A 67182-nucleotide genomic window follows, 5' to 3' on the forward strand; every position below is an offset into this window, starting at 1 on the left:
GGGGCTGGACCCGCATTTGACAAGCGAGCATTTCACGAGGGCTCCCTGGGGCCCCGCCAGTCGCTGGAGAGGACACGGCCTGGGGCAGGCCTGGTTGTGATGGTGGCTCAGAGTGCTGGGCCCTGGGCAGCGCTGTCCCGGGGCCAGTCACAGGCTGCTGTGTGGACACACCTTGGTCCCCCTCTTTGGGAGCCTGCTGGCACGGGGCCCTGGGCTGGGAGATTAGGCTTTGCCCCAGCTGACACGTTGCAGTCCCATCCTCGTGTTAGCAGGCCTGGCTGCAGGCCTGTTGCTGCTACGACCCAGGGCTGCTGCCCCACGGATCCACCCATCTTGGTACCCTGGGAGTGCCCGACGTGGGCTGAGCAAAAGAGCCAGGGTTCACCTGCAGGAGACAGAGCAGAAATTTGCCTCTGTGGAGCCAGCAGCTCCAAACTCCTTCACCACAGGGCTGGGGCTCGGGGTCGTAGCAAGGTGGGAGTAGGGGGACTGGCTCCCTGCTCCCCACATCCTGGGGGAGGACCCAGAGGCTCATGCTCCACAGTGCACACCACGGCCTGCACTCTGCTCCGGGTGCAATGAGCCCCAGTCGCCTGGCTGCTGGGGCTTGTCTGAAGAGCTGGCAGGGAACAGCCTGGGGGCAAGCCCTGCTAATGGTCCAGCCCCAGGATGCCAGGGCACTATAGAGCCCCACTGACGGGCTGGCTTGGCCCCTGGTGCGAGGCCCACAGCAGGAGCAACAGCTGAGCCCCCAAAACACCCTATTCCCTCCGCCCAAAGTGGGCGGTGAGGCCTCGTCAGGGCAGGATGAGGGGAAGGGGCGGCAAGTGCCAACCTGCAGCCGCAGCGGGGCAGGGAGCCAGCTCCCTCCAGCGAATTCCACACAGCCGCGCTCTGAGAGCTAAGGCGGCAGGGAGGGGGGCAGGGAGGGTACACAGAAACCACCACCACATGCCCCAAAACACGACACTGACACCCTGCAGCCCAGAGACACCCCCAGAGCCGCAGAGCGCTTGGCCTCAGTGACACACGGAAGACCCAAACCACCCAACACGGGCACAACCGCAAGACAGCCCTGGGGCCTGTACTAAGCTGATCGCCCTGGCTAGGCTGCTCAGGGCCGTGAAAACCGAGGGCTAGGTCGACAGCCCCAGGCTCATGGCTCTCTCAGAGGCGGATTCACTGCGATCCACAGAACAACTCCCAGCGCTGCAGGAGCAATCTCAGCACCGTACCGTGCCCAAGGCCCGAGGCTCAAACCCAACCCGCCCAATAGCCACACGGCTCTGAGAACCGACAGGCGACACAGCCCCTGAACTAAACCGGCCAAAAACTCGCTCTTTGCTGAGCCGGCTTCCGGCCCTTCTCCCCAGAGCCCCGTTACTGACCGAACGCCCCGTCAGGCTGGTACTGCAGCCTCTGCTGCTCGCCACACCCTCCCCGTTCCCACAGCTAGTTAACTGGGCTAGTCCGAGGAGCCCCCCACAATCAGAGAGAGCCCCCCGCTCCTGCCAGCCCTCCCCAGCCCTGGATTCAGAGTAGCCAAGGAAATGAGCTTGGCACCCGATGATTTTAGCACGGACTGAAATGATCGAGGGAGCAGCTCTGATCCAGTGAACGTCGAATTCCTTCGTCGCTGGCTTTCCCTGCCCACCCCCCATAGCCGCTGGGAGTTGTTCTCCCACAGTGACCTGGGCTTGTTCCAGTCAGGTTTAACTGGGTCCCTGCTCTGTGCTGAAGCCTTGGCTAAGGACACAGGTCCCCGGTGTTAGAGCACAGGGCCAGCTTCGCCCTCTCAGGCAGGCAGCCTGCCTCATCTCGCCCCGTGCAGGAAGCTCACGTTGGCGTGTAGCCAGGTGCCGTGCGAGCCTGATTCAGCAACACGATGACAACGCTGGCTGGCCCCAGCCATGCGGCGAGGCCAAACCGGTCAGGTCCCCGGGCGAGGAGATTTTAAACACCGGCGACTGCTCTCTTTCCAAAGGAGAACAGGCTCCCGGGAGGAAGTGTAAAACAAGCAATGGCCAGAGCTTGCTCTGGAGCCGAGATCCTGAGCTGACCTCTCAGTGAGAAGTCAGAGGATGACACAAGGAAACAGGTCCGTTACTTTAACTCTCTGTCACCTGGGCCACGACACGCCCATTAGGCAAAGGCAGAAGGTGGGGTCTGCCAAGGTTGCCCTGCACACAGCTCCCTAGACCCTGGCAGGGTGCAGCAGCCACTAAACCAGCTCGCTTGGTTTTAAAGAACGATCCAATGTCCTGGCAAGTTTCCGGGACTCGCAGCAGAGCCGTCTCTGGGCTGCACAGAGAGAGAAGTGAAGCGTAGCTGGATCTGACAGGCGGAGGCCTGGGTGGGTGCACGTGGGTCACCCAGGGGCTGGAAGCACAGAGTGACCCACAACACCCACTGAAGGCAGCTGCTCCGTGCTCCTCGGAGTCGGGCTTGGGGCATCTCTGGTCGAAAGTTCAAGCACCAAAGTGAGTGGCCCGGTCTCGAAAGCATTGGCCAAAGTCTCTGGAGAGAAGGTTCGATGGAGTTCACAAAAGACAGGCGGGGTGAGAGAGAGGGTTAACGCCCTGCCCCAGCTTGAGTCTGGGCAGGGGACACCACCTGGCGATGGCCGAATTCAGAGCTGGTGTGAGCAGCCACAGGGCTCAATCCACGCTGGGACAGCAGTTTAACAATAACCCTCTGCTCAGCTCTCACCCTGAGGCACAGGCAGACTCAGAACCCCGTCAGGCAGGTCAGTATCATCCCAGTTTTACGGATAGGGAAACTGAGGCAGAGAGCAAGGCAGGGACCTACCAAGCTCACCCAGTGACAGAGCCAGGAACAGAACCCAGGAGTCCTGACTCCGGCTCCCGGGCCGTACCCTCCACCCTACCTGTCCTCCTATCTATCGCGGCGGGGTCTCTGGCAGCGGAGAGGGTTGCTCTAGGGGGGGTTACGTAACCCTGCAGCGCAGGGGTGGCCTTTGTCCCTGGCACAAACAGGGTGGCCTGACTGGCCCAGGCTGCTGGCTGCCAGCAGGGCTCCGGACAGCGGTCAGACCACATGCTCCAGAGTCCGGGCGGGGTAAGGCTGAGCCCCCGCACTGCAGGCCAACCTGGCATCCTCACCCCCCCAAACCCAGCCTCCGAAGGGCCCCAATCCCGACCCAGGGGCCCGGCAGGCAGCTTGAGACGGAGGAGCAGGAGGAGCTGGGAAGGGGGCTCCGAGCTACGACCCCCGAGGAATTCCTCCTCTCTGCAGGACTAGGGAGCCGCAGCCCCGGGGGACACGCGCCAGGCCCCCCCAGTCCCCAGGGCCACTGCTGCGGGCAATGGCCGCGCTGCGCAAAGGGGGCCCCGGTCCCCGAGGGTCTGTCCGAGGCGGGGGGGGCGGGGCGCAGAGCTTCCGCCCCAGCCCGGAACACGCAGACGCAGCTTAAAGTTGTATTTTTAACCCCCCCAGGCCCCCAGCGCACGCGGCCGGACAACTTCGCTGGAGACTTCAGGGCGCAGCGCGCCCGCTGCACGGAGCGGCTCCGGATTTGCACCGGGAGGTGCGGGGCGGGGGGGGATCCGGTCCGCAGCCGCCCCCCCCGCGCACGGCTGCCCCGGGTACGCGAGCCCGGAGCTCGCTGCAGGACTCACCCAGCGGCACGGCCGGGGGCGCACGGCCGGGCCCGAGGCCGCGCTCCGAAGACGGGCTCAGCCCGGACTCCTGCCTGCGGAGGCCACTCCGGGTGGAAGGCGACGTGATGTCACTGCTGGGGGGGCCCCCCCCCGCCTGACCCGCCGCAGCCAATCGGCGCCGGGTCCAGCCGCGCTCCCCGCCAGATGTTTCCCATTTGGGAGCCCGCGGCAGCCCGGGCTGCGCTGGTTCGAAACCCGGGGCAGGAGGCTGGGGGGGCCGGCCCCAAAGGGGGACAGACGGCCATGGGGGTTCCAAGGCAGCGGCTGCGCCCTGGGGCCAGGGGCCTTTGCTAAGCGCTCCAGGGCCTCAGCCGCTGATCCCCGGGGGCAGCGGAGCCCAGACCGCTGGCCCCATCTAGCCTGCCTGGGAGGGGGGTCACACAGCACAGGGTGCAGCCAGCGCCCAGCCGAGGGGCAGAGGGGACCCTTTGGGGGCAGGTTGCTTCCACTCTGCTCCGGGGGGGGGGGGGCTATTCGGAGACTATTCGGAGGTGGTTCGCCTGTGCCAAGGTGGGCCACATCCCCTCTGCTACACCACCCGGGGGCCTGCCGGCACCCCCCATTCAGCCGCCAGCTCCCGGGCACCTCCCACAGCCAGGCAGGGCCCCGTCGCCCCAGTGCCCCATCCACCCACAGCATCCCAGCCCATGCATCCCCTCCGCCACCCGGCTTCATTCCAGCCCGTGGCACCAGCACGCTGACCCCCGGGGCTCCTCTCCCTGTCCCCTGTTAACCCCCCTCCCACCCACAGCCCTGTAGTGAACTTTTCTGTCTGTTCCGTGCCCACTGGAGGTGTCTTAATGGCTCCCAGCTCTGGCTCCAGCATGCGCAGACCAAACCAGGCTGCTTCATGCCGCTCTGATCTCTGACATCTGTGTCAGATTTACCCCTCTGAGGCCCATAAGCGGAGCCAGTCACCTCCCTGCCCCATCACAATGCCAGCACTGTTCACCGACGAGCCCAGCAAAGGAAACTGGCTCTGGTGCTGCCAAGTAGCTGCAAGGCCCCTAGACAAAGACTCCGTCTCAGGGGCCTGCTGGCAGCGCCAGGAGACGTCTCACCTTTGCCAGGCGCAGCAGGAAGACGTGGCCAGGATGCTGGCAGGTACAATGCACGTCCCCTCCTGTAACCAGCTGGTAAGTTTCCCTTCTCTGCCACCTCCTGTCCCAAAGAGCCCAACGTGCCCGTGTGTTGGCAGATTTCATACCGCTGGCCTTTCCCCCTCCAGCTCACCAAGCCTCTGGTGCAGAGGAGCTGGCAACCAGGCAGGTGACCAGGCAGCAGGCCACCAGGTGGGGCAAACACACATCGAGACTTCTGTGGGTCATCTGCAAGATGCACCCATCACCCCCATGCTACGTGGCCCAGACGAAAGCCCCTGTTTTGAGGGTTCAGTAGGCCAGAGGGGAGATGGTCCCAGGTGCAGAGGCCCTGTGGGCAGAAGGCCCTGGGGTTAGGGGCTAGTGCACGGCCTGCTAAAGGAACTAGGGGCACCTGGGTTTCACAAGCTAAGGAGAGTCAGCTCAGGAGCGGGACAGCTCTGAGCAACGCTTGGTGCTGGAGCTCGCTCAGGATGGGCCCCTCAGAACCAGCGCTGAGCCCATTGCTCCAGCCTGGGAGAAGGTGCGGCAAGCCTGCCATCATTCATGAGACAGAACTACAGTCCCAACCAAACTGGGCTGTTCAAGAGGTGCTAGGTCCAGAATCTGGCCAAATTCTCACTTGGGCAGCTACATTCTGCCTCACCCTTTCCCCACGAGGTGCTACTTCCCTTCCCCTTCTATGCTTCTCTAATGTTGCCATGTGCTGTTGAACAGCTGCCATGTTCCATCCCAGAGGTGGCTGCATTTTAGTGCTTGGCAGACAGGTGAGACCCTGGATCTGTGCAGTCAGGTCTTTACATGCATGGAGCTCTGCTGAAATCAAGGTGGTGGTGAGGGCTGTGGAAACAGTCTGGGAACAGCCTTCTCTAGCTCACACGGTGCTGGGAGGCAGAACTAGCCATGACTTGTGAAGCTCATGTGACAGGTTGGCTGGAGCCTCCACCAGGAGCGAGAAGGCCGAGGTGCCCTTCAGCAAGCCGGCAGCTCAGGCTGCTCTTCGCTGGAGGGGGGCTCCGCTCCACCCCACCCCCAGCTCTCCAGACTGCTAATAATGGGCCAGGAGAGAAGCCTCTGGGCAACCATACATCAAGGGCATGGCCAGTTCACTCCACTCACCCTGCAAGTGCCTCCCCATGGACGCTCCTGACCCGGCTCCTTCCTCCGGCAGCTCAGGCACCCTCCCTTCCACAGCCTGCTCCCCAACCATGCCCAGCTCCTCCTAGAATCCATGCTCCCTCCAGCTGTGCAACGGGCAGGTTGTCTGGGGTCCATCCCTTGCTCCAGGAGTGGCCTCTAGCAGCTTGGCAGAGGGGGAGAGTCAGGACCCCTGGGTTCCGCCAAAATTCTTCACAAAGCAGATGGGCTTCAGGGCAGCAGCCCCTAAATAGGGCAGATGGGCACCAAGAAAGGGCAACATGTCTGGCCAGCAGCCCCCTGCTCCCTCCACACCCATCCTACCCACAGGCGCCTGCCCTCCCAGCGCACGCTGCTTCTGGGGAGTCCCTGGAAATGCTGCAGGAGGTTGGTGGAGTCGACGAGCAACATGGAACGTTGTTACGGCTATGGGCTGCCCTGCCTCGCTGGCCCTTTGCCAGCATGGGGGGGTGGGAAAACTCCCTGGGGGCCCGAATAGGCACTGCACAGCATCCCCACCCCACGGAGACCGACAGCTCCTTAGGGCAGGGACCACGTTGTGTTCTGGGTGTAGAGTGCCTAGCCCAACAGGGGCCTGGGCTCTAACGGGGGCTGCTGGGACCTAATAAATACCCTAAGCCCGGTCCATTGGCAAGGCCAGGAGCAGTAATGTCAGCTGTGAGCAAATGAATTCTCCTGAGCACAGTGGAAATCAGAGAACAGCATCCACAGAATGATTACAACAGATGGATGCTACTGAATCTGCTTTGTACCGCTCCTCAGGGCGAGGTACCTCTGGTCAGTGAGCACAGCAGAGGGAGGGGGAGAAGAGGGAAAGGAAAACGTTCAAGGGGATGCACAAGTGTTGCTGCGTTTAAATGCCTGAGCCCATGGAAACCCAAGCTCCCTTTGCACATCTCGCCCAAGGGCAAGCAAGCACCCAGCCTTTCGAAACAAGACAGCAGGCTGCCGCGCTCACCGAAAGAACAGACAGCACATGTGCTGCCAAGCAGACCCTACCCCCGGGACTGTTCGCAAGATCCAGGCCTGAGACTCGGGGTTGCCATGCAGCATCCTTGCTGTTCTGTACAGGGCTCACTCACCAGGGGATTTGGCTGCCCTCACTGGCAGGACCAGGGCTCCGTCTTGCACACGGGCTCCACTGAGCGAACTGGGAGTCGGCACTATGGCTATGCCGTTTGCAGGAAGGGGCAGCCTTAGTTGCTAATGTGCAAAACCCAGCCATGCATGGCAGGGAGCCAGGCTCTAGCCCAGCAGGACGTACACAGGACTTGCAGGGGGCTTTGGGACTGCTAGAAGCAACAATTCAATAAACACAAATCAAATCAAAGCCTGGAACGGGTTGAACCTCACCATTCCTCTAACTGAGGAGTTGCTTCTGTGGTTAAATTACACAAACAACTCCAGCCCTGGCTCCCAGGCCAAGGCCTCGTGCGCAGAGCTAGGAAGCCCTAAAAATAGGGGATTTGTAATGGGAAAGTCTGGCAGCCCCTGCCCCATAGCAGGGCTACGCAGGCGCCGCTCTCACCAAACCACAGAGCAACAGCAGATCTTTTGGGGTTTCACATTGTAAGACTGAGTGAAACATGACCGTGTGTATTTTTACTGGACATGGAAAGACTCAGGAGGTTTGCAGCCACATGGTTTTCATTCCACAAACTCCCCAGAGGCCTACGTCCCACGGTTCCGACACAGAGGATGCTGTGCCCTTGCAGTCTCTCTCCTTTGGCTGCTCTCAAGTTACACAGGGGCCAAGATGACGTAAAGTTGTACTTCCTCCAGGCAGAGGGCGTTTCCTTCAGTTATGATCCCCCCTCTTTTCCTCCCCCCTGAAGATCTTTTGTGCATGCAGAGTATTTACGAACAATGAAACTGCTCCCAGACTAGCGACAGTATCCCAGGTCCGCAGGAACATCTGCTCTTAGCGCTCATGCTCTGCTTTACGTATGCAGCCCCAGAGAATGGGGGAGTTTCCCTTTTTCTTCAACACTCGCCACCCGAATTTAAATGAAGCCCCTAATTCCAGACAGCGTTACAAGCCATTTTACCTTTCTCCTTTCACAGGAGAATCTCGCTGCACTTTGTGGCAGCAGAGGCAGGAGGCGACAACCCCCCAGAACATGGACAGTCATTTTCTTCTGATTTCTTTATTGTCTGTTTTTTGTTGGGGGGGGGATGGAAATTTCCCTGTTCTGATTACAAGTTGGAAACTTTGTACAGCACATTTATATACTGTTATTTTACACACGATTAGCACCCTACGGGCTCATCCATCAGTTAAAGCTAGAGTGAGGAGTCAAATTTCAGGCGTACAATGCCAGAGGAATGACAGCCGTTGCACACTAGAATGAACTGGGTACAGTTAGGACAGAATCTTGCTTTAGTACACGGTGCTACAGTCTGAACAAGCCAAGCCTCTGCCTAGCGCATGCATCCCTGACAGGCTGACTACAGAATGTTCAGTCCCCACCTGGGAAAACTCTTTCAGTTTGGCTCATTTACCCCTCTCCATGGATACATCACAACTTCACTAACTGAGCGTGCGTCCCACGAGCCGCCTACCCTTTCTACGTCTCTTCTACCCTGACTGGGAATGACACACAGTCTCACTAGCCAGCTGTGCTTTTGGCAGGCTTCACCAAAAGGAACCAGAACTGAAAGAGCGGGAGGGACTGGCAGGAAAGCAACCAACTGGAACCTGTCACATGAGCTTCTGGCCAGACATTTCACCATTCCCTGGTTTCACTCATTTGGCCGCAATTCTCGGGTGGAAAGGTGAAGTGTTGGGTTACCATACTCCGCCAACCACATGTATTTCATGCTCAGGTCCCTTTCAGGGCGGACAAGACTTTCATCAAGAAAAAGGATTCCAATCCGAGATCTTATCAGCTGATGGAGGCTGGTTCCGGATTCCCATTGGCTGCTGCCAGTGTTCCATGTGACTGGGTGGAGGCTGCAGCTTCTGCCAGCTTCCTGTCTTCCTCTGGTCCAGGCCCGCCCACCCCAGTCTGCAGGCGACTCTGTTAAAGACAGAAAATCCACAGTCACAAGCCCAGCACCTGACCGAGTTAGGTCCTGGCTCGCGGTTCCAAGCGGAAGGATTTCACGCATATGCACACGAGTAGCATTCAGCACAGAAGCCACAAGGCGCTGCAGCCAGGACAGCTGCTGGCCAGAGTAGGGTGGGAGCTCCAGAGCGATTCCAGTCCAGCCCTCCCCCCTCCTGGTGGAGACCTCCATTTGCAGACTGTTACTTCCAACTGAATTGGCCGATCCCCGCAAGAGGCTCTGGAACAGCCAGCAGACCATGGGAAGGCATTCCTCTGGGCGCCTGCTTGAAACCAACGGCTACAGCAAACCGATGGCCTTGATTCAGGGCCTGCTGCTGGGGCATTTCAGACCTGCCAGCTTGAATCCCAAGCTTAGGCCCTAGTGCCCCAGGCTGGTAAGAGCTAGGAGCAGCTTGCTCAGCTCCTGGAAGAAGGGGAAGGTCGCTGCTTTCCAGAGACCCCTTTCAGCTGTGGAAGCAGCAGCATCCAGCCCTCTCCAGCAATCGGAGGGAAGGGAAAAGGGCTCCCAGCGGCCACCTCCAGAGAAAAGGCCAACCTCATAGCAATCTCCTGGCTGAGCCGCACCAGCGAGGGAGAGGGTGTTCGATGCCTGGGAGGAGCAAGGTAGTAACGAGAGAGACAGCGATGGAGTAAACGTTCCTTTGGAATCACACCGGAGAGACAGGACTTTCTGCAACAGCTCAGGCCACTGGCCGGGTACCCGGCCTTCAGTGCAGACCACACCTCAATACCTCAGACAGAGATGTAACCTGTCTGCCCCCACTCCACACACACACAAATAGTGCACCAGCTCAGCTGTGTAGTGAGGCATATAGGGGAAAGGTTCCTTCCTGACCCTTGCAGGCAATCAGCTAATGCCCGGAAACATGCGATCATCCACACCAGGGCGTGATATGGCTGGGCAGAGTGGGGCCATGGCTGGCTTTCCACGGGAGAGCAGCCGCATGGAGCTTTCGCCAATACAGAGCTGACCTGGTAGCTCGTAAAAAGGGAGCAACTCCCCCTTCGTCCAACTCCTTACAGAGTTCTGGAGGGGAAATACTACCCAGATTGGGAGCTTTCCTGCTACTGCTTCATGGCTGGAAGCCCCAGGCGCATCCCCGGCTCTACCTGGGCAGGTGGCTCTGCATGAGACTCCATAGTTGGCAAGGTGGCTTGGCCAGAAGAGCTCCCTCTGTCCAGCTGGGTGGCCTGGGTCGGGATGCCTGGCTGAGGAGGTTCTTCACGGGCCAGTATGTCTACAGCAGCCTCAGCAATATCTTTGATCGCCTGATCTTCCAGGGCCCCGGAGGAGTCAAAGAGCAGAGGGGAAGGGGGACACTGCATGCTATCTCCCACCACATCTAAGTCCTGCAAGAGAAAACACCCGCCAGCAGGCTTCAAGGGGCTGAGTGGACTACAGAGGTGAGATTTGGGCCCCTTCTCCACATTACCCACTTACATCAAAGGGCAAAGACCATGGGCCTGAGTTTAGAAGTGCTGGGCACCCAGAGCTCTGCTGCAGGGGCTCACCAAGTCTGAAAGTCCTGGGAGACTCCAAAGGGGGCAGAGCCCAGGCAGTCCCTGCTACCATCTGGAGTAGGTCCTAAGTCCACCAGGCTGCTAGAAAACACAGCTTCACATGGAGGGCAGGGGAAGCAGGGACAATCCTATTCCAGCTCCTCAGGATCTTCCTCCCTACTTGGCCATGTTATTAGAGGCCTTTAAGGGTGGAAGGTGGTGACTGTTGGCCTTGAAGACCAAATCCTCTGACCCCAGGGCAGGCAAAGACAGTGGCAGGGCAAGCTTCCCCCCCAATGCCCACATGGTTCAGCCCTGTTCTAAGCACGAGGGAGGAAGTCAGCAGTGGGCACTGGGACACCAGGAATTCTAGACTTGCTGTCAGATTAGTTTCTTTCTTCCTCCAAACCATGCCAGCGTGAAGAAAAACCGGCCGGTCTGGGGCTTCCCTTCTTTGATAACCAAGGATTTGGAATTCTGGGTACAGCACTCTGAGCCACTAAAGAAATCTGCCTCTCCCTAGCAGCATTACAATCTGGGATGGACTTCCACTGAAGACAAGTCTGAGGACGCAGAGACCTGTAGCCCTGCATGACCTACCATTGTCCCACAAACGGGATGACCAAGAAGGGACAACAACCCAACTAAGGGGTGGGGGCAATAGGTCTGGGTGAGGATCTAATTTCAATCTCTCAGGCGCCTCACAGGCTCCACACAAATGATCACACTCCAGCAGAGCCCTCTCTGGGGACCCGGACAAACTAACTATCTACCCACTCCTCTGTTTTATTCCTCCACTCTGCCATGCTCACAAATACATTGCCGCTGTGCCTCCTGATGATAATGTTGACACGGGAGGCCAGGACTGGTCGGAGGCTATTGTTAGGGGAGGGTATTTGTTTTGGCTTTGGAGGGTGGAATGTTGGTGACTGCAGAGGAGCGCGTTAACAGGATAACGTTACACTAGATAAAATGCAGAGGCTCTGCATATCTGGATGCTGACAAAACTCTGAGTCCTCTCAAGAAGGACCGTGGAAAGGTTCCCTCCGGGATCCCTCTAACCGAATGAATCCCAGGACGAGAGGCCCTAGGACTCTGATCACTTGTGTGCTTCTAGCAAGGCAGACCCATGCTTATCTCAATAGCATGGAGAATCACACATGCTCTAGGGCTGTTCCAAAGCAGGCCACTTTTTTCCAGCAAACAGCCAGGCCCAGCTTAGAGTACGGCCAGAAGCAGAGATAAGGCTCCTGAATTCCTGTCTGAACAGCCATTAACATCCTGCACAGGCCAAGAGAACAGCTCCAGCTCCAACACGTTTCTGGCCTGACAAAATTCTTCCCCCAAAGACTGTTCTTGCACGCAGCAGCATGCCATTTCTGCCATGTGAACATTCAAACCCCAGGGCAAAGAAAACGGAGGCCCTGACCCAATGCCCACGGCAGTCAATGGAAAGGCTTCATTGACTTTAATGGGCGTCAGCTCATGCCTTTATGGCAGCCACAGCTGATCTAGGTTCCTAACAAGCAGCTTCAGCGCTCAAGGGCTTTCGAGTCACTGGACCGGGGCCACATGGCTATATTAATACCATGGCTTCTAGGGCCCCTACGGCTAAAGGAGGCTCTCTCAGCATTCCTGTCCGGCTATTTTTAAGTTGGTACCAAAGGTCTGTTTTGGGATGAAGTGTGTGGAGAGTTTGGTAATATCTAATTTATAAAGCAAGAAATGTCTCCTTCAGAAGATAGTTCAGAGCACCTGCAATGGCTTTGTTTAAATACATTTCATTAGGATTTTTCAACATGGAGGCTTAACCCGCATGCAGGACATCCCAGTAATCCAGGGATTAAAACCCTTGTGCATCCTTTATGGGATAGATGCAAAAAGCCGCTTTTAAAAAAAGCCCCTAAATATGGATTTAAATAGACTAGCAGTTGCAAAGGAGCAATCAGGTTAAAACCCCACCAAAACAAACATTTCCCAAACCCTCTGAATTCTCACACCTCATACGAGATGGTTCTTTCTTCAATGACTAGAAACAAAAACACAGAATTGATTGAGGTACTGGCGAAGGGCAAGTGCAGGGTGACCAAATGTCCCAACAGTATCGTGACCGTCCTGATACTGGGGGCTTTGTCTTATACAGGCACCAAGGGCACCCCTCCAGTCCCAATTTATCATACTTGCTATCTGGTCACCCTAGGCAAGTGGCAGGAGATGCTTAAACTCTAGACTCAGCTCACCCCACTGTGCCTGCTTATAACGTAAGAACGGCCATACTGGGTCAGACCCAAGATCCATCTAGTCCAGTATCCTGTCTGCCGACGGTCCCCGAGGGAATGAACAGAACAGAACAGGGAATCAAGTGATCCATCCCGTCGCCCATTCCCAGCTTCTGGCAAACGGAGGCTAGGGACACCATTCCTGCCCAGCCTGGCTAATAGCCATTGATGGACCTAGCCTCCATGAACTTATCTCGTTCTTTTCTGAACCCTGTTACAGTTTTGCCTTCACAACATCCTCTGGTAAAGAGTTCCACAGGCTGACTGTGTGTTGTGTGAAAAAATACTTCCTCTGGTTTTAAACCTGCTGCCTGTTAATTTCATTTGGTGACCTCTAGTTCTTGTGTTATGAGGAGGAGTAAATAACACTTCCTTATTTACTTTCTCCACACCTGTCATGGTTTTATAGACCTCTATCACATAGAATCATAGATCATAGAATCATAGATCATAGAATCATAGAATATCAGGGTTGGAAGGGACCCCAGAAGGTCATCTAGTCCAACCCCCTGCTCAAAGCAGGACCAATTCCCAGTTAAATCATCCCAGCCAGGGCTTTGTCAAGCCTGACCTTAAAAACCTCTAAGGAAGGAGATTCTACCACCTCCCTAGGTAACGCATTCCAGTGTTTCACCACCCTCTTAGTGAAAAAGTTTTTCCTAATATCCAATCTAAACCTCCCCCACTGCAACTTGACATCTCCCTAGTCGTCTCTTTTCCAAGCTGAAAAGTCCCAGTCTTTCCTCATACGGAAGCCGTTCCATACCTCTCATCACTTTTGTTGCCCTTTTCTGAACCTTATCCAGTTTCAGTATAACAGGTCTCTGTGTATATAATGTCTTCTGCAGTTTCCACAGTATGCATCCGATGAAGTGAGCTGTAGCTCACGAAAGCTCATGCTCAAATAAATTGGTTAGTCTCTACGGTGCCACAAGTCCTCCTTTTCTTTTTGCGAATACAGACTAACACGGCTGTTACTCTGAAAACAGCTCAGATGAGCAGGCAAACCTGTACCACCACAGGTACCATGACACCTAGGCACTGTATTCCGAGTCCCTCAAAACCAGAGATCCTGCTTGTTGTGTGTGGAGGTTAAAGATCCCAGAGTTCTTTTCCTAAGGGTAGGGGGTCTGCCTTAGCTACCCGTACACCCCAATGTCACACAGAGCACTGCGGGCTCTCTACCCTAGGGATGGCTGCTTCTCAGTGATACCTGGTTGTGTGGTTTGTAAAGGCATTGGGATCTGTTGCTTTATATCCCCACCCCTCCCCCACATAATATTTTAACATGGCTTTAGCCTGCGTAATGATGACAGCAATGCTCTTCCTCCGTTCACTGGAGGACACCATGCCTGCACACCGCACTACTGCGCATCAAGTGGCTGCTCCAACTTACGTCGCTGAACTCCAGGGGTAAGCTCTCGGAGGGCTGGAGCTCAGCAGTGCTCAAGTACAGATCCATGGGGGCAGCGTCCAGCTCCTCGGGAACGGACAGCACCTGCTCAGGTACGTACATCTGGGGTGGTAGCTGGAGATGAAGCGGGCAGCAGGGACACTCAGAGAGGCTTACAGGAACCGGCTTGTCGCAGGACACTTCCTCCGACCCTTGGCACAGCTTAAACAATGTCTGATTGGTATCCTGACAAATATCTGGGAAGATGCAGTCAAGGGGAATGTAGAGAGCCTGGCAGAGAAACCAGCTACCGAAAGGTGTCTTGTCCTGGGACACAAAGCAGAGGCCGAAGCATAGACTCAAGAGACCAGGGATCTAGTCCCCAGTTGCTCAGTGACCTTGGTCAATTGCGTGTGCCCCAGTTGTAAAATGGGGATAATACTGACACCTTGGTAGGAGGAAGAGGGGGTTACGAGACTTAGCTGAATGCTTGTAAAGCACTCCCACCCAGACCCTCAGATGGGCAGCATTACGAATGCAATGTAATGGGCCACTGCAAATAAATCATAAGTATCTGCACAAACCTTCACATCTACCATGCAGCAGGGAGCTCCGTGTTTATATCAGTGTGCACACAGCTTTTTCCAAACCTAGGAATTTAGTTCCGGATTTTCATCCCTTCCGTACCTAAAAGTGCCTAGAGGAAAAACTATTCCTGCCAATAGCATAAATGGGATTTCCTGCCTTTAATCACAAACAGACCATAGCTCCAATGGCATCCTACTTCTAAGGCTGTCCAGCAGCAGACAGTAGCTGGGGACTGCCACTCGCTCACTATCAAAACTAGAACAAGAACAATCCCCTGCTGAATATGACAAACTGACTTCCTGTTTGAAGACCACTTAAAGGAACCCTGCCAAATGTAAAATCACACCCCATCGGTAACCTGTGGCCTTTTACTGTTACAGTAATCTCGGAAGTTCTGTGTAAATGAAAAATTAGAGCAATTTCTCCCCCAGTTTGTTCACTTTGTGAATGACAGCACTCCAACCCAAATGACTAGTGACTTGGGTACTTAACTTAAAGCACTTTAAATGGATTTTCAGAGACTGGGCACTCAGCACTCTTGGACAAATCGGGCTTGTTTAAGGTGTCTCAAGTCAGACTCACCCACAAAGTCAAGTCACGCAAAGATAACTCGTTACTAAGTCTTTGTGCATAGTTACTTTCACAGTTTCCCTTTTTATGCAAGGCATCAAAGGAGAGAAAAACACTGAAAACACAGTGATTGTAAAACCACAAACTGGCAGGGAACTCCAACACAGATGAAGGACCTGAAAGAGCTTTTAGCTCATTTTTTTAAGTTGATCAGATTTCAAGATGACCATTTCCTCTTAAATCCTCCACACACGCACACCGAGGAACCTCTTAATACGCAGACAGGATTCCCAGTCAGACTTAAAGAAGCTAGTAATTCAAACTAAAGGAACCAGTACTAAGCCTGCACCAGAGGAGCCTAGGTTTATCAGATGCTCAAGGGCAGATGCCATCTGAAAAGAGGCTCTGTATAAACAGCAGGGTGGGGCTCCGGATTTTAATCTCTCTTAGTGACTCCAGATCAAGTGCTTAGTTTACAGATCAAAACATGATTTATCAAACTCACCAACCCCACTTGGAACAGGAGAATCCAGATGGGTTCTGTCTGTTTCACACATCATTACCAACAATCTAGTTCCCTGAAAACCAAACAGAGCCAAGGAGTCTATCAACAATGCACAAAGCAGAACAGATTACACATGGTTCTCCTATAACTCTATCAGCTCAGCAGGGCTGACCAAAGTAAAATCTTGTTTGTGTCAGTAAATAGCAGACACGAGTCAGACATAAGAGAAGACATTTTTTATACAGTCCTTTCATTGCCTGCACCGCTCTAAGCTAGCCAGCTGCAAATGTCTCTTGGGTTAAGCCATTTTAAGAGCATTTATTCTGGAGAAACAATGGCCATTTCCTGCCACACACACCTGTTCCCTTTGTGTAACCAGACTCAGATCTGCTGACTTTAGTAACAAAACAAAGTTCATAATTTCCTCTGCTGCCAGCCCCACTCAGCCAACATGACTCTGGGAGAGGGAGCTGGAGTTTACTCTGACTCACATCAGCAACAACTGCTAAAACTAAGCTCTGAATGCAGCACCGAATTCCACCTCTAGTTACCTCAGTGTAAGCTCCTACAGCCAATGGGGGCTGCACAGGTGTAACCAGGGGCAGAATGTGGCTTGTTACTGCGGGGATCTAGAAGCTGGAAAGAACCCAGTGGGAACCTGCAGGGCTGGCCCACTGTTTTATCTGTAAGCCAAGCAGACTCGCTCTGAAGTCACTGACAAACATGCCACAGAGACAGTATGAGACTCACTGGTCAGTGTGGATGTGCACTAAATAAATAGCACCCCCCCGCGGGGAATCCAAGTAAGACAAGGCAGATCTAGGGACCCATGACAATTCCCAGGGGAGCTAAGATTTATTCTTAACTCACAAAAGGCTCCACCCAATACTTCCTCGTTCTAGATGTTTATCAGCATCCACAGCCAGGATTCTTCAAGGATTACATTATGAGTTAAAGAACAATTTACTTCTATCTTAGTTTAACACAGCTGGAAATTAGCCTGTGGCTGTCCTGTAAGCTTCCATGGTTCGCTTGTTGCTTCCAACTGAATTGGCTGTTCCCTTCTGAGACTCTGGAACAGCCAACAGACCACGGGAAGGCATTCCTCTGGGCTCCTGCTTGAAACCAACAGCTACAGCAAACCGATGGCCTTGATTCAGGGCCAACAGAAACGAGGATCAAAACAGCTGTCACCCCAGTACACCTCACGCTGCAGGAGCGGAGTCACATGTGCAGCTCACTACAGACGGGAGGACAGAAGGATACGAGTGAGGCAGTGTCTGGTCATGGGGAGAGACTGACTGGAGCATCGAACGTCATCAACAAAGGCCAAGCACCGCTGGCTGGAACGAGTGGTGTGTGCCTGTAGAGGAGCCCAAGAGAAGGGATCAGAGCCACACAGGACTGCCCACCTGCTGACTGGAGAGAGACTTGCCACTTGGCAGGACTCTCACATTCAGCTATTAGAGCGACGGTCCGCCATGGGGATGTCAGCTTTTTGTGACTTTATTGTCAGAGAGTGTTCAGCTTCTGAAGCAGCCCACATTTTCAGGGCAGATACTGAACTTTCTTGCCTTAGCACATGGATTCTTAGCCATTCCCAGTTTGCTATTTTTGATGGGGGGAGGGAGGTGTCATCATGGAAGGGCTGAACCCCCTGCCTAGGGGAGTTTAAAATCAGTCCCATCCTCTAATTTCATTCAGACATTTAGGTAGCTTCCCCCCGCCCATACAGAAACAACTGCATCAGTCAATTTCAATTTGGCTTCTCCTGCACAACACAAGGTGGCTACATTTGGGCTCCCAAGGAATATTTAGCTCTCTCTGCTCCAACAAAAAAAGAACTTCCATTTAATGACAAGTGATGAAAACCTATTCCTACTCATATCAGCCTCTCGCCCACCCCCCTTTCTTTAAAGGGAAACATTCTCCAGATCTACATTTTGGGCCTACACTATAACTGCTCCTGTCCCTTTAATAAAAGCAGGCCCAACGGAACTCCATATTCACTGGCTGAGGTTTCATATGCCATGCATCTGCCAGGGGTGAGTATTTATGGCTGATGTACATATCCCCAAAGACAGGGCTTTACAATGGAAACTCTGGCAGGGCTGGACCTACACGGAACTTGCTGGAGTGATCCCCATGAGGAGGGGAGGGAGAAGAGACCTGGGAGCCAAGCGAGTCTGGAACTCCAACAGGCCTGAGATCAGACCTCCCTGTGTCTACAGCATGAAGTACCTGCTGGGCCACACCCTCGGTCGCCAGCATCCGACGCTCCTTCAGCTGGCGGTGCAGCAGGGCCTCCACGCCGTAACGCTGCCGATAGCGTCGGAGACACTTCAGTTGCTTCAGGTTCTCACGCTCCTTGGCCAGAAGCCCCTCTGGGCCCGTCAGAAGGCTGCTCCCTGGAGACACAGACCACAGGGAATCAGCATCACACAACACTGCCCAGACTGCTGCAGCGCCCTAGTCCGATTAAACGAAACTCCTCTGTTTACAGAGGACTCCACTGTCCGCTACTAAGCAAGACTGGGGATGGATTTCCTATGCAGGGAGCCAGCCCATTTAGCTGGCTATGGAAGGCCTCCAACTGCCAACTCCTTGCTGAGAGAGGTATTGAACAGCTCCACATTCTGGTGGTGTTGAGCTCTGCAGTTAGAGCAGGGACTAAGCCTTTTGGTAAGGTCTGAACAGCACAGTGCAGCCTCCAGCAAGCTCATCCCACTTACCCCAAGGGGCAAAGAAGGAATCTTTAAGTAAACTGGTTAGTCTGTAAGCATTCTTAAAGGACTCCTCCCTTTTTGAAACTCTTGATGGGTCAAACCTGTATTTGGACTATAATATATGAATTCCTGCAATTAGAATTGCAATTTGACTTGGCTTACAGATTATTCCAAAGCTGACTACATGGTCTATTTTAAAAGTTTATTAATGTGCAAATGTTGTGACGTGAATGTTCATAACTTTGCATTTACCTGACTGTTCATCATGGACTTTTTCACCAAGTTACCGATTTATAAAATATTTTATAAAACACTGCTGCACAGAATAGCCTATTATTTTTGTCAGAGAAGGGGCCGCATACTGTATTTTTGCAGGATACGTTACCCACAGAGATGAGGACAGTGAAGGCATTCTTCGTGTGGCTCTGCAGCACAGCCAGCTACAGGACGCAACCTTTCACTAGCTGAACTATAAAAACAACTGCCTCCAAAGATCATCTTCTAGACCGCAGGAAATCGGCAAGAGGCAAGTGCCTCTCCTGCCATCCTTGGGATGACCCACTGCCACCCCTGCTTCTCCCCACTCCATTTTCTTTTTGAAAACGATAAGCACATAAGTTTTATCAGTTTACATTTTGTATGTATGGTTTTTACAAGTATAACCGTGTACGCATGTGAAGTTAAACAAAGTCTGGAAGAAGAAATCCATCAGGGAAAGCGAAGGCCATGGGATGGACTTAGGGGTGGGTGCGCCACAGAGCATGCCATCAGCCTGGAATGTAAAAAGCAGGGATGGAGACAGACAGAGGGCCTAGAGAGTGGAGCTGGTCAGGGAAATAACTGCATCTCATACATTTAGCACATTATCTGCCCAATGGAGAGAGCTTCAACTGTCGCTTCGTCCTCTTCATCCCTGTGCTCAGAGCATCTGAGCGTCTAGGCTCCTGCCGATTCATAGGGAAAGGTTTTCTAAGCGAGACTGAGGAAGCTGCAGCACTGGTCAAAGCCCTCTGTGCCGATCATGGCCCCTCTGCCAGTCCTCAGCCCCCACGCTGAGGCTAGGTCTACATGAGGAACTTTTGCGGTATAGCAATGTCAGTTTGGGGCATGATTTTTTATGGCATTTCTGTACCAGCAAAAACCTCAGTGCAGACACAGTTATATCAGCATCAAGAGCTTTGGCTGGCGTAGCTTATTTTGCCTACTAAATGGGTATAATATAAGCTGCATGTACACGAGGAGTGTTTGCCGGTACAGCAATGCCAGCAAATCTTTTCTAGTGTAGACAAGGACTTACACACCCTAACATTTTGTTTATTAAAAAAGAAAACAAGAAATCCCATACAGAAAATAATTTTTCTCTCAAAATTCAGGTTTTGCAGGCTTGTTTCCTCACAACACTGCAAATGTTAAAGAGCAATAAATCGGGCAACCTTCATACTCACCATGAGACCAATCTTCAAACACTTGGCCAACCACAAACAAATACCATCACCCTCAGGCAAATTGAAGAACTGAAATCACCCCTAAGAAACATAAAGGTCTGTGTGTGGCTTATACATGCCCTGTGGCCACAGGAATACAAAGCTGTGGCTTCCTAGACCAGTACTTGCCTAAGGCTTCATGCTCCCCCTTACGGCTGTGCAAGTATCGACGCTTCTTCTCTTTCAGGAGGTGCTGGAGTCGTTTGAACTGGTCTATGTACAATGACTGCAAACGGATCAGCTTCTCACGCATGATCAGCGCCACCTCCTCAGCTGTGTACACGCCAGCATGTCTGTTAACAGAACCCAAATTCAATAGGTCACAAGTAAGTGAGGGACAGTAAGCCATGAGCTTTACGGACATTCGCCAATCGCCTTGAGATACCACCAGATAAGAGGTAGCCTAGAGCAGCACACCTGGCAGGGAGAAGCTATCTAACCAATAAGTGAGACCTGCAAGCCAGCCAGTGCATACAAATCTAAAGGCAGCGAGTGGAGGTGGTTACATTCTAGAGATATACAAGACTGACCTGGTCACACTGGAGCAATGCAGGATTTTCTTCTGCATCCTACACAATACTGAACATCACACTGGCTTCACATATTTCAAAAGAGGCCAGACTAGAACAGACCAATAATGGCCCATCTAACCCAGTACTCACTCTTCGATGAGGGCTAACAGCAGATACTTCACACAAAAAAAAGGCAACAGCTTCTTTTCATCCATACCTCAGAGGAAGAGTTTCTTCCTGACCCTATCTGGAGATCAGCATGTGGTGTAACTCACGAGAAACAACATTTGCAATTTTTAGCTGTAGCATTACTGAAGATGCTGTTTATTTTCCTAGAATTGTCTTTTAACAAGGATCTAAATTATTCTTACTATCCTGCGGCAGCAAGCTCCCCATTCTACACAACTGACAGGCATTCACAACATGTCTTACTTCAGAGGGTCCTCCTGATCACTGTCGATGCTTTCAGCTTCACTATCAGGGTCCCCTCGCCACGTCTGATCCACTGTCACGGGTTCTTGTTCTCCATCGCTCCAGCTGTCCTCGTCTGAAAGGAAAGAAGCCCATTACAGAGGCAGGCCACTCAGCCCCACTTCCAGGCTGCTGTCACTCAAGCACAGCACAGCCAAGAACCTGCCAGGAGTCCGGCAGCAGGAGGGGAGACAACCAAGCTCTTCAAGAGACAAACAGGTCACATCACAGATGTCCCAACCCCCAAAAAGCATAGGTAAGCTCCAGGGTTTGAACAGGAAAGTCACCAATTAGATCTGGGCTGTCAAAATACACAGTTCTCATGGTTTCAGAGTAACAGCCGTGTTAGTCTGTATTCGCAAAAAGAAAAGGAGGACTTGCGGCACCTTAGAGACTAACCAATTTATTTGAGCATAAGCTTTCGTGAGCTACAGCTCACTTCATCGGATGCATGGAATTCTTATCTCCCCTACCAAGAAACCTGAAAATTGCCGGCTTGCTCCTTGCTGAGCTGATCCCGCAGGACAGAAGCTGCACCGCCTGTAGCTAGGTTGTGTCCATTTACTAGGGAAGTGGTTCTCAACCAGGGGTATGCAGAGGTCTTCCAGGGGGTACATCAACTCATCTAGATATTTGCCTAGTTTTACAACAGGCTACATAAAAAGCACTAAGGAAGTCAGTACAAACTACAATTTCATACAGCCAATGACTTGTTTATACTGCTCTGTATACCATACACTGAAATGTAAGCACAATATTTATATTCCAATTGATTTATTTTATAAACATTTTATTTTGTATGGTAAAAATTAGAACATAAGCAATTGTTCAGTAACAGTGTGACACTTTTTGTATTTTAATGTCATAGAATATCCGGGTTGGAAGGGACCTCAGGAGGTCATCTAGTCCAACCCCCTGCTCAAAGCAGGACCAATCCCCAACTAAATCATCCCAGCCAGGGCTTTTGTCTGAGTTTGTAAGCAAGTCATTTTTAAGTGAGGTGAAACCCGGGGGTACGCAAGACAAATCAGACTCCTGCAAGGGATACAGTACTCTGGAAAGGTTGAGAACCACTGTACTAGGGCACAGAACCTGCAAGCTGGAGAAGTAAGGGGATTCATCTCATAGGATAATAGGAGGAGCACTTCAACAGATGTTTATTAATTAAATTTCACTACTTCACTCTGATGTATTGCCCCATGTTTTACAGGAGGGGAAAACCTAAGTTCAGAAAGGTGAAGCGACTCAACTTTGGTCACACAGGAGATCATGGATCCAGGTCCAGTGATCAGATCACTAAGCAAAGTCTCTCTCTTGTAGGATATCATGTTTTTACCACAGATTCCTTGGGATTGTTCCCTTTCCAGGATTAAATTGCGTGACTTTATTGCTGGTTCCTCTCGTATTTTAGCTCCAGAGAAGGAGGCTTCCCCAAAATTATTTTTTCTTGTGCATTTCATTCAAAGCTCTCACCTAGAATTCGACTAGCTTCACTGCGGCTGCTCTCTGCAGTCTGGGAGCCCAGCTCCATCTTTGCATAAGAGCTCAGCTGGCAAAGAAGAGTCTCACCCATGGGTCCGGGGTTGGATTTCTTCATCTGGGCTTGATGTGCCAGCGCGTTCCTGCGGGCATGTTCAGCACAGAACGACACACTGAGGGGACAAAACAAAATGCTGTATGGCTTAGGGAATTCATAGCTTCCAACCAGCAAGGCAAATAGAGTGAGACATGTTCAGTGACACTTGGCTTGGAAAAGGAGGAGTCTTCACTCCACTCCTCTGACACCAATGATAAATTCAAGCAACTCTGACCGTCATTTGTATAGTTCCTATACTACCAAAGGACACCATGTGATTTACAAATCACATGCACAACCACTGAAATGCAGTTACCTCTGGCATAGAGGTGGCAGCCACGTGGCCCAGCAGTGACATGAGGGTAGGGATTTTTGGGAGAAGGATATGGGGGCAAGCCCTCACTCTTTCAAAAAACTGACACAGGATTTTTAATGTCCATGCAGAGAGGCCCACATGCATAGGACTGATCATCTTTATCTCCCAAGGACCCACTCCAAGATCCGGGAACACAAATCTCTGTGAGGGTGTAGATAGTTCAGCGCTGGTGCTATGCCCACTGAAGAGAAAGTTTTGTTGCAGTGACGCCAGCACCAGGAAACAAACACATCAATAAACACTACAAGTTCTCCAGCACCTTTCACCCAAGGATCTCAAATCACTTGATAAGCATCAATTAACTCTTAATCCCTCTGCCAGACAGATTACTGTTCTCACTTTGCAGACAGCTAAAGGGAGACTCAGAAAGGCAAAGTGACTTCCTCAAGGTCACACAGTGAGAAAGCAGTCTAACTAGGAATAAAACTCAGAGCTCCTAGCACTGTGCCTTAGCCACTGGACAGATCCTTCACATGACAAGATACTCCCTCCAGGTCACTTTAATTCTACTAGCTTGAGAGAGAGGTAACATGATGTGGCGGGTACCTACCCATCCTTCTTCTCAGCTTTGGGAGCAGCATTTGGACACCTCTTCCCATTCTTAGTGGAGACGTAGCTGCATTGTTTGAAGGGAGCATTCCTGTCTTCAAGGATGTGCTTAATGCAGAACTCTTGCCCTTCCAGCCGAGGCTGGGAACACTGACGGTGAGCGAAGGCACATGATAAGGGTTCCTGGGGCCTTGGCACAGGGGTAAGACGCCCCCGACTTGATGGCAAGACATGGATCCGAATTCTGTTCATACCAAAACTTGCAACAGATACACACAGCTAATTGTTAGAGCTGGAGCAACCTCCAGACGCTAGTATAACTGAGCAGCCCCTGCTACCATCACCAAAGGGAAATAGGACCAAATTATTTGTCAGTGTTTCAGTAGAAACCCCTGTACTCTGCAGAGGGTGTCATGGCACAAAACGAGACAGCCCAGCAGCACAAGAGAGAGCGGCATGAGGGAATTCTTCCCACAGCCTTGGTTTAATTTGCTCTTTATTGGGAGGTTTGAGCTTCATGGCATCCCGGGTCACTTTGCAGCTCACTTCCCCTGCATGCCCGTTGAGGACGGGGAAGACGGCGGGACCCAACGCAAACCCTTTGCCATTTGGGTGCAGGGGCGTTTTGTGCATGACTAAGGGCCTCCTCTTACGGGTCGGGGAAACACGTGGAAGAAGGTCGGTTCTCCAGCCACCCCCCCTCTAGGGGGCTCTCCCAACCCCTGCCCCAGAGAACCAGCCCCCCTCCCCATACTCTGCTGTGGGCTCAGGGCCCCACTCAGAGCCAGGGGCTTGGCGCTGGGCCCCTGCCCCCGAGAGCTTCCCACCCCACGAGGGGAGGGCTATGGGGAGAGGACTGCAAAACACCCACTGGGGGAGGGAGACCCCAGCCTGAGGCTCCCCCCGCCCCCCACGGGCTGACCCCCAGGCTGACCCCCGCAGGGTGACGCCCTCCCCCACCCCCAGCGGGCTGACCCCCAGGCTCTCCTCGCCCCTCCCCGCGGGCTGACCCCTAGGCGCTCCCCTCCCCCCACGGGCTGACCCCCAGGCTCTCCTCGCCCCTCCCCGCGGGCTGACCCCTAGGCGCTCCCCTCCCCCCACGGGCTGACCCCCAGGCTCTCCTCGCCCCTGCCCGCGGGCTGACCCCTAGGCGCTCCCCTCCCCCCACGGGCTGACCCCCAGGCTCTCCTCGCCCCTCCCCGCGGGCTGACCCCTAGGCGCTCCCCTCCCCCCACGGGCTGACCCCCAGGCTCTACTCGCCCCTCCCCGCGGGCTGACCCCTAGGCGCTCCCCTCCCCCCACGGGCTGACCCCCAGGCTCTCCTCGCCCCTCCCCGCGGGCTGACCCCTAGGCGCTCCCCTCCCCCCACGGGCTGACCCCCAGGCTCTCCTCGCCCCCCCCCCACGGGCTGACCCCTAGGCGCTCCCCTCCCCCCACGGGCTGACCCCCAGGCTCTCCTCGCCCCCCCCCCCACGGGCTGACCCCTAGGCGCTCCCCTCCCCCCACGGGCTGACCCCCAGGCTCTCCTCGCCCCCCCCCCCCACGGGCTGACCCCTAGGCGCTCCCCTCCCCCCACGGGCTGACCCCCAGGCTCTCCTCGCCCCTCCCCGCGGGCTGACCCCTAGGCGCTCCCCTCCCCCCACGGGCTGACCCCCAGGCTCTCCTCGCCCTCCCCCCACGGGCTGACCCCCAGGCTCTCCTCGCCCCCCCCCCCACGGGCTGACCCCTAGGCGCTCCCCTCCCCCCACGGGCTGACCCCCAGGCTCTCCTCGCCCCTCCCCGCGGGGCTGACCCCTAGGCGCTCCCCTCCCCCCCACGGGCTGACCCCCAGGCTCTCCTCGCCCCCCCCCCACGGGCTGACCCCTAGGCGCTCCCCTCCCCCCACGGGCTGACCCCCAGGCTCTCCTCGCCCCTCCCCGCGGGCTGACCCCTAGGCGCTCCCCTCCCCCCACGGGCTGACCCCCAGGCTCTCCTCGCCCCTCCCCGCGGGCTGACCCCTAGGCGCTCCCCTCCCCCCACGGGCTGACCCCCAGGCTCTCCTCGCCCCCCCCCCACGGGCTGACCCCTAGGCGCTCCCCTCCCCCCACGGGCTGACCCCCAGGCTCTCCTCGCCCCTCCCCGCGGGCTGACCCCCGGGCGCTCCCCTCCCCCCACGGGCTGACCCCCAGGCTCTCCTCGCCCCTCCCCGCGGGCTGACCCCTAGGCGCTCCCCTCCCCCCACGGGCTGACCCGCAGGCTCTCCTCGCCCCCCCCCCACGGGCTGACCCCTAGGCGCTCCCCTCCCCCCCACGGGCTGACCCCCAGGCTCTCCTCGCCCCCCCCCACGGGCTGACCCCTAGGCGCTCCCCTCCCCCCACGGGCTGACCCCCAGGCTCTCCTCGCCCCCCCCCACGGGCTGACCCCTAGGCGCTCCCCTCCCCCCACGGGCTGACCCCCAGGCTCTCCTCGCCCCTCCCCGCGGTCTGACCCCAAGGCGCTCCCCTCCCCCCACGGGCTGACCCCCAGGCTCTCCTCGCCCCCCCCCGCGGGCTGACCCCTAGGCGCTCCCCTCCCCCCACGGGCTGACCCCCAGGCTCTCCTCGCCCCCCCCCCCCACGGGCTGACCCCCAGGCTCTCCTCGCCCCCCCCCCCCCACGGGCTGACCCCCAGGCTCTCCTCGCCCCCCCCCCCACGGGCTGACCCCTAGGCGCTCCCCTCCCCCCACGGGCTGACCCCCAGGCTCTCCTCGCCCCCCCCCCACGGGCTGACCCCCAGGCTCTCCTCGCCCCTCCCCGCGGGCTGACCCCTAGGCGCTCCCCTCCCCCCACGGGCTGACCCCCAGGCTCTCCTCGCCCCCCCCCCACGGGCTGACCCCCAGGCAGTTCCCCCCGCCCCCTCACCGGATAACCCCACCCCCACGGCGCCGCCATTTTGCCTGCGGGGGGTGCCCGCGCCGTCCCCCCAACAAGGAAGCGCCGCCGCCATCTTACCTCGCCCGCGCCCAGAACGGCCCAGCGCCCGCTCCCGCCGCGCCATTGGCCCAGCCGCCGCCAATCCCGAAACGGGAAGCAGGAGGCCCCCACGGCCATTGGAGGAGAGACCCATCAGTCAGGGAGCCGGAGCCAGCCCCTTGGAGGGAGGGCAACAGGCGGAGGGGGAGAGGGGGCAGGGGGAGGGTATGGCGGGGGGGAGGAGGGTGTGTATGGGGTGGGGGCTGGTCGGGGGGTATGGCTATGGGGAGGGAGGAGAGGGGGCTGGGCTGGCAGGGGGAGGAGGGTGTGTATGGGGTGGGGCTGGTCGGGGGGTATGGCGGGAGGGAGGAGAGGGGGCTGGGCTGGCAGGGGGAGGAGGGTGTGTATGGGGTGGGGCTGGTCGGGGGGTATGGCGGGAGGGAGGAGAGGGGGCTGGGCTGGCAGGGGGAGGAGGGGTGTGTATGGGGTGGGGCTGGTCGGGGGGTATGGCTATGGGGAGGGAGGAGAGGGAGCTGGGCTGGGCGGGGGGAGGAGGGTGTGTATGGGGTGGGGCTGGTCGGGGGGTATGGCTATGGGGAGGGAGGAGAGGGAGCTGGGCTGGCGGGGGGGAGGAGGGTGTGTATGGGGTGGGGGCTGCTCGGGGGGTATGGCTATGGGGAGGGAGGAGAGGGGGCTGGGCTGGCAGGGGGAGGAGGGTGTGTATGGGGTGGGGCTGGTCGGGGGGTATGGCGGGAGGGAGGAGAGGGGGCTGGGCTGGCGGGGGAGGAGGGTGTGTATGGGGTGGGGCTGGTCGGGGGGTATGGCTATGGGGAGGGAGGAGAGGGGGCTGGGCTGGCAGGGGAGAGGAGGGTGTGTATGGGGTGGGGCTGGTCGGGGGGTATGGCGGGAGGGAGGAGAGGGGGCTGGGCTGGCGGGGGGAGGAGGGTGTGTATGGGGTGGGGCTGGTCGGGGGGTATGGCGGGAGGGAGGAGAGGGGGCTGGGCTGGCAGGGGGAGGAGGGTGTGTATGGGGTGGGGCTGGTCGGGGGGTATGGCGGGAGGGAGGAGAGGGGGCTGGGCTGGCGGGGGAGGAGGGTGTGTATGGGGTGGGGCTGGTCGGGGGGAATGGCTATGGGGAGGGAGGAGAGGGGGCTGGGCTGGCGGGGGGAGGAGGGTGTGTATGGGGTGGGGCTGGTCGGGGGGTATGGCTATGGGGAGGGAGGGAGAGGGAGCTGGGCTGGCGGGGGGAGGAGGGTGTGTATGGGGTGGGGCTGGTCGGGGGGTATGGCTATGGGGAGGGAGGAGAGGGGAGCTGGGCTGGCGGGGGGAGGAGGGTGTGTATGGGGTGGGGCTGCTCGGGGGGTATGGCTATGGGGAGGGAGGAGAGGGGGCTGGGCTGGCAGGGGGAGGAGGGTGTGTATGGGGTGGGGCTGGTCGGGGGGGTATGGCGGGAGGGAGGAGAGGGGGCTGGGCTGGCGGGGGGAGGAGGGTGTGTATGGGGTGGGGCTGGTCGGGGGGTATGGCTATGGGGAGGGAGGAGAGGGAGCTGGGCTGGACGCGCTATCTCAGAGTGGAGGAGGGTGTGTATGGGGTGGGGCTGGTCGGGGGGTATGGCTATGGGGAGGAGGAGAGGGGGCTGGGCTGGCAGGGGGAGGAGGGTGTGTATGGGGTGGGGCTGGTCGGGGGTATGGCTATGGGGAGGGAGGAGAGGGGGCTGGGCTGGCAGGGGGAGGAGGGTGTGTATGGGGTGGGGCTGGTCGGGGGGTATGGCGGGAGGGAGGAGAGGGGGCTGGGCTGGCGGGGGAGGAGGGTGTGTATGGGGTGGGCTGGTCGGGGGGTATGGCGGGAGGGAGGAGAGGGGGCTGGGCTGGCAGGGGAGAGGAGGGTGTGTATGGGGTGGGGCTGGTCGGGGGGTATGGCGGGAGGGAGGAGAGGGGGCTGGGCTGGCGGGGGGAGGAGGGTGTGTATGGGTGGGGCTGGTCGGGGGGTATGGCGGGAGGGAGGAGAGGGAGCTGGGCTGGCAGGGGGAGGAGGGTGTGTATGGGGTGGGCTGGTCGGGGGGTATGGCTATGGGGAGGGAGGAGAGGGGGCTGGGCTGGCGGGGGGAGGAGGGTGTGTATGGGCTGGGGCTGCTCGGGGGGTATGGCTATGGGGAGGGAGGAGAGGGGGCTGGGCTGGCGGGGGGAGGAGGGTGTGTATGGGGTGGGGCTGGTCCGGGGGTTATGGCGGGAGGGAGGAGAGGGGGCTGGGCTGGCGGGGGGGAGGAGGGTGTGTATGGGGTGGGGCTGGTCGGGGGGTATGGCTATGGGGAGGGAGGAGAGGGAGCTGGGCTGGCGGGGGGAGGAGGGTGTGTATGGGGTGGGGCTGGTCGGGGGTATGGCTATGGGGAGGGAGGAGAGGGAGCTGGGCTGGCAGGGGGAGGAGGGTGTGTATGGGGTGGGGCTGGTCGGGGGGTATGGCGGGAGGGAGGAGAGGGAGCTGGGCTGGCAGGGGGAGGAGGGTGTGTATGGGGTGGGGCTGGTCGGGGGGTATGGCGGGAGGGAGGAGAGGGGGCTGGGCTGGCAGGGGGAGGAGGGTGTGTATGGGGTGGGGCTGGTCGGGGGGGTATGGCTATGGGGAGGGAGGAGAGGGAGCTGGGCTGGCGGGGGAGAGGAGGGTGTGTATGGGTGGGGCTAGTCGGGGGGTATGGCTATGGGGAGGGAGGAGAGGGGCTGGGCTGGCGGGGGGAGGAGGGTGTGTATGGGGTGGGGCTGGTCGGGGGTATGGCGGGAGGGAGGAGAGGGGGCTGGGCTGGGCTGGCGGGGGAGGAGGGTGTGTATGGGGTGGGGCTGGTCGGGGGGTATGGCGGGAGGGAGGAGAGGGGGCTGGCTGGCGGGGGGAGGAGGGTGTGTATGGGGTGGGGCTGGTCGGGGGGTATGGCTATGGGAGGGAGGAGAGGGGGCTGGGCTGGCGGGGGGAGGAGGGTGTGTATGGGGTGGGGCTGGTCGGGGGGTATGGCTATGGGGAGGGAGGAGAGGGAGCTGGGCTGGCGGGGGAGGAGGGTGTGTATGGGGTGGGGCTGGTCGGGGGGTATGGCTATGGGGAGGGAGGAGAGGGAGCTGGGCTGGCGGGGGGAGGAGGGTGTGTATGGGGTGGGGCTGGTCGGGGGGTATGGCTATGGGGAGGGAGGAGAGGGAGCTGGGCTGGCAGGGGGAGGAGGGTGTGTATGGGGTGGGGCTGGTCGGGGGGTATGGCGGGAGGGAGGAGAGGGAGCTGGGCTGGCAGGGGGAGGAGGGTGTGTATGGGGTGGGGCTGGTCGGGGGGTATGGCGGGAGGGAGGAGAGGGGGCTGGGCTGGCAGGGGGAGGAGGGTGTGTATGGGGTGGGGCTGGTCGGGGGGGTATGGCTATGGGGAGGGAGGAGAGGGAGCTGGGCTGGCGGGGGAGAGGAGGGTGTGTATGGGGTGGGGCTAGTCGGGGGGTATGGCTATGGGGAGGGAGGAGAGGGGGCTGGGCTGGCGGGGGGAGGAGGGTGTGTATGGGGTGGGGCTGGTCGGGGGGTATGGCTATGGGGAGGGAGGAGAGGGAGCTGGGCTGGCGGGGGGAGGAGGGTGTGTATGGGGTGGGGCTGGTCGGGGGGTATGGCTATGGGGAGGGAGGAGAGGGGGCTGGGCTGGGCTGGCGGGGGGAGGAGGGTGTGTATGGGGTGGGGCTGGTCGGGGGTATGGCTATGGGGAGGGAGGAGAGGGAGCTGGGCTGGCAGGGGGAGGAGGGTGTGTATGGGGTGGGGCTGGTCGGGGGGTATGGCGGGAGGGAGGAGAGGGGGCTGGGCTGGCGGGGAGAGGAGGGTGTGTATGGGGTGGGGCTGGTCGGGGGGTATGGCTATGGGGAGGGAGGAGAGGGAGCTGGGCTGGCGGGGGGAGGAGGGTGTGTATGGGGTGGGGCTGGTCGGGGGGTATGGCTATGGGGAGGGAGGAGAGGGGGCTGGGCTGGCAGGGGAGAGGAGGGTGTGTATGGGGTGGAGCTGGTCGGGGGGTATGGCTATGGGGAGGGAGGAGAGGGGGCTGGGCTGGCGGGGGGAGGAGGGTGTTTATGGGTTGGGGCTGCTCGGGGGGTATGGCGGGGGGAGGAGAGGGGGCTGGGCTGGCAGGGGGAGGAGGGTGTGTATGGGGTGGGGCTGGTCGGGGGGTATGGCGGGAGGGAGGAGAGGGAGCTGGGCTGGCGGGAGGGAGGAGGGTGTGTATGGGGTGGGGCTGGTCGGGGGGTATGGCGGGAGGGAGGAGAGGGGGCTGGGCTGGCAGGGGGAGGAGGGTGTGTATGGGGTGGGGCTGGTCGGGGGGTATGGCGGGAGGGAGGAGAGGGGGCTGGGCTGGCAGGGGGAGGAGGGTGTGTATGGGGTGGGGCTGGTCGGGGGGTATGGCTATGGGGAGGGAGGAGAGGGGGCTGGGCTGGCGGGGGGAGGAGGGTGTGTATGGGGTGGGGCTGGTCGGGGGGTATGGCTATGGGGAGGGAGGAGAGGGGGCTGGGCTGGCAGGGGGAGGAGGGTGTGTATGGGCTGGGGCTGCTCGGGGGGTATGGCTATGGGGAGGGAGGAGAGGGGGCTGGGCTGGCAGGGGGAGGAGGGTGTGTATGGGGTGGGGCTGGTCGGGGGGTATGGCGGGAGGGAGGAGAGGGGGCTGGGCTGGCGGGGGGAGGAGGGTGTGTATGGGGTGGGGCTGGTCGGGGGGTATGGCGGGAGGGAGGAGAGGGGGCTGGGCTGGCGGGGGGAGGAGGGTGTGTATGGGGTGGGGCTGGTCGGGGGGTATGGCTATGGGGAGGGAGGAGAGGGGGCTGGGCTGGCGGGGGGAGGAGGGTGTGTATGGGGTGGGGCTGGTCGGGGGGTATGGCTATGGGGAGGGAGGAGAGGGGGCTGGGCTGGCGGGGGGAGGAGGGTGTGTATGGGGTGGGGCTGGTCGGGGGGTATGGCGGGAGGGAGGAGAGGGGGCTGGGCTGGCAGGGGAGAGGAGGGTGTGTATGGGTGGGGCTGGTCGGGGGGTATGGCGGGAGGGAGGAGAGGGGGCTGGGCTGGCGGGGGGAGGAGGGTGTGTATGGGGTGGGGCTGGTCGGGGGGTATGGCGGGAGGGAGGAGAGGGGACTGGGCTGGCGGGGGGAGGAGGGTGTGTATGGGGTGGGGCTGGTCGGGGGGGTATGGCTATGGGGAGGGAGGAGAGGGGGCTGGGCTGGCGGGGGGAGGAGGGTGTGTATGGGGTGGGGCTGGTCGGGGGGTATGGCGGGAGGGAGGAGAGGGGGCTGGGCTGGCGGGGGGAGGAGGGTGTGTATGGGGTGGGGCTGGTCGGGGGTATGGCGGGAGGGAGGAGAGGGGGCTGGGCTGGCGGGGAGAGGAGGGTGTGTATGGGGTGGGGCTGGTCGGGGGGGTATGGCTATGGGGAGGAGGAGAGGGGGCTGGGCTGGGCTGGCGGGGGGAGGAGGGTGTGTATGGGCTGGGGCTGCTCGGGGGGTATGGCTATGGGGAGGGAGGAGAGGGGGCTGGCTGGCGGGGAGAGGAGGGTGTGTATGGGGTGGGGCTGGTCGGGGGGTATGGCGGGAGGGAGGAGAGGGGGCTGGGCTGGCGGGGGGAGGAGGGTGTGTATGGGGTGGGGCTGGTCGGGGGGTATGGCGGGAGGGAGGAGAGGGGGCTGGGCTGGCGGGGGGAGGAGGGTGTGTATGGGGTGGGGCTGGTCGGGGGGTATGGCTATGGGGAGGGAGGAGAGGGGGCTGGGCTGGCGGGGGGAGGAGGGTGTGTATGGGGTGGGGCTGGTCGGGGGGTATGGCTATGGGGAGGGAGGAGAGGGGGCTGGGCTGGCGGGGGGAGGAGGGTGTGTATGGGGTGGGGCTGGTCGGGGGGTATGGCTATGGGGAGGGAGGAGAGGGGGCTGGGCTGGCAGGGGGAGGAGGGTGTGTATGGGGTGGGGCTGGTCGGGGGGTATGGCTATGGGGAGGGAGGAGAGGGGGCTGGGCTGGGCTGGCGGGGGGAGGAGGGTGTGTATGGGGTGGGGCTGGTCGGGGGGTATGGCTATGGGGAGGGAGGAGAGGGGGCTGGGCTGGCGGGGGGAGGAGGGTGTGTATGGGGTGGGGCTGGTCGGGGGGTATGGCTATGGGGAGGGAGGAGAGGGAGCTGGGCTGGCAGGGGAGAGGAGGGTGTGTATGGGGTGGGGCTGGTCGGGGGGTATGGCGGGAGGGAGGAGAGGGAGCTGGGCTGGCGGGGGGAGGAGGGTGTGTATGGGGTGGGGCTGGTCGGGGGGTATGGCGGGAGGGAGGAGAGGGGGCTGGGCTGGCGGGGGGAGGAGGGTGTGTATGGGGTGGGGCTGGTCGGGGGGTATGGCTATGGGGAGGGAGGAGAGGGGGCTGGGCTGGCAGGGGGAGGAGGGTGTGTATGGGGTGGGGCTGGTCGGGGGGTATGGCTATGGGGAGGGAGGAGAGGGGGCTGGGCTGGCAGGGGGAGGAGGGTGTGTATGGGGTGGGGCTGGTCGGGGGGGTATGGCGGGAGGGAGGAGAGGGGGCTGGGCTGGCGGGGGGAGGAGGGTGTGTATGGGGTGGGGCTGGTCGGGGGGGTATGGCGGGAGGGAGGAGAGGGGGCTGGGCTGGCGGGGGGAGGAGGGTGTGTATGGGGTGGGGCTGGTCGGGGGGTATGGCTATGGGGAGGGAGGAGAGGGGGCTGGGCTGGCAGGGGAGAGGAGGGTGCATTTTTAAGCAGAACAATCCTATGTCACTGCCAGTCCCTAAAAACGCCCAGAAGAGGTGGGGTGGTGGTGAAGCAGCCCAGCCCCAAGGCCGGGGCTGTACCAGAGCCCTCCAGGAGGGCATGCCAGGGAGAGGAAGAGAAGAGGAGGCCCACAGCCCCGTGGTCAGGACTTGGCCGAGCCAGGGTCAATTCTTAGCTGGGGGCAGGTCAGCGTCTCTGGGCCTCAGTTCCCCTTCTCCCCAGCCTCCAGAGGTGGGAGGACAATCAGCTGGTGCAGTGACAGGGCTTTTGACTCCTTCCCTGTAGGGACCCTTCCAGGCACAAAGGGTAAGTCTGTCTGCCAAGCCCCTTCCCTTTTTCAGGGCGCTAGGGTTGAGTCACAGCCACCCCTTCTCACTAGGCAGAGGCTGCCCGTGCCTGCAGCCAGAGTGCACCAGGCCCTGCCCTGAGGCCAGGGTGCGCGTCTGTACAGCATAGCCTCAGACAGCAGGATCGAGTGCAGAAACAAGTGGCGAATCTCCAGCTGGCTCCTCCTGGGCTCCAGGGTCTCTTCCATCCCCCATTAAAAAGGAGGTTACTAGCCTCCACTTGGCACTGAAGAACCTGGACACCCAAGGCCAAAGAACCAGTACCATGGACCCAGCTAGCCCTCGCAAAAGGGGGGCAGGGGGGAAAATTTCAGAAGCAGGACAGGTTAGCTTTGTGGATTAAGACCAGCACATCCTTTCACAGAGGTACTAAGATGCTATCAGGAAAGCAGCGACTTCACAGCCAAGCTAGGCAGGCTTCAGAGCAACCATCTTTACTTCGTATCATGCGGCTATGAATAGCATGCCTAGCTAGACAAAATACCCTGTCTTGGACCATTATCAGAGGACAGAACAAGGAGTAATGATCTCAAGTTGCAACGGGGAGGTTTAGGTTGGATATTAGGAAAATCTTTGTCACAAGGAGGGTGGTGAAGCACTGGAATGGGTCACCTAGGGAGGTGGTGGAATCTCCTTCATTTGAGGTTTTTCAGGTCAGGCTTCACAAAGCCCTGGCTGGGATGATTTAGTTGGGGATTGGTCCAGCTTTGAGCAGGGGGCTGGACTAGATGACCTCCTGAGGTCCCTTCCAACCCTGATATTCTATGATTCAGAGTCACTGGGAGGGAAGCAAATTCCAGCTGTCCACCGCACAAGCTAGGGTTGAGCCATTCCTCCTAGACTATAAATTCACTGTCAAGCTTGGCACACTGGAGTTCCTTTTCTTGGCTAGATATCCAGCCTTCACTGTTCAGAGCTTTCATTGCCATGAATTATGCACAGCAAGAGGCGAAGAGCACACTAGTGCCATTAGTGGCAGTTGGGGACTTCCTCTTTTTCTATACACAGAACAGATGAGATTGGGTAGGGTTTTGCCTCTTGTAGTTTACTCACCATCTTTTTCTCCAGGAGTCTTAACACATGACACTTCCCCAGCCAGCCAGCATGGCCAACCCCTCACTACCTCAGCCTTCAAGGTGGGAGGCTGACACTCCACTCCCCACTTTCAGTATGGGAAACGGAGGAATAGCAACAAAGTCTGGGGCAGACTCAGGAATAAAACCTAGGTCTCCCCCTTCTAAAGTCTGCACCTTAACCTCAGGCTGAGCCTATTTTCCCTTTGTAATTATCAGTTAAAAAAAACCAAGCAGCAGCTGAATTCATTGACTCCTTTGCCTTTAACTTTTATTGATGTGGATAAATACAGAGAGAAACATACTTGACAGCAAGATCGCCAACACCTGTAGCCCCATTAGTTATCCAGCTTCCTGCTGGTTTGTGCACAGGAAGCTCTTCACATTTTGTATGGGGGGCGGGGGGGAGAGAAACAATGCAGTAGGTATCAGGAGACAGGCAACAGCAGCAGTGGAAGGGAAGGGAAAAACCCCAATTGGTCAGTTTGCAACCACAAGGCAGACCCTGAGTGAGAGATTGAGAGATCAGAAAACGCATTGATTGGGCTCTTTGGCTTAATGTGGGTTTAAAAAAAAAAAATTGAATCCAATCAGAGTTTCATATAATCACAGAAAGGAGAAAGCTTAGGAATGGTGCAGTTTATCACCCCCCAGCCCTCACTCTGTACAGACCGCCAGTAGTCAAAGGTGTTGTGAAGCACCAGTACTTTGAATGCTGTCAAGCGTTCCTTTCGCATCCCAATAGCAGGGTGGCAGTGAAGGCTCAAGCCAGTTGTGCCCCTCCCAGACAGCCAGCATAGCCATGTCTGGAAGGGAAATGAGTTTACAATGGAATTGTAGCAAACTTGTCTCTCTTTTTAAAAAATGTCCAAAGTTTAAATATTTGTAACACTTCAGAATAGGATTAAATTGCCCTTTCTCTCTCCCCCCTGCAGTCATCCTTCCCTCCCATCACTTCCCCAAACAAAGGAATGAAGAATTTTAGACCATACACCTCCTCAGAGGGGAAAAGCATGTTGGACTGCGACCAGGGTGCAGGGCTGCTATCTTCACAATCCATGTTTGCTTAGTGTCTATGTGAAAGAGAGCAGAGTCATGACTGCAGGAGGTTATCTGTGCTGTGGAAAGTTCGGGCAGAGCTTCCTTCCCTCACTGCAGAGGTTTCACAGACCCTATATTTTACTCCCCGCCTTCTCAAGAAATATGGGGACAAATTGAATGTGGAAGAAAAGATTGGAACATCCATGGAAAGTGTCTGCTAATTTCAGCAGCACTGTACATTGCACATCCGGTGACAGTGGCAGAGTAGCCTCCTTTGCACAGATATGGCAGAAGCCAGATTACTTACCCAGAGGAGAGGCAATGCAGGAAAAGCAACCATCAAGTACTTAAGGTGGAGCAACCTCCACCCCACCTCCAACATCCAGTGACTTACACCCATGCCATTCTTTCCACTGCCAGGAGGAAAGTCAGCTCATACCAAAGCACAGAATGCCAAATGAGTTTCAGTCAGGGTCATCTACTTCAATTTCCTGATCCACTAATGCCCACTCTTCCCATCACACCCAAGCTGGGCCCATAGCATATGGGAAGTCAGATTCTCTGCTCTATTACATGAGCACACCAAGCATTCTGGATAAAACCTAGAGGCAATTTTAGATGGTAAAGCAGACACTGAATTCATGCATTTAAGAGTGCCTGCAACACAAGTGATTTCTCTACTCAGTGCATTGTGCTCTTTTTCCATATGGGATGTGAGATGCATTTTGGACAGGGATACCAGAAGAAAGTTCCCCCATGATTCAAGCCAAACTCTTATTATATCTTAAAAAGGAAACCCCTGATAAATCATTTACCTTTTTATACTTTCTCTTATGAAAAATTTTTTTTTAAAATCACACAGGGAAAGAAACCTAGAGAACAAAGATTTTTCTTCCCCCAGAATTTGTCCCCCACAATCTTAACCCAAACCCCATCCTTTAAAATAGGATCCACCACACGGGAAAAATACCCACAAGGCCTGTGCCCCATACATACCACAAACTATGCAAGATTCGCAAGCTCACACCTGTTGTGAAGGAGATAATTTAAACAGTTGGGTTTTCCCCCCTCCATTTTTTTAAGACAGCTTGAAGTTTTACACAATCCACCAAACCAGGATTCTAGCTTCCTGGGTGATCTCTGTGGGCGCTGGTGGGCACTGAGCACTCTTGAAAGACTGGCCTTTCCATTGAGGGGTCCAAATGGGAACGGAATTCCAGAAGCCTGGTCATCAGCTGTACTTGTTTATGGCAGCGGGCTAAGGGCAGTGCATAAACCCCAGGGTTAGCTTTGCAGCTGGAAGTTTAAGAAATGTAGCCATTTAAAAAAAAAACAAACATTTTCCAGAAACTGACAAGACACCCCCCAGAGAAACCCCAGTCTGTTGAACCCTATGAAGGGTCTGCTCCATCCAACCCCTGCAGAGGAGGCTGCATCTGAATCAGTAAGCTAAAAATCCCTAAAAGCGAAAGGGCAGAGCTAGAAAGTGCCTATGTCCGTGATTAAAAGAAAGCCTCATTAATGGCTTGGTTAAAGAGACAGCTAGTGTGCCACAAAAGCTGCAGGTTAAGCAAAGACCAAATCCCTGCTGGGAGTCTCAGCGTTACATATGTAAAAAGGGAATAAAAGTTTTGCACGCAAAACCAGACGACAGCCCTGCACTGAGAGAGTCTTCCTGGCCGGGGACAGTGCAGTTCCAGGTTAAACAGAAAGTTAAAAAAAGACAGGCAGAGTTCAATGCAGGGGACATTGAGTTTCCCAAAAGCATGTGAAGACAGTTTACTGGAAATCTGGAAAATTATAACCTGTGCCACAAGAGAAAACCTCCAGCTTCTTGGGGAGATGAGTAAATGAAACAAAAATGCTTGCCCAAAACTAGCTAGGGCTCCCCTGCTTCCCTAGAAGCTCTGGGTCCACATTCTGGGAGAGAGCAGCAGCAAAGCAGCCACAGGGGTCCCTCAGCGAGCTACCCCTAAGTGGTGCCCTCCGGTCCAGGCCACACAGATGCAGGATGGACTTTTCTAGACAGCAGAAAGTCAACTGCTCTAACAATGCTAACTGGAGACACAGGTAGGTTGATCCTAGAGTCCCCCCCTCAGCTCATCTGTATCTTGGTGCTTCTGCGTTACATCAGCCAGATGCACTGGGTCAGACTCTCCTCTGGGTAAAACTTGTGTCAGTCTGGATTGACTTCAGCAATTTCCCCCAGACTGACACCAGAGTAAGTGCAGAATCCAGCCCAAGCTTTACAGAGGACTTGTGGATTTTGAGAGCATGCCATTAAAAACCCGGACTGTGACCTGTCCCCAGCAGCTGCCTCAGATCCTAGGAGATGTCTGCGCTGCATCTTTGGCGCACATACTCTGCAACAGAACTAGTGTTAGCCAGTGGGTGAGGGGTTAAATGGTCAGATTCCAAGAGACTTGGGCAAATGCAAGGAGGATTCTGCATTAGGCAGAAATGACTAGATCTCTTTCCAGCCACTGCCACCTGTGGGGGGCTCCCAATTACAGCCCCCAGAACTCAAGCCAGCTCCAAGCACGTGACCGCTTGTCTTTATGGGCAACTGAACGGGCAGAAATACACAGGCAGCAACTCTGGCCCCAGCTGGCTCGGGGAAATACAGAGATTCCCAACCCCCACAGGAATGTCAGCCCAAGTGGGGGTCCCAGCCCCTTTTGCAGTGAAAACTCAAGTCACACACTGGCCTGACTGGTCCTTTCACATTCAACCTCAGCCCCCTACAAAGGACTATTTCAAAACAGTTCACTTTTTTGCAGTATTTTTTTCTTTGTAACAAATATGAAGAATCTCATTCCATAATGTGACTGAAATACACTTTGAAGCACCCCCAATCACAATTCTGTTTCACCACCCTCCTGGGCACAGCACCTTCCCCCATCCCCAATCTCACCTCCGCTATCATGCTTCCCCCCCACAGGAGACTGGAGCGAGATCCCGGATGGCACCTTGCTGCTGCTCTAGGCGGCAGACCCATCCGCATTTCAGCGGCCCCTTTGTGCAACAGCCAGCCAGACTCCCATCACTCTGACCCTGTAACCCCCCTCATTACTGGCACATGGCAGACTGAGTCAGTCACAGCAGTGGGGACTTTTCAATGGAACCAGCACAATCTGGTAGGGAACTGCCCTTGCCTCCCAGTGATACTGAGGTGCACAGGGATCCTCCCCTCCAGAGGAAGGAGGGACAGAGCCAATACCAACTGGTGGGTAAAGCCCTTTGCAAGGGGGAGGAGGTGGTCAGCACCAACCTTATTTCACAAAGGAGGAAACTGAAGTGACTCAGCCCAGGTAATGCCCCAAGCTGGAATTGCCTGGCTCCATCACCACCAGACCATGCTGCTTCCATTCATGGCCCTCTTCTTACAGGTCAGCTCCTGACCACCTTCTCTACACCACTCAGTGCTCAAACGAGCCGAGGACAAGCCATGCAAGCCCTTCACACAAGCTCCCTCCCCCAGCCCCTGCAGCAGTGCTAGGGCACTTTACATCACCTGCCAGCTTCACAAAATTAAAGTGAACAAAATACTATGAACAGATATAACTTACTGTTTAAATTATTTTAAAAATGTCTTTAAGAGATTCTGCGACACGTTTTAGGTACCCCCACATCCCCGCCCCCACTGCAACGCCCAGAGGGGCCTCTGTTCCCAGAGGGGGCAGGCCCCTGCAGCCCAGTGGGATTCTGATGGGGAGAGTGAGGAGAAGGAAGGACATTTCTTATCCTTTCACAGCTTGGAGGACTCCGCACTCTAAGACCAATAAAAATAATAAAATAATAATAATAATAATAAAATAGTTTTGTGAGGCAGTGGGGTCAGACCACCCTGCCCCTCCCCTGAAGGGGGTGGCCCAGATTCCAGGCATGTCTATACAAACTCAGTAGTAAAAAGGACTTTACTTGGGCAGAGGAGGGAGGGGGGGAGGGGGTTCTGAGGGCAGTGGGGGTGGTCGGGGCTTGTCCGTGTTGGCAGCTCTGGAGCTCCCAGCGGCCCTTGGATTCAAGTACTCGCCATACGAGTGGGCAAAGTCGAAAGCTGGGGGCTGGGTGGGCTGCATACCCTGGGCGCTCAGCAGCGAGTGCAGCATGTTGACTGTATCCTGGTAGTCAATGGCCTGGTTTGTGTTGTGCCCATTAGCACCGGTGGGGCCTTTGTCCGATTTCCCATGGGTCCCCCTGGCTTTGCCGGCCTGGGGGAAGGGGACGCCAGCTGTATCCAAGCTGTGCCCAGGAAGCTGGGTAGCCCCGGGGAGGTGGGCAAAAGAAAACTGCATGCCAGCAGCTTTGGAGCTCTTACTGATTTTTGGCTGGTGCTCATGTGCAGCAGCAGACGCCTCTTCCAGGAGAGGCCTTTTCCGAGAGGACCCAGACAAGCTGAAGCTTTTATGGGCCAGGCTGCCCTGCTGGCTGCTGTGTTTAGAGTCTCCTGGTCGCTTGCCCCCGGCACCGCTGGCCCCAGCTGCAGGCTGCACATGCAAGTGTTTGTGCGAGTGATGATTGTGATGGTGGTGGTTGGACAAGTGGGCCTTGTGTTTCTCCTTGTGCTCCCGGCTCTTCCCGCTGCTCTCGTCTGAGGAGCTGTGCCGATCTGAGGCAGTCGGCACCTTGATGCGCATTTTGATCTCCTCTGGTTTCGAGGAGAGTTGTCTGTCCCCTCCTCCCCCTGCCACAGGAATCCTCAGCTTCAGGGCGGAGGCCTTGTCGCTCTTCTCCAGAGGAGGGCGCTCTGCGCTTTCGGAGCTGCCGGTGGGAATCTTCAGGACTGGGGAGGGGTTGTTCTCCTGCTGGACTTCCCTCTCCCTCTGCTGCTGGACCAGGAGATTCTGTGCAGCATAGGCATACTGAGACCGCACATTGGCCTCCATGTTCTCCAGCTGCCGCTTCTGTGCGGCCAGCTCTTCAGCATGCTTGGCGCGGTACTCTTTCAGCGACACCTTTGCTGAGGGCGCGCTCTTGCTGCTCTGCTTCTGGTAAGCAGCGCCATCCTGCTCAGTGGCTGCTGAGCTTTCGTTAGTCCTGTGAACCTGGCCAGCCTCTAGCTTGTGTGGAGGATGGTGGGACATCCAGTGCTCTGACTGAAACATATCCATACTGCTCAGATCAGTGGGAGAGTCCTCTCCATCTGGGAGGGGAGGCCCGGCTCCTGCAGTCGAGGAAGTTGACATACTCATTAAGCCTGCAATGTTCATGTCAGAATTGTTCCTGGAGATCATGCTGAGAATAGTTTGCTCCGAGAGGCACTCATCTTCTCCTTGGTCGTCTGCTTTGGATTTCTTGGCTGCTTGGGAGGCCTGAAATAAAGCAGCAAGAAAGGACATTTGTACCTCAGTGGCTTTGTCACTGACACAGGCCCTGTTACCCACTCAGGGAGAAAAAGGGAGAACTGCCACTGTGCAGAGTAAGTAGCAAAACTAAGGTGCTCATGATCACGCAGCTTCCCTCATATTGGGGCTATCACACTAAATGGTCCTGCAACAAGTTGTACATCTCTCACCCGCTTCAGCACCAGCCTGGGGGAGAATTCTTTTTGCAAAACACATTTTTGCCCCAGAAGAGACCACATGTTTACAAATACAGACAGCAGCAGAGAGCAGCATGCCCTGGGGTGAGAGGCCCTAGGCAACTAGCACTTGGCTGCGGGTTAGGGCTTTGGACAGTTCACACCTCTATTGTTTAAAGGCAGGGCAAATTTAAGGTGGTTGATGCCAATTCTTAAAAAGGGCTCCAGAGGGGACCCCGGCAATGACAAAAACCGGTGAGCCTGACCTCAGCGCCGGGCAAACTGGTTGAAACTATAGAAAAGAACAAAATTGTCAGACATATAAATTAACATAATTTGTTGAAGAGTCAGCATGGTTTTTGTCAAGGGAAATCATGCCTCACCAATCTCCTAGAATTCTTTGAGGGGGTCAACAAGCATGTTGACAAAGGGGATCCAGTGGATACAGTGTACTTAGATTTTCAGAAAGCCTTTGACAAAGTCCCTCACCGAAGATTATTAAGTAAAGTAAGCAGTCATGGGATAAGGAAGGAAGGTTTCTCAGGGATCGGTAACCGGTTAAAAGACAGGATACAAAGGGTAGGAATAAATGGTCAGTTTTCAGAATGGAGAGAGGTAAATAGTGGTGTCCCCCAAGGATCTGTACTGGGCCCAGTCCTATTTAAACATATTCATAAACAATCCGGAAAAAGGAGTAGACAGTGAGATGACAAAATTTGCAGATGACAAAACTACTCAAAATAGTTAAGTCCCAGGCAGATTGCGAAGAGCTACAAAAGGATCTCACAAAGCTGGGTGACTGGGCAACAAAATGGCAGATGAAATTCAATCAGAAAAATCGATCAGTTGATAAATTCAAAGTAATGCACATTGGAAAACAATCTCAACTATACATATAAAATGATGGGATCTAAATTAACTGTTACCATTCAAGAAAGATCTTTGAGTCATTGTGGATAGTTCTCTGAAAACATCCACTCAATGTGCAGCAGCAGTCAAAAAACATCTAATAGAATGTTGGGAATCATTAAGAAAGGGATAGAAAATAAGACAGAAATTATAATATTGTCCCTATATAAATCCACGGAACACCCACATCTTGAATACTGCGTGCAGATGTGGTCGACCCATCTCAAAAAAGATATACTGGAATTGGAAAAGGTTCAGAAGAGGACAACAAAAATGATTACAGGTATGAATAGGGCTGTCATATGAGGAGAGATTAATAAGACTGCTGCTTTTCAGCTGGGAAAAGATGGCTAAGGGGGGATATGATAGAGGTTTATAAAATCATGACAGGTGTGGAGAAAGTAAATAAGGAAGTGTTATTTACTACTACTTATAACAGAAGAACTAGGGGGTCACCAAATGAAATTAATAGGCAGCAGATTTAAAACAAATAAAAGGAAGTATTTCTTCACACAATGCACATTCAACCTGTGGAACTCCTTGCCAGAGGATGTTGTGAAGGCCAAGACCATAACAGGGTTCAAAAAAGAACTAGATAAATTCATGCAGGATAGGTTGGGCAGGGATGGTGTCTCTAGCCTCTGTTTGCCAGAAGCTGGGAATGGGAGACGGGGATGGGTCACTTGATGATTCCCTGTTCTGTTCATTCCCTCTGGGGCCCCTTGGCATCGGAAGACAGGATACTGGGCTAAACGGACCTTTGGTCTGACCCAGTATGGCCATTCTTATGTTTGTGTAGCCCTCATGGCTTCAAACATACAGGTTTAAAGCAAAGCTTAGAGGCCACAGAAAGTGGCACCCAGCCCTCTCCTCTCGCCCATGGACGGGGAGGTGTTACACACCTCCTGAAGGAGTGGGTTTGTCAAGCCCTGGCTAGGAGAACAGCGAGCTCATCAATGAGTTTATTCAAGACGAATGAAAACAGAAATGTACGGTCTGTTAAACCTTAATATTGAAGTGCCCCTCCTTCCCCTGAGCACTGTCAGTACTACAGACAGCCCAGCCCAGAGGCCAGACAGGAGACTCAGAGCCAGAGCAGTGGACAGCAGCCCAAGAGAGGAAATTCTTACCCGCCAGTTGCGGATGCGTTTGAGCCGGTTGGGAGTTTTCTCAAGAATCTGCAGGAATTCATGAGTCAGCTCTGCAAAGGGGACACACAAAACACAGACAAGAGGGTCAGAGGGAGGACGCAGAGCAGCCACAAGCCAGCAGCCCGCTGCTCACTGATGGGTGGAGCTATTCATGATGAGATAGAGCTATTTCAGGAAGGGAAATACAGTGAAGTAGTAGCACTGACTAGTTAAGCTCATCCCACTCCATGACTTCTACTGTCTCTATTGCACCAAAGAAGCTGCCACACTGAAAACCCTGGCAAGATCAGAAGCCCTTGAAGTCCATGAATTGGTCAGTGGCTGTGTCTGAATGGCAGACCCAGGAATAGATGCCAAGATAATAAGAGTGCCTTTCTGGGGGGGACCTTGCTCCAAAACTTACCGTCTAAGAGCTCCAGAGTTACAGTGCCATCAACGTATTCCCACCAGTGCTTCCCGTCCGTGGAGACTGGGATCTCCCAGTTGGACCACTTACAAGCCAGGTGGATACAGACGCAGGCCACAACGGGAGGGGTGTACTGCAGGCTGAAGGTGGTCAGGTGCAGGCTGACGTCACCAGCAGGGAGAGAGAAACAGAAAGCCATGAACTCCCAGGCCTGAACCTCAGCACACACAATCCCCCGCTGAACAGACACTGCGGAAGAGGTGGGCATGGTGGGAATGTTCCTGAAGGGAAAAGGACAATTCCTCCCCCAAGACATCCCTTGTTGTCAAGGCGTCTCTATGCACTGCCAAGTCACTTGTTACTTCCCTGTGCTGCTCAAACCAATTCATTTTCAGGCTTCTCCACAAGCTCCTCCCAACTCTGGGCTCTGGGGCCCATTGCCTATTGCAGGTGAAAAAAAAAGTTAAGTTATGCTGGACTTCAGCCCAAGTCCCCTGAGGCCCAACATCAGAACCCGAGAGAAGCAGTGGGCAGCTGGGTTCTTGGCTTGGAAGTGGGCTCTGCTCAACCTAAGGAGAGATTCAGACAGCTCCATTTCTTCTGCTGAAGCAAATTCACATGGCTGGAAAATGCCGATTCCCAACCCAAGCAAAACTCCTGCGAAGTTAACGTGATCGGTAATGACACATGCACCATCATGAGAGACCCAACAACCAACAGTTCAAACAATAAAGCCCACAGACTTCCACTCCTGCCTCCCTCTCTCAAACCTTGGCTTCCTCAAACCACACAGCTTCTGAATGTCAATGGAGCTGGGGGATTAACAACTGCCAACTCAGAGAGACACTGCAGCACTGGACTGGGCCTCAACCCCCCTGCACACATCCCCCCCGACATGGCAAACAAAGCCTCAAATCCACTTCATAGAACAATTTGGAGGTGCCAGTTACATCTTCACAGTTAAGGTTGATCTCCATTTCACAGGGGTTCAACCTGTGCTTTGTATGAAAAATACATTGTATTTGCCCCAACTTTACAGCACCCACTCAAAATACAAGATTAGTTTCCTGAGAATTCCCTAGATTAATCTAATGGTTGTTAAAATATATTAAAAGCTGAGTCCTGTAGGAGATTTAGTATATGTTGGTCGTCTTCGTTCTGAATGATCTTCTCAGAATGGACTCTCCAAACCTTTGTTTTACTTAAAAATAAATCTAGAGCATGGCCTACTTTTGTACAAATTTCAGTTGTAAAGTAAGCGATGTCGTTAACCATCACTGCAATTCACGGTTATGATTGTTGTATTAGCCCCAAGCAGGTCCAGGTAACTTAAATGAGGTCATTGTGACAGATAACTCCACCAGTCACGCCTCTACTTCCACAGCCAAGTGCCATGGCCTAAATCCACTGGTTGATGCCTCAAAGATCTACAAGGGAGCCTGGTCTCCTGTCAAGAGTTTCCCCTGGTCTATTACTTGGCCCAGCTGTCACTGTTGCTTTGGGCATCAAGAAAACAGTGTCTAGGAAACTTGGAAAGCATCGACACTGGGCCTCATGGACAGGGGACCCATGCCCCACTCCTTTCACAGAAACTGGGCTCACTAAACACAAGCCTCTAAACCTCTGGTCACTCAACAAACAGACCTAGAAGTGGCAATTCTTCAACAAAAAAAAACTTCAAAACCAAACTCCAACGTGAAGCTGCAGAACTGGAATTAATTTGCACACTGGATACCATCAGATTAGGCCTGAACAGAGACTGGGAGTGGTTGGGTCATTACAAAACCTAAACTTAATTTCCCCAATACTAATTTCTCCCTACTGTTACTCACACCTTCTTGTCAACTGCCTGTAATAGGCCACTCTCTTACCACTTCAAAAGAGAATTTTCCTCCCTTGGTATCCTGCTGTTAATTGATTTACCTCGTTAGACTGACCTCTAACTTGGTAAAGGAACCCCCCATCCTTTCATGTATTTATACCTGCTCCTGTATTTTCACTCCATGCATCCGATGAAGTGGCTTTTGTGGGCTAAAATCTTACGCCCAAATAAATTTGTTAGTCTCTAAGGTGCCACAAGGAATCCTCATTGTTTTTGCTGATACAGACTAACACGACTACCCTCTGAAACCTGAATTAAGTCAATTGCCAATTAAGAGCCAGATCTGCCAGTATATTAGGGTTGCTATGTGCTGCTCTGGTGATGCAAAGCCACTGTAATCAGTTTAATTAGCCAGTGGGTTTTAGCTGCTTTGCACTGTTCTGGTGTGCCAGTGAACCTGCCCTTAAGAGTTACCATTTTACAGAATGATTTATGGTTGATAGTACATATCCTCAAATCACTAGAACTACCATACTGTAGCATCTCCTTTGTGTTTATTGTTCAGTAAGTTCATGTCTGAAATGTGTCATTTAAAAAAGTTCCCAGATCAGGATTAAAAACCAGTTCAGCAGAGATCCTTGGAGCAGAGGTGGAAGAGAATTACTTCCATTTAATAGAATGGCAGGACAGAGGGGGACTTGCCCAAGGTGTGTGTGCGTCACACAATCAATCAGTGGCACAGCAGGGAATGGAAGCAGCTTTTCCAACTGCGGCCTTATCTCCACTAGAAACGGACTATTGGCATAGCCAGACCACAAGTCACCCTAATGGAGATGCAGCTTATACAGTTCCCCAAATAAGCTATGCCAGCAAAACTATGTCACTTAGAGGTATGGTTCCCGCCCCCCACACTCCTAACCAACAGAGCTATGCGGGCAAGACTTAAGTATACCAAGCCTAAGCCCAAGTTCACCTGCTGAACCAGTCCTTTCTGATGCAGACACCTGCATACCCAAGGGCATGTCTCTGCCTTTTACGTTTTCCACGATATTGCCCTGCTTTTCTCCAACATCTCAACATCCCCTCCAGAATGAAACCTAGGTGTCTCCAATACACATGGTTGAAGTTAAACAACCTTTCACTGAACCTGATTCCATGCGTTTGCATGAAGTAATGGCTGCAAGAATTTCCATTTTTTACGAGCTTCCAGTTTGGGCCTCTTATTGGTACTTGGAGTTAATTTTTCAATCCTTATTTGAAAATCTGAAGTCACCTCAAGATCTTTTAAGAGAAAGAAGCCAAACTGCCTTAGTTCTTTTCTAAGTCCCTCTCTTCAGGAATAAATGTCTAGCATTAGACCACTGCATAGCACTCTGCCAAATCTCTCACTGCTTCCTCACATTCCCCCATCTATCTGCATCCACCTGCTGTCTTGTCAATTGCAAGGCTCTCTGGGGCAGGAGGCATCATTTGGTTCTGTTTGGACAGTGCCTAGCGCCATGAATTCCTAGTCCATGACAGGGCTCCCAGGCACTTCAGTAATGCGAATGAGCACTTCCTTCAAATACTCTTTAAAATCCATTTCTTCTTCTAACTACCCAAACAGAAGTGTGCACTGTCCAGGAGCTGTCCCCTTATCCGCTGTAGATTGCTCCATGGGACAGGGACCCTTTCTTCTGTTGTACAGCACTAAGCAATACCCCCCCACACGCCCCAAACTCACTAGATAATACTCCAGAATGTCCAAATGGCATTTCCCCCCACCCCCCGATAAAACCCTCTGCTAAAAACATAGGAATCAATTCAAAAGTAACAACCTGTTGGTCGCCATGAAGTAGGAAGTTTGTGCCAAATCCTTGCTGGCTGGAAAGGGAAAGGAAAAAACAAGAGTTAGCTTGAACACTTTGGCAGAGACTTCCACAGTACTAGTCTGTTAGAAGTACAGGCTTCTACAGGGAGTGGCCGCAGCAAGCACAGAACTGGATATGAAAGATCCTGCTGGTCTGATTTGTTTCAGTTCTGCCCCATAGCAACACAAAACCTGCATTTAACAAAACCACTGTGTTGTGCTTTACAGCAACTCAAAATTATACCCGTTCCCGCACCCATTTGCCACTGCAGCATCTTTACTTCAATGTTAGATTGAATGACACACACACTCTGTGTAGTGTCTGGGTAATTCACTGTTAATGAATGCTACCACCTCCTGCTTATACAGCCCTTTCAACCAAAACATCCCACATGATTTCAACTCTGAGCTCTCTAGAGGAACCATGTCACCTAGCTCGGTAATACAGCCACCTCTGTGATGGAAGGTGGCAAGCGTTCAACAGCACACTTTAGGTCTCTTACCTCGCACTAGCTGCGTGCACTTCACCACGTGTGTATGGGGGTGATCAATAGTGATCTCGAACCCTGAAAGAATGGCAGAGACATGTGACCATTAGGTAACAAACACAGCATCCTCACGGTTTTAAATATCGCACATGCCTCCTGCTCCTGGAAAGGCAACTCAGCTTCCCCTCTGCACTAAAAGCTCACACTTTCTGCTCAGAGGCAAGCAGGAATAAAACAGAAGGATCAAGCTGTCCAGTCACAAATCCTGAAGGTCACTGGTTTCCAAGCAGCTAAATTGCTTACTGCTGAAGAGACTTCACTGGAAGCAAAACACCTATTACGGATTTTAAGTAGGACAAAGCCTCTTGCAGCAGCTGGAAGGAAGGAAGAAAGAAAACTAGCATCTGCTCAAAGGAATTTGTGCCACCCAAAGCACCATAAGGAAGCAGGTGTCTTCTATTTGAGGGAGCCTGTAGCATGAATGTCAGATGAAGTGAAATCCTTGCTTCAGTTTTCCATTTAGTTTTGTAAGTTGTTTTTAAAAATGACAGCCCACGTGCTGAGCATCCGCTTCTGTCCATTTACTTCTCTCACCAGCATAGTCATGGCAGAACTGGGATTCTAGAAGAGGCAACTGGGAGGACTGAGCACAGGACAAGGAGCCAGGAATTCTACATGTCAAATGCTGACTCCAGAGCTACCCTGCTGTGTAACTGGGCAAGCCACTTAACATCTGTGAAGTCTTGGCCTTCACAACATCCTCTGTAAAGGAGTTCCACAGGCTGACTGTGCATTGTGTGAAAAAATACTTCCTTTTGTTTGTTTTAAATCTGCTGCCTGTTAATTTCATTTGGTGACCCCTAGTTCTTGTGTTATGAGAAGGAGTAAATAACACTTCCCTATTTACTTTCTCCACACCAGCCATGATTTTATAGACCTCTATCGTATGCCCCCTTAGTCGTCTCCTGACTTAGTCGTTTCCTGAATGAATCAGGAAAGATTGTTTTTTAAAAATAAAACAAAACAAAAAAATAGAAGATTCGCTTGGCTTTTTCTTAATCAACAGAAGCCTCCACCACTCAGGTGTCTAGTAGAGCCATAGGAAATGCCAAATCCTAGACGTAAAGGGCTACATTAAAAAAAAACCTCCAAAGAAAACTAATGCTAGAAGCAACCTGATCAAAACATGAACATTCATTCTAGGCTCCCTTCGCTACCCCAGAGCGGATTAATCCAGTGGCTGGGATAGGAGACAGAGTACCACACTGTTACAATTTATAACACTTGTACCCAGAGCAACTGGCATCCAAGCAGAACAAAACCTGCTGGGGATAGAAACGAGTCAAACTCTGCATGTTTAAGCTGTTATCAACTCAAAATAAAGTAAGTGAACCCTGAAAACACGTGTATGAGAAGAAAGTGGTGGTGTGAAAAAAGGTGGTTGCCTGGACTCTTGCTCTCCCATTGGCCAGCTGTGCATCTGCCCTCCAGCTGTGGAGAAGACTGGGGGGTTAGACTCTCCGCTCTGCGGAACCCTCCTGGGTCTGGGATTCGAGTGGAAGCCCGTCCGCTTTGAAAAACTTACCCAGGGTCTGCAGTATAATGCTCTCTAGAATGACCAGGTCTTGAGCTTGCTGCAGGTAAGCCTGGGGTTGAGAGGACAGGCAGGTTACTCACGATGAGGCACGCTGTATAAAGCCTGCACATTTCTAACTCTCTCTCTCAGGGAGGCCAAAAAAAATAAAAAATAAAAATCAAGGGGGAATCTTTATCCCACTCAGTACTAGAGGAAACTGGCACAGATTCCCTCCCAAAAGAGAGAAAGCAGAGTGCTGGATGGATACATTCCCCTGCTAGTGTTCATTTGACATGGGTTGCTGCTGCTGCTATATGCTTTAGTCTCTCTCTCTCTCCATAAGAGAGTTTTAAACACAAAGGGACATGTCAACATGAACAGTGTGGGTTAAAATTTAACCTTTTAATCAAATTTTTTCCTACAAGCTTTGGATCCTGGATAAAGCTTCCCCCTTTCAGCAGGGTTGGCCACTCAGTTCCAGTTATGAAGGGCTGTCATGAGAGATGGGGAAAATGGAAACATTTTTAACAATCCCACCATTAGGTGGGTGGAGAGAGGATTGAACTGCACACACCATTTTCTGCTTTGCTACAAGTGCTATTTAACTCTGACAGATATGTCCACTCCCTACTCAGAAGCCTCTAATACAGACACAATTACGTGGCACATCCGATTCTTTCGTTCACACCGGCATAGCGGAGGGAAACAGGAGAGATCACAGAGCAGAAGAGACAAGTCATCTGCTTTGACGAAGCCTGAAAATTGTGCTGTACAATAGTGGTTGATTTGAAAGCTACATTCTGCAATGTAACCACTCATTTACAGAACAGATGGTTATATACTGGAGTTAATGAGATGCTTTAGCCCCACAAGTTACTTATATTACCAGAATTCTACATTTCAGGATGCAGTACCCTTTGAGGATGTTCTCATCCCTCCCTCTCGAGCATGGAAATCATTCTGCTGGTGTCTGGCCACTTACCTCACTTCTAGTGTCTGGAGGGGTGTCCTGAGGATGCAGGCATGCATGCGCTACCTTGATTACATGCTCCAGCTTACGAGGCTGTTCCTCCACCTTGGCTGCCAAGAACAGGGCTGCTGGTGCCACAGACTTCATGGAGAGAGAAAAACAAAAAACAAAAATGGTCTCCTCGTTCAAATAGTCACAAGCCTACAGTGTTAGCGTCCAGATGGGGTCTGCGCAATCTTAGAGCTCCGAAACCATTGTATTTACTGATTTCCTCCAGGCCTCAGATACAGAGATAAGGTGGAGATGCAGATTTGAGGAAATGCTCTTCTGGTATCCCATTAAGATGTCTGTAGTAGGAAAATGTTATGCCCTCCCGCCCCCCCCTTTTTTTTTTTTTTTTTTTTTTTTAAAAAGTCCCTAAACGTTCAGGATTAAAGCTACAAAAAGTCAATTTCTAAGGCTGACTAGAGAGAACATTCACATAACAAGAAAGATCTTTTAAAGGTCCAAAGAACATTCGCTGTGACAAAAGTATAACTACTGTCAATTCCATTACAGCTTTTGCCCAAAGAGATCAGCTGAAGCTCACAACCTCCCCTCCCCGGTAGATCAGGGTTACTTCTATTTTACAGCTGAGTCAAGGAAGGCACAAAGAAGTGATGCACTCAAGGCCGCACAGCAGGGAGAAAGAGAGCCCAGATCTCTCGACTCCCACTCTTGTGCCCTGGCCACAGCTCCCCCGAGACGCTGGCGGGGAAATGCCGCTAACGAACATCGCACCAGGGTTTCCGGGCCGGGGAAGGCGAGAGTCCGAGCGATACCTACGTTGCGATGAAACTGGGTGAAGGACTGAACCATGTAGAACCGGTGCATGTACACGATGGCGGTGTTGATGGTCAGCTGAGAGCTGAAGGCGTAAGGTTAGGGAAAAGCCGCCTGGAAGGGGCGCCTGCCCCCGCTTCGCCTTGCTGAAGGCCCTGAGCCGGCAGCCGCGCGGCCCGCCCCGGGGCCGGGCTCGCAGCCGCCCCCCGTGCCCGGCGGCTCTGCGGGGTAGGTTTCCACACACGCGGCCTCACCCGTGCGAGCTGCCCCCGCCTGGGCACCGGGAGGGGGGGAGGGGGGCTGGATTATAGCGACCGGGGAGGGGCCCATATGTACCGGGCATCAAGGGACCCCTGGGAACCGCCGCAGGGAACCCCGCGTGGGACCGGGAAGCGCCTCGCCCCGCGCAGCGCCCGCCCCGGCGCCCGCCCGCCCGCCCGCCCGCCGGCCGGCCGCGCTACGCGAGCCCCAGGCTTCGCGGCCTAGCCCGCCCGGCGCGGATACACGTTGAGGCGCTGGCCCATGTCCTGGAGCAGGTTGGCCGCCTGCTGCCGGTAGGAGAGCTCCTTGTCCGGGTCGAGCCCGGCGCGCCGGGACGGGCTGCGCTCCAGCTGCTCCCGGCTGAAGTACCAGCGCCGCCCCGCGCCGCCGCCGCCGCCGGCCCCTGCGCTCGCCGAGGCCTCCATGGCGATCCGCGGGGCGCGCGCACGCCGCGCCGGGCGCGCACGCACGCACGCACGCGCCGACGTCGCGGGCGCGCGGGCGCATGCGCCCCTGAGCGCGGCCGGGGCCCCGCGGCGCTCCGAGCCAGCGCTGGAGGCCCGAGGGGGGCCGCACTGCGCATGCGGCCGGCACGTGCCCCCCCCCCCCCTTCAGGAGGACGAGCCGAGGCCGGCTTGGGCGCAGGCGGCTGCTAGGCCCATGCTTCGGCCCGCACTGCGCATGCGTACGATCTTGGGGCGCTGAGGGAGCAGAACTGGGCATGCGCGGGAGCCTGGAGCTGAGGGAAGCACGTAGCTGGGTGGGGAGAGGAGGCTGGGTGGACTCTGACCCTTCCGGCCAGCCTGACCCCCGGCCCCGTGACCCCACCAATGACCCCTATAACCTCCCCCGTGACCCCACCCCCATGACCCCTGTAACTCCCCCGTGACCCTCATGACCTGTGACCCTACCAATGACCCCATAACCTCACCTGTGACCCCACCCCCATGACCCATGACCCCGATAACCCCACCTGTGACCCTCATGACCTGTGACCCCACCAATGACCCCATAACCTCACCTGTGACCCCACCCCCATGACCCCGATAACCCCACCTGTGAGTCTCATGACCTGTGACCCCACCAATGACCCCTATAACCTCACCTGTGACCCCACCCCCATGACCCATGACCCCGATAACCCCACCTGTGAGTCTCATGACCTGTGACCCCACCAATGACCCCATAACCTCACCTGTGACCCCACCCCCATGACCCATGACCCCGATAACCCCACCTGTGAGTCTCATGACCTGTGACCCCACCAATGACCCCATAACCTCACCTGTGACCCCACCCCCATGACCCATGACCCCGATAACCCCACCTGTGAGTCTCATGACCTGTGACCCCACCAATGACCCCTATAACCTCACCTGTGACCCCAGCCCCATGACCCCAATAACCCTACCTGTGACCCCCACCCCCCACAACCCTGTAACCCCACTTGTGACCCCACCCCCAGAACCCCTATAACCCACCTGTGACCCCAGGCCACCCCATGGACAATCACAGCTGGCTTTAGCCCAGCCTGTCTGATTCCCACCAGCCCAGAACCCAGCTTCCACCCCTTACTCATATACCAGTGGCTGGCTCTCCATCCACAGTAAACCCTCATGGGTGAGCTGCCCCTCTCCTCAATGCACAGCAGTGTTCAGAGAAGCAAACAAGATAAAAGGGGTCCTAAGGAATGGGGCAGAAAATAACATAGCACCCTCCACCTGGGGGGCCCTTGCCTGGGATGTGGTGTTTCTCCTATATCTTTTTCTGACAGGAGGCAATGTAGGGGATTCAGAGAGAGGCAATGCGGATGATTACAGACCTGGAGAAAACTCATACAGAAAGGGGTTGAAAGGTCTGGGACTAAGTGAAGAGAGAAGAGACATGACGGAAAGTTTTAAAGTACACGTTGGAGAAGGAACTTGGGTGTGCCATCTCCTATTACAGGGGAAGGGTGACAACCAAGGACATTTAAATCTGATGAGACATCGCTTTCTACAAAGCACAAGTAGTAGTACTCACTGCCACAGAATATAACTGAGGACAAAAGCTTAGCAGGGTGACTTAAAAGGAGCAGCCATTTATATGACCAATGGGAATATGCACAGCCACGAGAGTTTCTGTCTATTTTACAAGAGACAGAAATGCCCCTGCTTATGGGGATGAACCCTCCACTCCGTGACAGGGGGAGGACGGCACTTTCCTTAGGGGAGGGTTATTCTACAACTCCTCACTTCAAGGTTTCTTGCCCTTCTGCCCCTGAAACCTGCCCCTGTTGGAGACAGGATGCTGGATTAAATGGACCACAACATGCTGAGCTATGCAATTCCTATGTTACCCATGTTAGTTTACAACAGAGGTCCAGCACAAAATAACAGGGGACAAGGAAGACTGCTGGGAAAGTTGGATTCTTCCTTGTATCATAAGATTCCTCTAGCATTCCCTTCTACTATTAAATGTTGGTATGATGGTTGTGCCCCAAAACCTTAGTGGGGGACAGGGCCCCCATTGTGCTGTGCACTGTATGAACATATAAAAGAGACAATCTGCACCCTGAAGTTCTTATAATCTAGACACCAAACATCTCCAAGTGCCTGAGAAATGCCACAGATAGCAGGATACCAGACGCTTTGGCCCACACGCACGCACACCCTGCAACACCAAAATACGTAAAAGAATAAAAGGACACAAATCAGATGTCAAGAATTATAACATTCATAAACCAGTCAGAGAACACTTCAATCTCTCTGGTCATTCGATTACAGACCTAAAAGTCGCAATATTACAACAAAAAGACTTCAAAAACAGACTCCAATGAGAGACTGCTGAATTGGAGTTAATTTGCAAACTGGATACCATTAACTTAGGCTTGAATAGAGACTGGGAGTGGATGGGTCATTACACAAAGTAAAACTATTTCCCCATGTTTATTCCCCCCCCCCCCCCAACTGTTCCTCAGACGCTCTTGTCAACTGCTGGAAATGGCCCACCTTGATTATCACTACAAAAGGTTTCCTCCACTCCTCCTGCTGGTGTAAGCTCATTTTAAGTGATCACTCTTCTTACAGTGTGTATGGTAACACCCATTGTTTCCTGTTCTCTGTGTATATAAATCTCCCCACTGTATTTTCCACAGCATGCATCCGATGAAGTGAGCTGTAGCTCACGAAAGCTTATGCTCAAATAAATTGGTTAGCCTCTAAGGTGCCACAAGTCCTCCTGTTCTTTTTGCGAATACAGACTAACACAGCTGCTACTCTGAAACCAAAATACAGACACCCCTGGAGTGGGTGGGCAGCACCAGAGAGAGAGGGAATTAATTTGTGACCAAGGACTCCAGACTCTTATTTCTAAAGATCAGTGTTGCTGACTGGCCCATCCCAGAGATAATCTATCCTCAGCAGGCTGAAGGACAAAGTGACCCTATGCCTATAGAACTAAGGCCGCTGCAAGGTCCCTGAGAACTGTTTCATGGCTCCTAATGACACAGCTTTTTCATAGAACTGGATGGGCACCAGGTTATTTTCCTTGGAGCCATCAGGCAGCCGTCAGATTGGAATGACTCCTAGTCCTTCTCAATCCGCATTGGATTAAAAGCAACGGGCTAGAGGTGGCTCCGAATCCTATTTTCTGCCCCTGAGCTAAGCGGCTGGAGCGCAGGTATAATCATGTTGCCAGGACTTCCCCATTAGACAAACACCATGTGAGCAAAACTCCCTGAGCTGGAGAGGGTTTTGGAGGGGCCAGCCCTCTCCCGTTTAACCCCTTCCTGGAGTTTGGTCTCAGTTACCCCAGAATTAATACCCCAAAACAATACAAAACCAACCCAGCCAGCAGGCTGTTGTCACGTGTCACGGAGTCCCCGGGGGATGCTCTGGAACTGCTCCCTACAAAGCCAGGCAGGACTCTGGGGAAGTCTCCTTTCTGTGAGCAGCCTGTCTGCAGGACACACAGCTCACACAGCTTCCACCTTCCTCGGAGCATTCAGCATCCTCTGCCCCTCCGTGCACTTCCCCCAGCAAGTCTGCCCAGGTGGGGTCCTGGGGAAGCCAGAGGGTCCTGCCCCCCAACTCCGCAGTCAGACGGGACTCTCAGCCAGCCAGTAACACAGAAGGTTTATTAGACGACAGGAACATGGTCTAACACAGAGCTTGTAGGTGCAGAGAACGGGACCTGTCAGCCGGGTCCATTCTGGGGGGCAGTGAGCCAGACAACCACGTCTGCCCTTCACTCCTCGTTCCCAGCCAGCCCCAAACTGAAACTCTCTCCAGCCCCTCCTCCTCTGGGCTTTGTCCCTTTCCCGGGCCAGGAGGTCACCAGATCCCTTTGTTCTCCAACCCTTTAGCTCTCACCTTGCAGGGGGGAAGGGCCCAGGGCATCAGTTGCCAGGAGACAGAGTGTCGCCATTTATGTACCCTGGCCCTGTGCTCTGCAACAATTACACCCCCTTATCCCACCACCTAGAGACTTAGGAAATGCCTAGGGGAAACCGAGGCACCCCTACAGTATTCAGAGGAAACATTAAGAACAGTCCCACTTCGTCACATCATGACCCTCTCCCATTACAGCCTCACAAACCCACATTCCACGTGGGCGGGGGGGGGGGAGGCATCTCTATGGCAACAGAATCAACTGTTGCTTGAAGGCAGAGCCTGCCAGCGGCTGGAGGGCTGCAGCCGCAAAGTGCCTTTGGTGACCGAACAGGGAGGAAGTGGGCGGTTTCGGACATGGCTTTCTTCGGGCTGACATTCCTGGGGTACCAGGAGCCCTTTTGGGAGAGAAGGCTAGAGTTAGAAAAGCCTGACGCAACAGGTAAGACGAGAGCCCAGGTGTTACAGTGATGGGTGCATTCGAAACAGACACGGCTCGTTGCTGGGCCAAGCGCCTTGGAGAGTAGACTGTGGCTCTTTGTGGGGGCAACAAACGTGAGGCTTTTCCTTGGGCGATGGTTGAAAACCTCTGACCCCTGGTCCCCAGGAGGGGTGTCCCAGTGGAGCGGGAGGGGTACAATGTTCTGCTTCTGGCATGTGTCAGTTACTAAAAACCTTTCTCCAGTCACCCCATGGGGTGGTATTTGGATTAACCTACAATACAACCCCCCTAAACCACATCACTCGACAGCATTCCAGCCGTCCCTCCATCTCCCAGTCCCTCTGCATCCCAGCCTCATGGGTGAGGGCCGGAGAGTCTCTTCCAGCCCCTTTAAGTTGCCTCTGGCCTCATGTTCCAAGCACTATCTTGCCAGATGAGGGCTGGACAGGTCTCCCTGCAGGAATCACTGTCCTCGCTGGCTTTTTGAGCCTGCAGAAGGGCTGGGTTCAAACCCCCTCAGGGCAGCAGTGACTGAATCTCATCCACTGCTGATGGCCAGCTAACAGCCCGGGTGTGAAACGAGGTTAACGGGTCTGAGTCCAGTTCTTGGAGGACAGGTGTCTACCTCAAAGCCCCCCCCCCCCCCCCACTAGGCTCTGGTACCATCTTCTGGGCTTGGTTTTAAGTTTCCTTCTTGTCCTTCCACTCAGAGCCAAAGCCGCTCAAAGGGGGATTGTTTCACGCAAAGCTCCCGCCGATCGGCCCGGGGCATTTTGACGGCACAGTGCACCAGGGGAGCTACAAGCGCTATCAAGAGGCCGTGAAGAAGAATCAGCTCCAGAGATGTAAGTGAACAGTGGGGTCTAGGCATGACAAAAGAGGGAACATGGAGTCTGGACGCCTGGGTTCTAGGCTGGCCTCTGCCACAGCCTCCCTGAGTGACCTTGGGCAAGTCCCTTCCCCATGTTACACGTTGGGAGAACGAAACTAACCCCCACCCCCCATGCCGGCAGGAGACGCGGTTCGGTTCATTGGCCTTTGCAAAGCACTTGGAGCTGTGAGAGATCCTATTGGGGTCCGGGAAGTGGGCGGGTCCCGTGGATCCCCCCCAGCCTAAGAGGGGGATCCACGGGACCTGGACACCAAATAAATCCGGGGACAAATAATGAAATAACAGGGACAGGTGGAGCTGTGAGAGATGCCGGGCAAGGGGGTTTTCATCCCCAGCTACTGCTGGGAAGGAGTGGTGTTCTGCTGTGCTCAGGGCAGGGTGCCCCAGCTGCCCCCTCCCCTAGCAAGCAACAGCGACCCCAGGAAGCTGGTTGCCCTCCCTAACAGCCTGGACTCTCCCGTCTGTCTGATTATAGCCCCCAACCAAATCTTCAGGGTCCCAGTGACCTGTGCAGAGGACAGCGGCTGGTGGCTGCCCAGGGATCCCACGGTCCGCGCAGAGGAGGTCACCCCCTGGATGACGGTGCCACGGCACCCCCGGATAAGGAGCCCCATGACCAGGTGAGATCGTAGTGCCGGAGGCAGAGGGGACGGACATGGGGAAGGGGAGGTGCAGGGGGAGGGGGTAGCCCCTCGCCCTGCCATCCCAGTGTCTGACCCAGGCTCGTGGCACAGCACCCACCCCCAGTTCGCTTAGTGAGGCCCCTCTCCCAGATGGTAATAGCCCCAGGATCAGAGGGCGCTCAGCACCTGGCAGGAGCAGAGTTCACCTGTGGCAGGGCAATGAGTGAGAGCAGCCTCGCCTCCGGCCAGTCGGACACAGCGGGTGAGGGGAGCCAGCCAGTTACGAAGGTAGGAGAGCAGCCATCGCAGGCCAGAGCAGGAGCCCAGCCAGCGCCGGACTCCAGCTCCGCCAGGGGCCCGATCACCCTGTGGGGCGAGCGTAGGAGGGTCCCCGCAGCTCCACCAGGCCGAGGCAGGGGGTCGATGGGGCATTTGTCACATGTCACTCAGTTGAAGACTCAGGTTTGGGTCACTTCTGGATCCTCAGGCCCCAGCTTCGCAGGGGTCAGGCTGGGGAGCAGGGCACCCTCCGAGAGCCCAACCTAAACAAACAAAGCCCTGAACAACTCCAGACGCAGGCAACTGAAAACTCCACAGCCAGCAAGAGGCCCCTGAAATCCCGCCCCTCCCCCAGCACCCACAAGCCGCTTTGGTCTCCGTCACCCCTGGTTCGGAGACATCACCTGCCGCCTCAGACCCCCCCACGCTTTGCAGATGCCCGAAAAGCAACCCTGGACCCACGGAGCAGCAAGCAGGTTCGAGTCTCCCCGGCACTGCTCCTTGCACAGCCCATCGCCCCCGTGCAAAGCGGGCGGGAGTCACCACAGGGGCATCTCGCACCACTTGGCGCTGGGGCCAAGGCCTGGGCAGGCCGGTGGAGCCTTGAGCGCAGCACCCAACTTACCAGAGCCCTGGCTCCAAGGGCACCCGCACCCAGCACATGCGAGCCGTGCCCATGGCGGCTGGTCCTGGCACGGGTCCCTGCCCGTTTTGTCCTGCCAGGCACAAGCCTGGCCCAGCCAGCAGCCACTGGGGGGCAGCAGGGCACCATCGGCTCCGCTCCCGGCCCGGTGTCCCAGAGACAAGGACCCTGCGCCGAAGCGGCCAAAGTTCAAGGCTGGCACGGGGCGGCTCCAGGTGCTGCCCCCCACAGGCCCCCCGCAGCCAGGAGCTCCCTCGCCGCTCCCACGCGCCGTACAAAGGGACCCAAATCAACTGGCGGGTGGGGGGCAAGGCCGGGCGCTGGGTCCCCCCGAGTCCCTTGCAGCCACATTCCCAACAGCAGTTCCCCGGGGGGCTGGATACACGGGGCTCTAGAGGGTGCTCTGGAAATGGGGCCCAAGCTCAGCCCCCCCAACAAAGGAGGCCCTGAATCAGCGGCTGCCAGCCAGACAGGGCGGCCCCCCACCCTGAGCCCCTACTGCTTCCTCTCCCTTCCCCTCCCTCCTTCACAGGTTCTGGGCGCCAGGACAGAGCTCCGATGGGGGGAGGGTTTCTCCCCAGGTCCTGGCCACAAATGCAGAGCCCCGCCTGATGCCGCAGCCCCGCCTGACCGCAGGGTCCTCAAAGCAGGTGCTGCAGCACGGCACTGTGCAGGCCCCACAGAGAGGGAACCCCCCTCCCTGCCCTGGGGGCTCCTGCAGTGCCCACGGCCCCGGGGTGCACCCCTCCTGTCACAGCCCGAGCAGCCCAGCGCTGCCTCCTCATGCACGGGAGCTACCTGGGCCGGGGCGGGCATCTGACGGCTCCTTTCCCTGCCTTAGGTTCGTGGACAGCATGGGCCTGAGCAACCCCCATTTCAGCCTGTTCTGAGCGCCCCAGTGGGCCCCACTGCCGGGCACATCTGGCCTTCCATGGACATGGAGCGGCACCGGGTGCTTGGGCCCGGCGGGCACCGGGGCAATAAAGCAATCGAGCTGATTGGGCCCAGGACGGTGATTTCATGGGGAGGAGCTAGGCGCTGGGGCCTCCCTTTCGGCCTGGGCAAGGGGTAGAAGGACTACGGTGGGGGAGGGAGTGGGGCTGGTGGGTTAATTCTTATGGCACAGAGGGGGCAAGGAGACTGAGGCCTGCTACAGAACCCAGCCCCAGGTGCCAGGGCCAGACCATGTTCTTCCCAGCGCTCCTGCGGTTTGCCCTGTTTGGCACACGCAAGGCCTGTGGGGACAGGACTCCTGGGTTCCATTCCTAGTGCTACCCCCAGCTTGGGTAATGTCGGTGCACTGTGTCCCCCCACCCTGTGCGCCAGCTGTGGGTGAGAGCTCCGCTTCTCGGGCACGAGGGAGCTTCCCAGCACAGGGCCTGCCATGGCTGCGTGGGAGCCAGAGCACGCTCGTGGCTGGTACTAGACTGGGATGAATGCCCTGGGAACCTCCCCAGCCTCTGTGCCAGGCGCGTTCTCTACCATAAACACAGAGCAGTATGGACGTACAAACAAAACCCTTCCAAAACCAGCCCCTGCCCTGCCTGCAGGCACAATCCCCTGCGGCCCCGGCGGAGAACGGAAGAGAATGGTCCACACAGGACAGGTGGTGGGCACAGCCGCTGGTGCCCAAGTAGCAGGAGCCCATGTACCAGGGTGAGAACGTGTATGGGCTAGATAGGCAGAGGTGTTCCAGGGGGCCCTCTCCACCCCATCCCCAAGGCCTCGCCAGGCTCCCTTGCACAGGGGCAACCCCCCCAGCACACGGGTGTGCACAAGAGTAGGCCGTAAGGGTGGGGGAGCGTGCTGGAGGGATGGGTAGCAGCCAAGTCCAAGAGCAGGTGAGCTGTGCCCAGCCCCTTCAGCGAGCAGCACAGCCCCCGTGCCCCTTCGGTGCTCTGCCAGCACCAGTCATGCTGGCCTCAGCCGCCCTCTGCCCACCTGTCCTCCCCCCTGAAACCAGGAGACAAAGGGCCGGGCTGGTGACAGGCGGAGCTGCGTGAGTGCGGGCTGATCTCCCCCCCAGCACGGCCGTGTGCTTCCCTTCGCACCTGGCTCGGCCCGGCCCCTCCTGCAGCTACTAACCTGGGGCGCCCGCTCTTCCCAGGGGTCACTGACAGCACGAGGCCAAGGGGGGACGAGGCCTGACCCCCCTCAGTGCTCATCTCTGCTTGTCACCAGCATCCTCAACACACCGAATAAACCAGCCCGCCTCTCCCCAAAGAGCTGGTAAAGCTACAGGCCCCGGGGCCGAGCACAGCCACTTCCCTGCCAGCCGGGCTCCCCCCGCAGCCCCAGCCTAGCAGTGCCCTGGCGTCTGATCCTACCGTGCTGGCTGTTCGGGCGAGGCAGGGTGCGGCTGCCTGTCGCCTTTGCACCCAGCAGCAGCAGGAGCCAAGGGGTGCCAGTGGGGGGGGGGGGGAGGGGAGACCCCGTCCAGCAAGGTTCTGGCAGGGCAACATAGCAGATTGAGAGCCCCCCACCCAGCTCCGAGTCCCCTCACCCCCCACTACTGTCCCTGAGCCCTGTGGCAAGAGCTCTCAGAGACAGAGAGCCGTGCTCACAGCCGTTCCCGAGGGTGCTAAACACTCCCAGCTCCCCCCATGTGCTCAACACCCCTGGAAACCCGGCTCAGAGCCAGCAGTGCACCCCCAGTAGTGAGAACCCATCCCAATGCCCTATGCTCCAACCCTGCCATGGGGGCCCCTTCCGGCCCAGCCAGGCCAGGGTCTGTGGAATTGTCCCATTTCACCACCACACAGAGCCACCCCAGCCAAGCGCCCACCAGGCCCTCAAAGTAACCCTGTCAAAGTGCACAAATTCAAAGGCTCCATGGCCCCCGCCTCCCCGTGCTCTGTGCTTGCCCACTGCCCACAGACACAGCAGCCCCTGGGGACGGGACACGGCCAGGACACAGCAGTTGTTATAGAAAGTGAGTTTTATATATAATTTATATGTACACACAAGAAAAAAGTACCTTTAATCTGCATTGCCAAATAAGTGCCACGTCCCCCCTCCCCTGACACAGCAACGGCGCCTCCCACAGCAGGGGCTTCAGTCCAAAGCTGCCACGCCCCCCCCACCCCTCCGGCAGGGGCAGCCCAGGGAGGAGCAGAGACCCCGCGGCTTTGGGCCCGGACCAAGCTCGCCTGGCTCCGACGTCAGATTAAAACTCCCCAGACACAGTCACAGAAATAAAAACACCCCAAAACTGCTAAAAAAAATCAAACCCAGAAATCACTTCTTTTTTGCATTTAAAACAGTTCCAGCCCCGAGGGAGCCAGGCGGTTCCCACCCCGGCATGGAGAGATCCCACTACTCCAGGCTTGGCCTGGGCAGGCCCAACGCCAGGGAGAGGGGCCTTCCAACTCCGGGGAGACCTGGCTGCCCCCGGGTCAAAGGGCATGCTGGCAGCATGACAACCTTGAGTCAGAGCCTCCGGGACAGACCCGCCCAGAGCCAGCGGAAAGGGGCCCAGGGGTGCATGAAGGGGGTTCCCCCCCCCACAGACTGCAAGAGGGGGCATGACCTGTGAGTCCATGAAAGCCTTATGCCCCCCCCTTTGTGGTGGGCAGGACTGATCAGCTGTCCCTGGGTGACTTTTCCTGCCCCCACGGGAGCAGCGTTGTTGGGGAGGGAAGGGGCAGAGCAGTGGCAGGGGAAGCATTGCCCTGACCTCACCCCCCACCCCGTAGTTACCAATCCCTTGCCCCCAGGCTGCAGCTGAGCCCAGCCCCACACTGGGGCACGTTCGGCCTTGAGCCCAAGCAGGGGTTTTGCTGCCTCAGGAACGAGCTGATTAAAACTCCCAGAGGCCCCGGCCTTTCCATGGAAAAAGATGCATGGGGGGGAAGGGGGCTGAAAATGCCCAGTTATTTAATAACCCCCCCAGCCTGGGGCCTGGACCCACCCTCCTGCCCCATACCTGCGAGCGCCAGGCACTCAGCCCACCACTCTGGAGCTGCTCAGTAAGGCTCTTGGGTGGGGGGGAAGGGGACTGAAGTCATTATGCAGGAAGCCTCCCAGCCGGGTCAGCAGGCACCCACCGGCTCAGCTCCGTGGAGTCAGGGACCCAGGAGTGCCATGGCCAGGCAAATTCTGAGCCTCCACGTTTTATTTTCAAGTTTTATCTAGGGGGGAGACACCCCCCCTCTCCCACCTGCATCTGGAGCCACAGGGTAGGGGGCAGCACCTCACCTGGGGAATTCCTGTCCCCTGGGGACCAGGCTGTAAACTGACCCTCCCTGGGGGCATAGGCCAAGTGTGGCAGAAACCAGTGACCCTAGGGATCTGGGGGAAGTGTTTGTTCAGATAAGGCTAAGGGAGAAATTTCCAGCTGCAGCTGCCCCCCATGCTCAGGGTGGGGGGATCTGGCTCACCAGCCAGCTGCAGTCTCTTTAAATAACAACAGGTCCTACTGCCTAGGAGCCCATGGGGGGAGGGGAGCAATGTAGGGAGGTTAGGGAGCACAGGGGCAAGCCCGAGGGGGGGCAGGGAGGAGCGGCAGGGGAACAGAACCGGAGCCAGGACGGGCTGCGTGGCACTTGGGAATTTGGCACATGGCAGCTTGGCCGCGGAGGAGGCTGAGGGGGTACCAATGCTTTGGGTGGGAAGGGTCCCAGCTGGAGAAGAGACCTCCCAACTTTGAGACCTGGCAGGAGACACTGAAGGAGGCCCTGGTCCCAAGCCAGATGAAAGCACTGACCCAGGCAGGAGCAGGCAGCCAGAGGAACCCACAGGCATATACCCCCACGCCAGCCTCCCCAGCACAGCAGGGAGGGGATGCCCAAGGGAGGGGGCTCAGCTCCTGCCCCCAGCCCCGCCGCAGCCCCATGGACCCAGAGACACGTCCTCTTTGGTGTCACCAACCTCTGGGAGTCAATCCCTGCCCACCCCCACCATGCACCTACAGGCCCCCACCCCTTGAGAGCTACTCAAACACCCCCCCACACACACACGCACATTTAGCCCCTTCTCCCCAGGAGACATTTGCCTCCCCCCCAGCAACAGGAGACAATTTTGGCAAATAAGAACCATCCAGTGCCACCCCCACCGGCTTTTCCCCCTGGCACGGGTCTCGGAACTGGTGAAAGTCACAGCGAGCGGGTGGGGGTGAAGAGGAGAGAGTCTTCAAATATAAATCTATTAAAAACCCTCCCCCTCAACCCAGTCTGCCCCCAGCACCACCAGCAGGGGATGATCCCCTCCACCCCAAACACGGCAAGCAGCCCCCAAGGCATCTCCCGGCACAGGCAGGCAAGTGCTCAGACAACAGCAGGGTCCCCTGCCCAGCCAACAGGCGCCCCCCCTCAGCCCTCTTCTTTGGTCGACTGTGGGCGGGGGCAGGTTTGTCTTCCCCAGGGTCATTGTCAGTCACTGGAAAGGAAGAGAGGGGCCCGGGGCCAGCCCCAGCATGGAGCGCCCTGGGCAGCCCCCCCAACATGCTGGCTCTGGAGCTCAATAAATAAATAAAAAGTCTGCTGTAAAAATATTTCTTCAATGCCCCCGGGGGGGGCCCTCCAACGCCCCGCCCTGCCACACAGGCCTGGTGGCGCAGACCTCCCCAGCTGGCTCGGGGCGGCAGCCCTTTCCCTCTTCGGTTTGGTGTTGAAATTTGGAGCCATTTACAAGACCCCACAAATGAAATGGACCCAAGGCCAGGGGGGCATCCAGGCTGGGTTGGTTCCCAATAGCTCGGCTCAGCCTGGCCCAGGTCTGACCTGCGTCAGCCCTGTCCAGCCCCTCTGGCACGCTGGGTCCTTCTCGCCAAAGGCCGCGGCTGGCGCTAACTGCGGGGAGGGCCGGCGTTCAGAAAGTAGGTGGTCATCTCCCCTTTGCCCTTGACCTTGACCAGCCCCCGGCACTCCAGTTGGTAGCCCTTGGCCGCCAGCACCTGGTACAGGTCAGTTGTCACCTGCGGGAGGAGGAGGAGAAGAAGAGAGAGCAGACGGTGAGACCAGGACCCCATAGGGGGCCCGGGCAGAATGGTGCCCTCGGCTACCCTGGGCAGAGAGACATCACACACCAGCGTATCAGCTCCCCCGCGGTCCCAGGGGGAGGCTCAGACCCGCCTGCCATGCTAAGGGTTTGCCTTTGCTAGTGACCCTGGGCCCTTTGGCTCCTAGCCCTGTGGGGCAGCTAGCCGCCTCCCGCTCCCCCAGGCGGGGCCACGCTCCGAGCAGGCAAGTTGACCTCAGTCTCCAGCTCCTGAAAGGTCACCGCTCTCCCCAGCCCGAGGCCATGAGCTGGGCTGTGGGGGCCGAGTGGGACCTGGAGGATCCCTGGACTCCAACTCCACTCAGGCGGTAACGGCCTGAGGCCGATCGGGGGGGGCGGGAGAGGACTCCATGGGGATGGGGGACCCTGTGGGTTGTGCTCAGCACCCTAGTGCCTCAGGCAGGGGGGCGGGGGGGTTCCTTCACTGCCCCCGCCCTTGTCGACTGAGGCCAAGCAGACTGGTGAGTCCTGGCTCCCGCTTGTATGCTGGACACCTGGGTTCTGGCTCTAGAACCTGGGCCAGGCCCAGCCTCCCTTGGAAAACGGGGACAAGGATCCCACAGCGCAGGCCTCCCATCACATCAGGGACACCCAGAATGCACCAGCACATCTGCAGCGGCTCAGTCCTGCCCCTTCCCCCACTAGTGTTTGGAGGGGGTCGGGGTGGGGGGGTCGGGAGTCAGTACCATCCCCCTCTGGCTGGCTTCTCCCTCTGCAGGTACCGAGTGATGCCCCACCCCCACCCCGGCAGGCTGGAAAATTCCCCCCTTCCCCGAAAACGTTCCCGGACGCTGCCTCCCCACCAGCCCTGCTGCACTCACACAGCTGGCCGGGAACGACCCGGACGCTATGGTCCAGGGCGGGGTGGCAGCCGGGCTCCAGGACCGGCTCAGCTCTCACCTGGATGCGGTCAGGGACCCCTGTGCTGTCCATGCGGCTGGAGACGTTCACAGTGTTCCCCCAGATGTCGTACTGGGGCTTCCGGGCCCCGATGACACCCGCTACCACCGGCCCGATGTTCAGCCCTGCAGGGAGAGAGGGAGGGTCAGAGCTCATGGCCCCGGGCTCCCCCCAGCCCATCTGGCTCAGCCCCCACGTCCAGGAGCCTGCGCGGGGCGGTGGGCTCAGGAGGGCAGGGAGCTCAGGGCTGTACAAGGAGTGTGTTCACATGATCGTTTGCACACACGATAGCGTGTCCTCGCACACGCATGGACCATGCCTACTCTCTTGCGCGTCCACGGGGAAGCACCCAGGAGCGGCCAGTGACGAGCTGGGGAGAGGGGTGGCTCACGCGCGCCCCCACCCTGGCAGAGGCCCTGCCCCCGCTCACCGATCTTCATCTGGAAGTTGTTGAAGGAGTGCTCGTTGATGTACGTCATCTGCTCCATGAGGCGCATGGCGTAGTCGGCCAGCGCGGTGATGTGCGTCCGGCCCTCCCGGTCGTATGTGCTGTCGTTCAGCCCCGAGGCCGCCATGTAGGTGCTGCCGATCGTCTTGATCTTCTCCAGCTGCCGGTACTGCGTCTCGCTGATGATCTGACAGGGGAGGGGGCAGCAGCTACAGGGGGGGCTGGGCGCCCCCCCCCTCCATGCACGACGCTCCTCGGGGACCCTGCACTGTGCTCCCTTGCCCCAGGGGTGCTAGGGAGGGTCGTGTCCCCCTCAGAACTGGGGCCCTGCTGCTGCCGCCATGACCCTCGCCCCATGAGCCGCTCCCGGGCTGTGGCCCCACCCACCCCGCCCCGAGGGCTGGGCCTGAGCCATGGCCCCCCAAGGGCAGAGTTGGGTCCTCAGGGGCCCCATTGTCGCCACCCCCCCACCCCCCCAAAGCCCACATTGCTGCTGCCCCCGCCCCCCCCCCCATGGTCCCTGGGGGCTGCCCCCCGCCCAGCACCTCGTCAAAGTCGGCGATGATCTCGTTGAGCAGCCTCAGGCACTCCACCCCCTCGTTGTTGGCCTCCAGCTCCACGTAGAACTCGGAGAAGTTGCTGATGGAGGCGAACATGACGGCCACGCACTCGCACGACTGGTAGTAGAGCTCGTCGTTGCAGCGCTCTCGTGCCAGGAAGTGTGCGGCCACGTCCTTGGGCAGGATGTTGTGCAAAAGGCGCCGGTTGTAGGCCTGGAGCTCCTCCATCTCCTCCTTCTCGCCCGTGGCCTGTGGGGGGCGCCGGCGTCAGGGCCTGCTGCCAGACTGGCCCCGCCGGTGGGGGCACCACCCTGCCCCCCCTCCCTGGGGCACTGGTTCCTCCCCCAACCTGCCCCCCAGCCCTGCCTTGGGACCCCCCAAGCTCTGCCCCTTGAGGGGGGCAGCACCGAAAACGATCCGGAGGCCTCCCCAGCAATGCTCCAGCGCGTGGAGCACCAAACTGAGCCCCCCAGCTCTGCCCCGAGGGAGATTTGGGAGCAGCCAGCATTCCCAGCACGCACACAGCTCTCGTTCTCCGACAAGCACGGAGCAGGACGTGCAAGGGCGTCAGCAGGGGAAGGGGCTGGCCAGCCTTGTGCGAGGGGT

General features: G+C 56.3%; 5 protein-coding genes and 2 non-coding genes across 16 annotated transcripts in view; 1 reads left to right on the top strand and 6 right to left on the bottom strand.

The window, feature by feature from the left end:
* Positions 1-3740, bottom strand: part of NCKAP5L (NCK associated protein 5 like) — a 28007-nt gene extending 24267 nt beyond the window's left edge. For both annotated transcript variants that reach the window (XM_073318760.1, XM_073318758.1), the window contains exon 1: positions 3639-3740. The gene's annotated coding sequence lies outside the window, so the exon portion shown is untranslated. The remainder of the gene's footprint in view (positions 1-3638) is intronic.
* Positions 3741-8069: 4329 nt separating this feature from the next.
* Positions 8070-26606, bottom strand: KANSL2 (KAT8 regulatory NSL complex subunit 2). 3 transcript variants are annotated; one of them, XM_073318133.1, is made up of 10 exons: positions 26508-26606; positions 23540-23797; positions 22511-22689; positions 20999-21113; positions 20184-20347; positions 18086-18252; positions 17111-17207; positions 14185-14438; positions 10120-10359; positions 8070-8958 (listed from the first exon to the last, which is right to left on the bottom strand). In XM_073318133.1, the coding sequence occupies exons 2-10, from the start codon at positions 23788-23790 to the stop codon at positions 8824-8826; spliced, it is 1602 nt and encodes a 533-aa protein (XP_073174234.1). In that variant the 5' UTR covers positions 23791-23797; positions 26508-26606; the 3' UTR covers positions 8070-8823. The 3 variants fall into 3 exon arrangements, with proteins under 3 accessions (XP_073174234.1, XP_073174235.1, XP_073174236.1); XM_073318134.1 differs by lacking the exon at positions 26508-26606 and adding an exon at positions 26418-26495; XM_073318135.1 differs by lacking the exons at positions 10120-10359; positions 26508-26606 and having other exon boundaries at positions 23540-24372.
* LOC140901147 (small nucleolar RNA SNORA2/SNORA34 family) lies at positions 9184-9320 on the bottom strand. The gene has a single exon (XR_012155781.1). It is a non-coding gene; the product is annotated as a small nucleolar RNA SNORA2/SNORA34 family (small nucleolar RNA).
* On the bottom strand, positions 16875-17010 carry LOC140901146 (small nucleolar RNA SNORA2/SNORA34 family). The gene has a single exon (XR_012155780.1). It is a non-coding gene; the product is annotated as a small nucleolar RNA SNORA2/SNORA34 family (small nucleolar RNA).
* An 8245-nt stretch (positions 26607-34851) lies between the features above and the next one.
* Positions 34852-51878, bottom strand: CCNT1 (cyclin T1). Of its 2 annotated transcripts, XM_073319124.1 has the most exons (9): positions 51666-51867; positions 51165-51246; positions 50352-50480; positions 49379-49439; positions 47809-47871; positions 47274-47319; positions 43632-43795; positions 43208-43278; positions 34852-40959 (listed from the first exon to the last, which is right to left on the bottom strand). In XM_073319124.1, exons 1-9 carry the CDS (start codon positions 51845-51847, stop codon positions 39565-39567), a joined length of 2193 nt encoding a protein of 730 aa, XP_073175225.1. In that variant the 5' UTR covers positions 51848-51867; the 3' UTR covers positions 34852-39564. The 2 variants fall into 2 exon arrangements, with proteins under 2 accessions (XP_073175225.1, XP_073175226.1); XM_073319125.1 differs by lacking the exons at positions 34852-40959; positions 43208-43278 and having other exon boundaries at positions 43771-44075; positions 51666-51878.
* Positions 51879-56053: 4175 nt separating this feature from the next.
* On the top strand, positions 56054-59669 carry SPMIP11 (sperm microtubule inner protein 11). 3 transcript variants are annotated; one of them, XM_073318784.1, is made up of 5 exons: positions 56054-56234; positions 56945-57079; positions 57602-57746; positions 58347-58504; positions 59513-59669. In XM_073318784.1, exons 1-5 carry the CDS (start codon positions 56150-56152, stop codon positions 59533-59535), a joined length of 546 nt encoding a protein of 181 aa, XP_073174885.1. In that variant the 5' UTR covers positions 56054-56149; the 3' UTR covers positions 59536-59669. The 3 variants fall into 3 exon arrangements, with proteins under 3 accessions (XP_073174885.1, XP_073174887.1, XP_073174886.1); XM_073318786.1 differs by lacking the exon at positions 59513-59669 and having other exon boundaries at positions 58322-58461; XM_073318785.1 differs by lacking the exon at positions 58347-58504 and having other exon boundaries at positions 56055-56234.
* Positions 59670-63618: 3949 nt separating this feature from the next.
* Positions 63619-67182, bottom strand: part of ADCY6 (adenylate cyclase 6) — a 45962-nt gene continuing 42398 nt past the window's right edge. For all 4 annotated transcript variants that reach the window (XM_073318324.1, XM_073318325.1, XM_073318323.1 and 1 more), the window contains exons 20-23: positions 66562-66825; positions 65999-66203; positions 65569-65693; positions 63619-64585 (exon numbers count right to left, since the gene is read on the bottom strand). In XM_073318324.1, the coding sequence (XP_073174425.1) occupies positions 64457-64585; positions 65569-65693; positions 65999-66203; positions 66562-66825 (723 nt within the window). In that variant the 3' untranslated portion in view covers positions 63619-64456. The remainder of the gene's footprint in view (positions 64586-65568; positions 65694-65998; positions 66204-66561; positions 66826-67182) is intronic.

This window comes from Lepidochelys kempii, chromosome 20, assembly GCF_965140265.1.
Source record: "Lepidochelys kempii isolate rLepKem1 chromosome 20, rLepKem1.hap2, whole genome shotgun sequence".
Classification (NCBI taxonomy): Eukaryota; Metazoa; Chordata; order Testudines; family Cheloniidae; genus Lepidochelys; species Lepidochelys kempii.

Excerpts from the sequence above, each read along its gene's own strand:
- CCNT1 (XM_073319124.1), bottom strand. The coding sequence starts at position 51,847 with ATGGAGGCCTCGGCGAGCGCAGGGGCCGGCGGCGGCGGCGGCGCGGGG. Across the intron at positions 50,481-51,164 it reads TCACCCAGTTTCATCGCAAC|TCTGTGGCACCAGCAGCCCT; the intron begins GTAGGTATCGCT and ends CTCTCCATGAAG. Across the intron at positions 43,279-43,631 it reads AACTCTGGAGCTCTTAGACG|AGCTGACTCATGAATTCCTG; the intron begins GTAAGTTTTGGA and ends TCCCCTTTGCAG.
- KANSL2 (XM_073318133.1), bottom strand. The coding sequence starts at position 23,790 with ATGAACAGAATTCGGATCCATGTCTTGCCATCAAGTCGGGGGCGTCTT. Across the intron at positions 21,114-22,510 it reads TGAAGCTAGTCGAATTCTAG|ACGAGGACAGCTGGAGCGAT; the intron begins GTGAGAGCTTTG and ends CTTTCCTTTCAG. Across the intron at positions 20,348-20,998 it reads GATCAGGAGGACCCTCTGAA|ACATGCTGGCGTGTACACAG; the intron begins GTAAGACATGTT and ends TTCTGTTAACAG.
- SPMIP11 (XM_073318784.1), top strand. The coding sequence starts at position 56,150 with ATGGCTTTCTTCGGGCTGACATTCCTGGGGTACCAGGAGCCCTTTTGG. Across the intron at positions 56,235-56,944 it reads AGAAAAGCCTGACGCAACAG|AGCCAAAGCCGCTCAAAGGG; the intron begins GTAAGACGAGAG and ends CCTTCCACTCAG. Across the intron at positions 58,505-59,512 it reads ACCCACGGAGCAGCAAGCAG|GTTCGTGGACAGCATGGGCC; the intron begins GTTCGAGTCTCC and ends TCCCTGCCTTAG.